We start from the raw sequence: 51,562 nt of genomic DNA, 5'->3' as shown, positions 1-51,562 counted from the left end.
ACATCTTGGCATCGGTTCCAGACTCTCGACTTACCGGAACAATGCATTGGTGCTTCGGATCACAAATTACCAGGCAATCGGCAAATGGCAAGGGAAACGCATTAATCCGATCAAGGAAACTAATCCCAATAACAAAGTCGAAATCATCGAGTGGGATTACCTTTATGGACTCCTTCCCGGTCCATCCCCCAATGCTAAGCTTGATTCCTCTTGCTTCCCCAACAATCGGAACCTCCTTGGTATTGACGGTTTTAATGAAGCCACTTGTCTTCTCTATACGAAGATCAAGTTTCTTGGCAGCTTGTTCGGACAAGAACAACTCTGAGGCACCCGTGTCCACTAGTGCACTCATCTTTTGGCCCGCCACGGTGATGTCTACGTACATCAGTCCCTTCTTCTTGCGGCCCTTCTTGATCTCCATGGAACTAATGATGGAACCAAGCTTCAAGGTCTCCTTCTCTTCCCCATCATTCTCCTTGATGGCAGCAACTTTCACGAGTTGAGGACAATCCCTCTTCATGTGATTTCCTCCACAATGGAAGCACGATAAATCTCCCTTCTTCTCCCAAGGATTGGAAAGCTTTTTGGGTCGATCATTTTGCTTCCCATTACCCCCGGCTGGCTTGTTGGAGCCTCCTTTGGCCTTCTCTCCCCCATCATTACCTTTGGGTTTTGGCTTTGGTTTGAGAGAGTCGGTCTTCTTTATTTCAAATGGGGCAATGGCCTCGGCTTCATCCAATGCCTTGGAGAGAGTTTTCACTCCCCTCCTCTGGATCTCCAAGTTGGCCCAGCGTTGTAGTCCATCCATGAATGCAAAGAACCCTTCTGACTCACCTAAGTCGGGAATTTGCATCTTGATCTCAGTGAAGTTCTTGACATACTCCAAGATTGTACGGTCATGCTTCAATTGCTTCAGTTTTGCTCGAGCCTCGAGCACAGCATTCTTTGGATAGAAATGCTCTTTGAGTTCGCCCACGAACTCTTCCCATGTCCCAATCGGATCCGTCCTCTCGGAACACCTGTGTCGCCACCATAACATAGCAGCATCAGCAAGATAATTTGAAGCAACATTTACCTTGGTGGCATCATCCCCGATGCCCATGCCTCGGAAGAATTGCTCCATGCCCCAGATGAAATTCTCCACATCTTGGGCAGTTCGACTCCCCTTGAACTCCTTCGGTTTTAGGGACGTCGATCCTGGGTCTTGGTGCTTGCGCCTCCCCAGTCACTCCATTCAACACTGCAGCCTTGTAGACAAGCAGCTCACTCTTGAGCTCCTTCATCTCCCGCATCAGTTCGGCCCTCATGGCCAAGTACATGCTCTCGAGACCTCGGGTACGCTCATCCACCGTCTCTGTCATGTCGTTGATGAGTGTTTGGGTTTCTTCGCGAAGCACATCCTCCACAGACTCCAGTTTCTCCAAGCGAGATTCAACCGAGTCTTGAGTCTCCTGAACTTCGTTATATCGATCTTCCAATCTCCCAACCCTTTGCTCAAATGATGCCACGACATCCTTCGAGCTTCCACGCTTCTTCGCCGCAACAGCACGAGTCTCCATCACTTCACTGGCTGCTGGGACCTCGTCATTGTTGTGTTGTGCCATTTCTCGCAAAACTAGCTCTGATACCACTTGTCACGCCCTTGGAACTTAAACACCTCGAACGTGCGGCCTTAGTCGCCTTCTTTGTGATTGCGGCTAAGTCAGCCTGAAAACAACCCAAGCAAAGATGCTTAGATTCCCAACGGAAGCAAAAACAAGAGAACTTAGCACAATAAGCAAGACAAGAGAACTTTGAGAGAATGCTCTGTGATTTCTCAAAAATGAAGAAGTGAGTACAAATGAGGAGGAGAGGCCTCTATTTATAGTGGAAGCTCCCCTCAATGAACGGCTAAGATCTAAGTACATCGACGGCCTAGATTAAAAACAATCTCCTAAATCCCACAAATCAAGGGATTATGATTACAAAATCTCTCTTAACTAAGGAAACTCTATCAAGCTAGCTATATGTTGCCTTAGATAAAAGATTACAAAGTTTATGGAAAGAATCATGAGGATTTTGCATTAAACCAAGGATTCTCCTGCCATAAACGTGTAAGGCTCTTCATCTCCATGGAATGGGCCAGTCTTCATGGGTTCAGAAAGGTCCAACACGCCACATAAGTGCTCTTGGCCTACTCCTCGTGTGTTAACCCTGGTTGTGGGCTCGCGGTCCGTGACAATATGCATGACATAAATTGTATGTATGCATGATTATATGTGTTAACATGCTTTTGAATGAATGATATGAAAAGTGAGATAAACAAATTATGGTTGATATAGGGTAATATAAGAATAGCTCATAAGGTTATATGCATAGGTAATATAAGTTATAAGATGAGAATATATAGGAATATCAAATAAGTTATGAGATAAGTTATGTGACATGATCTATATATATGAGTTTATGGGATATAAAAGTGTATAAGTGAACTACGTGACTATGTGATAATATGAAAAGAAGCTATGTGATACGTGATATGTGAAAGTGAATTACAAGTTTATGTGAATATTTGAAATGAAATAAATGATAACGCCCATGTTATGTGTCATGAGAGCTAGGGGTATAGTTGGCATGCCAAGAGTCGAGGGTTTACCTATGTTCTACGGAACATATGGACAGTTTTACCTATGTCTTTCGAGACATATGGACAGTATACCTATGTTCTAAGGAACATATGGACAGTTACCGAGGATCTTTATGACCTCTGGACAGTTACCGAGGATCTTTATGACCTCTGGATAGTTACCGGGGATTTTGTGACCTCTGGATAGGTCCTTCGGGATATTTATATGAGCTGTGGTGACAGCATAGTGGTGCACAACCTCAATAGACTCACATATCTACAGTTCTCACAGGTGCACATGGGCTAATAAGAGATAACATGGAATGTACTGTATATGATATATGCGTGTTAGTGATTATTGTATATGCTATAAGATATATGATATGAGCTTAATTGATTATATGAACAAGAGAATAGAAATATGAAAGGTGATAATATGATAATGATAGGAAAGAAGATAATTATATGTATGTGTGGATATGTATATATATATATATATCTATATGAAAGGTGCATAGTAGGAATCATTACATGTATATGTGGGTATGGTGCTTGTATGTGATATGTTAGTAGAAATTGTTCAAGCATGATTACGAGTTAGAGTTTTATTATATGTTTTATGCCTCACTAAGTCAACGACTTAGCGTGTGATTGTTTCACACGTAGGTTACAGAAGTGAGAAGAGTAAAGAGCTAAGAGGAGCAAGACAGGTCAGTTCTCCTTACCCAATTGTCAGATCAGAAAATATATGTACGGTATATAGAGTGTAGTTGGCATGTAGTCTAAAGATATAAATTGTATGAACTCTGATATATTTTGTAAACGTTTTGAATGAGTTAAATGTTATCCAAGTTTTTAAATTACTCACTATTTTATACGAATAAATGTTTGAAAAGTCAATGTGACACTTCGGACTCGTATCCGGGTCGGATACGGGTTGGGGGTGTTACAATGGGATTTTGAAACTTGAAAAGATTAGTGGAGCTCAAAATCCGGCATTCATGTTAACAAAGACGGTGACTACGCACAACTGAAGTTTTGTTCAGCTTCAGTTGGCATACTAGAGTAACAAGACCAGAAATGCTGTTGCATTGTAAAGACAAATTAAAATCAGTCTTCAATTGGAAGATTGTTGAAAGTTCAAAGTTTGGCACTGAATGGTGCATGGTTCAAAGTTTGACAAATTTTTGTTGAAAAATAGTAATGAGAAAATTGTAAATTTAATCCATGTACTTTAAGGTATTTACAAGATTAGTCCATAAGCTTCAACTATAAATACCCTAACCCATTTAGCTTCAAAATCATCCCAAATCATTTATTTCTCCCAATACTAAAGAGTTTAGAGAGTTTTCTTGTGAGTTGTGAGTGTTTTGTAAACACCTGTAAATTTTCTCTCTTTAGTAAAAGATCTGCAGCAGTCTAGAGACGTAGGCATAATTGGTCGAATTCCGTTATCAATTTCGAGTATTATTTTTTCGCTTTTATTTCGTATTCTCGTTAATCTGGTTATATGAAAATTACTCGTTTAATTTCCCAACAATAAACCCCTGGACCGACTGATTTGGCCAATGGTTTGCCAACTGTTGAAGCAGAAACTTCAAGCCCTGTGGCCGCCCCTGCATTTGTCCTGGAATCTCAACCTATGACAGAAGATATTACCATGCCTTCCTCATCCGGGTCATCTAAGAATCAAATGTTTAATATAGGTGTTTACAGTTTCTGAAAGACCTTTCACTTAAGGTTTTTGTGTTATTAACATTTCATAAGTCTTTACTTTGTGACTATTTCCCTAACATGGAATGTCCAGGTGAGAGTAAAGTTTATGAATCCAGCAGCGTCTCTATCTAGGTACTGCAATCTCTTTCTATCTTACAAGTATTTAAATTAATTCCTTTAAATTCCCTTCTAGTCTCTCTTTTTAAGGTTAAAACAAAATACCTTTCCACCTGATCTCAATGACCCAGGCAAATGGTTTTCTTGGTTTGATCCTATCTCACATGTTCTTATCGCATTTTTTTGGCAACTCTCTAATTTATTCTTTATCAATTCAATCTACAGAGGTCCACCTTATGGGATTCGTGGGTGGGTCATGTTACTTTTTAAGAACAATCCTTTCTCAAAAGTTGGTGTAGAGTTTGATTAACCCGTCCCCGACGGCGTTAACCTTGGAGATAATTGCGATCCAGGCATAAAGAGAAGGTGCATTTGTTTTTTGTCTTGTTTAAACTCTTTTGACTTGTTATCGTGCTCAATATTTTGAACATTAAGGTAAGGAAATTCGCCTTGTTTTTTTGTTTTTTGGGTGTGAAAATTAAAAAAAAAAGGTAAAATTAATGCTAGAAAGAACTGGAAATCAAAATTGCAAATAGACAATTTCAGTGGCTAATGACAACTTCTTATTGACTTATAACTTCCTTTTTTTATTTTTGGAAAGTTAACATAAGCAATCTGTATAACCTGTATAAGCCTACATTGACCTTTATTAGATCTATGATCCATATTTCAGATAGCATTATGCATTACTTATCAATTACGTGTTTTTAGTATGACTTGTATTCATTCAAATGTTAAAAGATTTAGAAGTATCTTATGCTGTGGCATTTTATCCTTGCAGTCACATCCTGGTGGTTTGACTTGCAACACACTTCAAACTACTCTCCTTGACTATGCATTGACGGTAATGGTTCAATCTTTACAGACAGTTATTTTTCTTTTATTTACTAATGACGAATGTGGGTGGTTTTCGAATGATGGGGTTGATATTTTCTTGTTGAAGAAATCTTAGATATAATTTACCTCATTTCAGGGCATGTTACTGGAAATTCGAAGTTAATATTCTTGGCAATTCTCTTGTGAGAATTAAATTTGGAGTCTGTTGATAATATGTTGTTCTTGGGATCAAATATGAATGTTCGGTTTCGGTTTTATTAAGCTCTTTCATCTGTATACTACTTTCATTTTTATCCTAGCAAATGTTCTTTTTCCCCAATGCACACGTGTATGCACCTCACACACTCCACCTCTTTTGGATTTTTCAGGATCGTTTTGGTAGATTGCTGCAACCCAAGGGGCATGACAAGGGGAAGGAAGTTTCAAATGCAACAACAAAATTGACTCTACTTTTTACCAAACAAAGTGACCATTTGTAAGCCACAGGTTTTTCTGGTGTATGCCAAATAATATGTTCTGTTTGTTGCACTGCTTGTGCATGTGTTTTAAATGGAACATACTGTCAAAGCTTATGTTGAAATTGAACATACTATCGAAGCTTATGTAATACTGCAGGATGCACCCCTGCTTACATCTTGGAAGCTCCAATTGGATCGTGATGCTTAAACTCTGAAAATGAAGACGAACTTCGATATCCTTCGAACTGTTAGTATATATGATTTATTTGGTTATTTAAATGCTAACATTTGGGGCTTTAATGTCCCCAGGAGATTTCTGAGTGAAATTAATACTGTCGGTTATTGTTTTGGTTCAGATTAGTATGGAATGCCAAGGGCTTGAAAGTTTGTGTATCAAGGATCTGACCCTTACAGATAAAGTAAGTTTTCTTTTGACATATCATCATCTAATGCAGAATAGTATGGAATTGTCAATAAATTTTATATTTTGGTATGCCTTGCAGTCGCCGAGAAGGTAGTTGGATGGGATCTAAGTCACCATCTGATGCAGAATTCGGAAGCTGATGCTAACTCGAGGCTTGTTTTATCTTGTGGAAGGTACCTGAAAAATTCTCATTTCTTTATAATGTTTTTATCTGCATAGTTAATTGTTTTTCTGGCATCATCCTGTATGGCATTGGAATGTTCCAGGGTATCAAGAATGAATCTAAAAGCTTGAAGAAGTCACTTAAGGTCATGATCGTACCTGCCTTCGAAATGAGATGCACATTATCGAGCCTCATTTGTGTCGTTCCATTCCTAAATTATGGTGTATTCATTGACGAGAATGTGCCTGACCACTAAATCTTCATTGTGGTTGTTTTGCTCATAACAGGATGTTGCAACTGAAAATGTATTCGAGAAGAAGCTTTTAGCTGATGTCGTTCCACCGGATGACATTGAAGTTACCTTTGACAATATTGGAGCTCTTGAAAACGTGAAGGATACATTAGAGGAGTTGGTCATGCTTCCTTTACAGAGGCTTGAACTCTTCTGCAAGGGGCAGCTAACCAAGGTTTATTGATCATATAGCAATACGTTTCTGCATTTCATTTTTTTATGTCATTTGTTGATTTTTATGTAAGAAAAAAAAAACAGCCTTGCAAGGGCATACTCTTATTTGGACCTCCCGGAACCGGAAAGACCATGCTGGCAAAGGCCGTGGCTACTGAAGCTGGTGCAAACTTCATCAATTTATCAATGTCAAGCCTCACATCGAAGGTCGATTCCGTTGTTCCTTTTCAACCGATTCACTTTTCCTATGGTGTCATATCTTATATGAAACTTTTATCTCTCTTTATCTGCAGTGGTTTGGTGAGGCTGAGAAATATGTTAAAGCTGTTTTTCCCTAGCTAGTAAAATCGCTCCGTGTCATATTTGTCGACGAGGTTGGTTATTCGTGAATCTATATTTTATCTAATAAAGATAAGTTTTTTAATATTTATGTCGCACCGGTCGGGTGCAGATTTTTATTTAAAACAACTCAAACTGCATGAACAAGTCATTTATCATCTTAATATTATTATTCTCCCCCTATGTAATTTGTTGTTTCACAAATCCCTTTACCATCGAGCAAGAGTTCCGATATACGCTCTATGTAACTTTTACATACAAAACAAGTAGAGCAGAGTTTTTAGGAAGATGTACGAAGGAATTCACACGAAGTAGCTGGGAGCGAACCACCCTTGCTGTAGAGCTTGTTCCGTTGCCGCAGATTGCTCATGTTTACGGACTCCGACGATAGGTTGGCATGTACCCTTTCATGAGCATTTTTAAAGTCCTTCATGTTTAAAGGGCGTATGTCGAAACTCTTGCTTGAAGGTGGTGCAGGTTTGCCTTCGGCTTGAGCAGCAGCTTGTTCCTGCCATCAATGTCGAAAGACGGTGAAGTATCATTTCGGTTTTTCTTGGATGATTTCTCGTATTCGACATTCAACTTCGAGTTACAAATGTGCTTATTTTAACTTACTGGTACCATCTACTAATAGTTCTGCAATTTTGGTAGATTGATGGTGGATCTGTCGGATGCTGCAAATAGAGCAAAGATAATGTTATTCCAGCAAAAGCGGACATGTTCTCTGATGTCGATTTGGATGTCGTTGCGAATGTTAGGAGTGTTCAAATCTGGGTACCGTCACAAAAATTCGGGCCGTGGCCCGGCCCGTAAAATATGGGTACTCGGGTACATGCATTTTCAGGTCACAGGAACAAGGTTAATATTTATTTTATTTTCTTAATTTATATTATTTTTTAAAAATAACATAAAAACAAAAAAAAGTAAACTTAAAATTCTATAATACATAACATAAACATAAAATTTATAAATCAACTTATATAATCTAAAAATAAAATATAAAAGTACAACTAAATTGAAAAAAAATTTGAGATTAAAATAAATAATTTAAGAAAAATTTAAATGTTAAGATGAAATCATTTGAAAAAATAAAGATTTAAAATGTTAAGGTGAAAAAAATTGAAATTAGAAATAAAAAATCTAATTTAAAGTAAAATAGTAATAAAATAAAAAAAGGGAATAGGGTCGGCAGGTCATCGGATACCCGATTAAGGATAATTTTTGTAATTCGGGCCTAACCCAGAAACCCATCAAAAATAATGGGCTGGATATCCAACCCGTAAAATCAGGTATATTTACCTCTAAAATACTTGATAATTTTATATCGGTCGACGGGTCGGGTAGTTGAAGCCGGGTACTTTTGAACAGCACAGACGGATAATTTTACTTGTTTTTTGTTGTAGAATCTGTATGTGACTGCTGCCCACGGTTCAATTCAAGAGATTCTGAAAAAGGTAATGAAGATTGAGTCGATTAAATTAGTAAGTCGGAATTGCAACCGTGTTGTTTAGTATCGAACCGACCGTCTTTAGACATTGATGGCAGGAAAAAGTCAGGTTTTAAATAACGGTTCGATATACATGCTATATCCGTAATAGTGCCCGCTATGATCGTAATAACGCTTTCTATGACCGCAATCGCGGTAAACGGAACATAATCGAAAAAACGACTACGATCGTGATTTGAATCCCTGAAACAAGCTACTGCTAAAGCCGAAGGCAAACCTGCACCGCCCTCAAGCAAGAGTTCTGACATACGCCCTTTAAACATGAAGGAATTTAAAAATGCTCATGAAAGAGGGAATGCCAGCTTTAAACATGAGCAATCTGCGGCAATGGAACAAGCTCTACTGCGAGGTTGGTTTGAGACGAAAGGAGGCTCCCACCTACTTCGTGTGCTACTCGTTTTGTATGTAAAAATTACATAGGGCGTATGTCGGAACTCTCCTTCGATGGTGAAGGAATTTGTGAAACAACAAATTATAGAAGGGGAGAATGATAATATAAAGATGATGAATGATTTGTTCATGCAGTTTGATTTTTTTCTTAAAAAAATCTGCACCCGATCGGTGCGACATAAATATTAAAAAAAAAATTATATAAAATAGAGATTTATTTGAAAAACAAAATGAAAGATAGAGGCATATTGATTTGTTGGATTCTATATTATTTTTTAAATATTAAACCTATAAAATAAAGGTTAAATTACTCTAATAGTCACTAATGTTTGGGTAAATTTTTGTTTTCGTCACTGATTTTTCAAAAGTTGTTACAAATTGGTCACTCGCCGTTAACAGGCGTGACAGAAAACACATGTGGCCTGTTAACAGCAGTTAATAGGCTTACCTGAATGGTATAATTATACAAATAGTCCATGTCATTTATATATTATTTCAATTTGATCCTAATTTTAATAAATTAAAATATATTTATTTTTAATTCTTATAAATAATGATATATTTTAAAAAAAAGGAAATTTAAAATTTAAAATTAGTTATAATAACAAAAAAATTAACGTTTTTAATGTTAGGGTAAACTAATAAAAAAATTTAATGTTTTTTTAATAAACTAACATTTTTTCTTCTCCAATTTTTTTATTTTTTTAAAATAAATACTAATATTAAAATCTTTTTTGAGAAAAAAAATTCACTTGGTGCATACTTTTTTTAAAATTAATTTTATTAAGTTTTTTTATTTTCTGAATAGTCTTATAATTTAATTTGTCATTAAATCTTTTAAATTAAGTTTTATCAAAACATAAATCTTTTAACAATAATTTTATATCCCTAAATCTTAAAAAAACCAAATGAAGTTAAAAAAATCCCTCACTTTAAACACTCTCTGCTCGCTCCCCAGCATTTGAATGATTGCAAATAGTTCCTAAATCACTATAAGTTCTCTTTCTCGTTCTCCATTTTTAGTTGATGTCCGGTAATTAGTCCTCGATTCTCTTTAGTTTGGCTGCTTTGAATTTTGAAATTTGACGAGATTTTCAATTTTTAGATTTAGGGTTGTTTCCCGTCCAAATCGAAAATCTTATTAAATTAATTTAATCCTAGTTTTAATTAATAAAATATTTTAATATTATTTTCATCAAAATATTATTTATTAATTTATTAATATTTATAATAATATAATATTATATTTTTAATATTATATAAAATAATCAATTATATTATAATAATATAAGATGTTATATTTTTATTTTAATAATATATAATAAAAATTTTTATATATTTAATAATGAATAATATTATTTATATATTTAAATAATATTTTAATAAAGATATTTAAAATATACTAATTAATATTTTTTAAATATAATATAACACTATTACTTTAATAAATAATTTATAATATTTTTATTTCACTAAAATATACAAAAATTAATATTTTTATTAATAAAATTATAAAAATACTATTTAATAATAAATAAATTATTTTTAATAATAAAAAAGTTTTATGATAAATAATATTATTTATTGTATTTAATATTTGTAATAAATAATTTTTAAAAAACTCTTCAACTAGTGGAAAAAAAGGTTTAAATAACATCTTCCAAACATCATAAAACGTTTTCCAGATGTTTTTCAAAAAATGTAATTCATTTTACGGAAAACGTATTCCGGAAAACGTTTTCCAGAAATGTAATTCATTTTCCAGAATTCAAATTCCAGTAATTCATTTTACAGTAATTCAAATTCCAGTAATTCATTTTTCGGAAAACCAATTACAGCCAAACAAACAGACCCTAAGTGATGATATATAAACAAAAAATTAATAATATTATTATTATTGATATGATGAAAAATTAATAAGCACATAGGTCGTGAAATTATTTAGGGAATAAATCGAACTGCATCCGAAGTGACTCGTAGTGATATCATCGGCACCAAGTAAATTTTTGAAGTCCCTCCCTCATCCATGATTCAAGAAAAAAAAAACTTAATTTCCAAAGAAATTTTTGTCCAAAATTTTAATTTAATATTACTTGAAACGATATAAAAATATAAAATTCCAATATAGGCACCAATTTGCACCACCTAATGAATTCATCGTGATTAAAGCAAATGTGGTCGTATCATCGGATATAACACGAGCTGAAAATTTGTTTTTCCTCGGGAAGCCAGACCTTCGGCCGATTTATTTTTATTATCTCGAATCTATCCTTCGGATGGATTCAATTTGTTTCTTCTTGTGGTTGAAATGAATTATATCACGAATCTATAACGAACTAGTTCGAATTGACGATTATCAGAAGAAGAAAATCTCCATTAGTTACCCAATCTACAAAGCTCTCGAATATTCACCGATGATATTATCACGAGTCACTTCGATGCAATTCGATCCATTCCCTAAACAACTTACTAAAAGATTTATAATTTATGTTGTGATAAAATATAATGTAAAATATTTAATGACAAATTAAATTATAAGATTGTTCAGAAAATAAAAGACTTAATAAAAATAATTTTTAAAAAAATTATGCACCAAACGAAAATTTTTATTCACAAACAATATTTTAATATTAGTATTTATTTAAAAAATAAAAAAAAGTTTGGGGAAGAAAAAATGTTAATTTTATTTTAAAAAAATTAATTTTTTTGTTTTTATTAGTTTATCCTAACATTAAAAAAACGTTAATTTTTTTGTTTTTATAACTAATTTTAAATTTTTGATTTCCATTTTTTAAAAATATATCATTATTTATAAGAAATAGAAATAAATATATTTTAATTTATTAAAACTAGGATCAAATTGAAATAATATATAAATAACATGGACTATTTGTGTAATTTAATATCCAGGTAAAACTGTTAACTGCTGTTAACAGGTCACGTGTGTTTTTCGTCATGCGGCGAGTAACTAATTTGTAACAAACGATAATGTTAGTGATGGATTTATAACTTTTGAAACATCAGTAGTGAAAACGAAAAATTACCCGAACATTAGTGAGTCTTGGAGTAGTTTATCTTAAAATTAAACACTTTCAAAACAAACCCTAAAAGAGTAGGGATATTTTAGAAATATTGTAAAAGAAGGAGGGCTAACCAGAAAATTTAGTTAAGAAGAAGCTGGAAAAGGCCGCTGCCTGAGCTTCAAGCATTGGTAGCTCCGAAGTCTCCCAACCAAACACTCAAATAGAAAACCTTAAAAACCTAACTTAAATCTCAAACCACTGTTTGAAAACGCAGAAATCCTTTGGGGCGATAACACTAGAAAAAAAGGTTAGAGAAATCGAAAATGGCGAGCAATTCAATCAACTTGGAAGATGTACCATCTGAATCGCTGATGACTGAGCTTCTTCGCCGCATGAAATGCGCCACCAAACCCGAGAAGCGTCTCATCCTCATTGGTACCGTCTCTTCTTTTCTTAGAACTCGTGTTGTTTTGGATTTGATTTTTCGTTTTTTCATCTGCAAAGTTTGGTTTTTCTGTTGGTATTTTTAGATCCGAGGATTGGTTGAAGTTGGTTCGCCTTAGGGTTTTTTTATTCTTTTAGAGGGATCCACGGAAACGTAGTTTCATTTTGTAGATCTCCAAATTCAATCGAAAATTTGAACTTTTTATTACTTTATCATGCAATTTATGTGAACAAAAATGTCTGTAAAGGCAAAGTGGTGGCATTGGCCTTTGGGAATAGGTGTGGCGAATTCCGACCTGTAATTTTGCACCGATCTGCTCCGAATGGCCGAACTAACAGTGGTTTTTTCCCTTGAAAAGTGGATCCACCCTCTGTATCTCTCTCGATGACCAAAATTGGGGGATTTGTAATGACTAATTACAATTCTATGGCCGGTTGAGTTAATTGGTCAACACCTCTTTTCTTATGCCCCATTGTCATATTTGGTAGATTTATAATGTTTGCTCAAAGATTTATATTTTTTGAGATTTAGAAAATGTAAACAAAATAATCATTATTACATTTAGGGGGAAAACATGTATCTCTCATTGAACAGACATTAGATGAATGAACAGTGGATTACTGGTTTTTTCCTTTGTTCCTACTATTACTTTGTCAAGACCGTAGATTTGTTCTTATGTGATTCATAATAGTATGGTTTTTGGAACAAAGACTAGTCCATTATTTCCTTACGATAAAATGAAATCAATTTTCTGGCCGGTTATTCATGACCTACTTATAAATAAGTAGGCCTTTAGTGGTGAAGTTCAGGCTGCACACTATTTAGTAATCACCGGTATTTGTCTATTATTGTTTAGCATTTTGTAGAATGATGGCTTGCTTCTAATCATTGTGGAATCTTATGAGTGGCAGGTCCACCCGGATCGGGAAAAGGTACTCAATCACCAATAATTAAGGATGAGTACTGCCTGTGTCACTTGGCCACTGGAGATATGCTGAGATCTGCTGTCGCTGCTAAAACCCCTCTTGGTATTAAGGCCAAGGAGGCTATGGATAAGGTCTAATTTGTTTCCACCATGTGTTGGAATTTTTTAATAGTTCTTAGTAGGTTGGTAATGAGTAATGACTAATGATGTGTTTTGTGAATGTTCCTTAGGGAGAGCTTGTTTCTGATGACCTAGTTGTTGGCATTATTGATGAAGCAATGAAGAAACCTTCTTGTCAAAAAGGTTTCATTCTTGATGGATTTCCAAGGACTGTAGGCCAAGCACAGAAGGTGTTGCCTTCTTTCAAATCTTTATCCACCTTGGGTTTTTAAAATTTCTGTGTACACCAGCTCTTATCATGTATTCTTGATCTTTGGCTTGCAGCTTGATGAAATGCTTGAAAAGCAAGGAGTTAAAATCGATAAGGTGCTTGATTTTGCAATTGATGATTTGATCTTGGAGGAGCGGATTACTGCTCGCTGGATCCACCCTGCTAGTGGTAGGACCTACCATACAAAATTTGCACCTCCTAAAGTTCCCGGCGTTGATGATGTAAGTCAAAAAAATTTACTTCAGCTTGTCCCTTAAATTCAGTCCATTGCCAAAGAGCCTTTTCACCTTTTTCACCAGTTGATGAAGTTGACTGGGGAAGTGGTAAATTAAGCAATTTTTCGTGAGACAGTTCATATGCACTAATTTTATGCAAATTTATTGGTGACTTGTTTGTGTCAGTCTCTTAAGCTTTACCTTTATATAACATCATTACCGATTTTTCCAGAGTAGTTGCAGTTATATTAAAGATCACGCTTTCTTGTTTTACTTCTCTTCAAGGTGACTGGGGAGCCTTTGACTCAGCGTAAAGATGATACTGCAGAAGTTCTCAAGTCAAGGCTAGAGGCATTTCACAGGCAAACCGAACCAGTATGCTCTCTCTGTTCCCAACCTTGTGCAAATTGTGAAAGACCAACAATATATTTTTTAGTTGGAATTGGATAGTTACTATAACATGTGCAAGGCATTTTACTTGAAAGGGAGATAAAAATGGGTTATAAGTAGTGGTGTAAACGAGCCAAGTCAAGGCCAAGCTCAAGTTTTGAGAAAATTCTAGGCTTAGCTTGATCTCGGTTAAGTTTATTTTTAAAGTGCAAGTTAGATACGAAGTAAAGATGCTTGAACTTGCTTAATTAGGCTCATTTACCTAAATGCTCGATTCCCCTGCTTGACTTTAAAGTCGAGCATGGGAATCAAGCATTTAGGTAAATGAGCCAAATTAAGCAAGTTCAAGTACTTCAATCTTTACCTCGTATTTGAGGGAACACGATTGTTATAAATGCATGAATGCTGTTCTTTTAGCTTTTATGAACTCCTATGATGATAATTAAATGCTTTATGAATTGTCATTAACATTCTAAATGGTGTTATTCAAAACTCAGGTGATAGATTATTATTCGAAGAAGGGGATAGTCGCGAAGCTCCACGCGGAGAAGCCCCCGAAAGAGGTTACGGAAGAGGTGAAGAAAGTACTTTCTTGAAGAAACCTCGTTGCGGATGAGATTGTATGGGTGATCTCATGAATGTTGCTTCTTTTAACTTACAAGCAGGGACAAAAGATTTTAGAGTTCTTTCGTGTTTTGAGTACATGTCATTGTTATTTTGGCCCAAATATCAGGCATTGTTTGTTCAAGCACAGTTGGTGATGATGATACTTGAAATAATGACACACTTTTACATTGACAACAGTTGATTTTTGGACAATTTTTCATCTGAAAGGTGTTTATGTTTCGTCCAGTGCAGATCAAACCGTAGTGTAGTTGTGTGTTGATTGAATTTGTGTGGGTTTGTGTTGCTTCGATTCTTTATTTTTGTTCGATACTCGTGTTTGATACATGAATTAGGAAGATGCTCTCTATTTTTTTAAAAATATATAAAAAAAAATCCGGTCTTCTATGCTGATCGAGTGCTAATAGTATTAACACCCTTTAAAAATTTTAAATTTTCATATAATTTAAATATTCTTTTATATTTCATTTCTTAATCTCGTGAAATATTATAACATATCTTTTAAAAGTTATATCCTAACGCAAAAATTTACGACCGTATCTGATGTCAAGAATAAGATAAATACTTGGAAGGTCTTGAAATGGTCATATGCATGCTTCAAATCTATTTCATATGATTTTCTATGAAATTGTGTTCTATTTTATATGATTTCCTATGAAATTGTATGGTTATGTAATTATTATTTTTAAAGAAATAATGATTAAATTTGACTTTATTTTATAAAAGATAAAATGGTGAAGTATATTAAAGGTCATTGAATTATCTAAAAATGATTTTTTAGTTAATAACTTTCAAATCTTATAAAATATTCATTAAATTTTTAAACATTGGTCTCATGCAATGTTAAAATAATAATACATTTTGATAACATTTAAAAAATTATTGACTAAAAAGATGCTTTTATATAATTTAATAACTTCTAATATAATTTACCCTATATAAAATTACACCCTAATATGATTCAAAGTCAACAAATGTTAAACTAACCATGTGTCATACTCCAATTAATTTACGGTTTAAGGGTTGAAGAAACCCTTACACTTGTAAGAAAATAATTTAATTTCAAATCGTTGAATTTTTAAAATAAAAATTTAAAAACATCATGTGGCAGCAACCATCAAAGTACGTCACGTGATGGTTTGAAATTATTAAAATTTAATTATTAAAATTAATTAAAAAGTTTAATTGATATAATTTTTATTCTGATATTTAACGAGAATTTAATTAGGTATAAAAAATTAAAGATTAAATTGCTTTTTTCTTTAAAAGTTTAGGGGTTTTCTTTGAGTTAATTACATCATATGCTCCCAAATTATTACTTTTATTTTAAATTAGTAACTTTTGATCATTCCAATTCTACCCCAAACTACGACCTTCCTTTTAAATTGGTTCTCAAACTTATGAATCTTCTAATTTTATCCCCAAATTCATCCAAATATGTAACTAGTTTCAACCATAGTTCAACTTAAATTTTATTTTTAAAAGACAAATAATATAAATTGCCCTAACGATTTTATTAGCAAGGGATGTGATTAGTATATTCGTATAGTTTGGGATGAATTGAAATGTTCAAAAAGTTTAGGGACCAATTTAGAATGAAGGTCATAAGTTTGGAGGTGGAATTGAAATGTTAAAAATTGTGAGGACTACTTTACAATGACAATCATAGTTTGAGTATGAAATTGGAATGTTTAAAAGTTTATGGACTAATTTAGAATGATGATCATAATTTGAGGGCACGTGATGAAATTAACTCGTTTTTTACACGCTTAAGCCTAAATGTTAGTTATATACTCTGTCTCACATGATCAAAGCTCTAAAGTAGAACAATCAAATTCCTCCTAGCTAGCTTTCTCTCCCACCAAACTTCTCCATCTTCCATTCTTTCCTCCGCCACCCTCCGTCGTCTGACTTTCCCGGCGATATTGTTTACAAAGGTACTCGCCTTTTGGTTCACTTTCTCTTCATCTACCTCCACACACACACACCCAATCACCGTCATCATCTTCTTCCTCGCCATCTGATATTTGATTCACTGGTGTTCTTAGCTGAATCGTGATTTGCTCATTGATCCAATTCTTTAAGTATGCATTTTTTTATTGGGTTTAAAGTTAGATTCATTTGTTCGTCCATATAAGTTGAAATGTATGGCCATCGTTTAAAAAAAAAAGTTCCTCTATGCTGACGTCGGCAGGATTAGGGATTTTACCTCCAAATTCAATTTCTGGGGAAATATATTTGTTGAATCATAAGTGTTTCTCTCCGTCTTTTAGTTTTACGTTTATATATATATATATACACACACACACACACACACATATGTCTAACAATCAAAGGTGCTTTCTTCCAGTTCTATGATCTGTGTCTATAGGGATGGACCGAGGAGGGCTAGCGGGCGGTAGCCGCCTGAAAATTTTAAATTCTTATAGAAGTTTAGGGCGAAATTAAAGCATCAATAGAAAATGTAAATAAAATAATTAAATTGTATGAAAATCTGATTTATTATTTACCTGCACTTGCCTGATGTTGTGGCGATTTAATTTAAGCATGAAGATTTCCTTGTAATATCATTGGTAACTAGCCAGTTCTTCATGATGTTACAATTTTCCAAGGATCGCTTTTTTATTTTGATAGCATTCCCACTAATGCACTAGTTAAGAAAATCGAGTATTGTTGCTGAAAGCCACTCTGATATTATGTCGAGAATCATTCAAGCTGATAGCGGAGCTATTAGTATATGGGTTTAGGACAGGTTACAATAACTGAATAGGTTTAATGGCTTACACCTTGATCTTGTGTAGCATCTTTTAACCAAGCAGAGTCTTAAATGATTTTCAGTCTAATTTTCAGTCTAATTTTCAGTGGCATGGGGTGGATGATGCAATTCGCCAGGCTGAAAAGGACGGCATAATTGTTTTTGTTTGCCAAGTATAGTTTGAAATTTTAACATAGCTTCTATAGCTATATGTATGGCAGTAGTTTCAAATGATCAACACAGTTTTCAATCTGTAGCCGGATTTACTTATTATTTGAAATTTGATGATTTATAATAATTCCTCTTCAACTTATAAGTGTTCAACCATTGCAGAGCTACTTTCAGCATCGTTTGTAACAAATGGCTTCTTCCTTCCGAGCATTCCTAAACAGTCCAGTTGGCCCAAAAACAACTCACTTTTGGGGGCCTGTTGCAAATTGGGGATTTGTTATCGCTGTATGTTTAGCCACCATCACATTAAATTTGCTTTTTAATATGTTCCGTTGTTCACCCTTTCGGACAAAGTTATGCCAGATCAGAGTAGCACACACAACTTTTGTTTTATAACTCGTATTTGAACATTGCATATGAATGTCAGGGATTGGTGGACATGAAGAAGCCCCCAGAAATGATTTCTGGCAACATGACATCAGGTAAAAAAATATGGTTCAAAGAAGCTACAGATTTTTCGTGGCATTTATGCCTGCCCAATATTCTAATTATTTTCTTCTATTCCGGTGTGTAGCAATGTGCGTCTATTCTGCATTGTTCATGAGGTTTGCATGGATGGTACAACCACGAAACTATCTGCTGCTGGCATGCCATGCTTCAAATGAGACAGTACAGCTCTACCAACTTTCCCGTTGGGCAAGAGGTCAAGGGTAAGTATGGTCTTTATGGTTCACATTGAACCTATGTTACTCATAGTATAGTAGGGGTGAGCGTCAGATACTGGTATGTGTCGGGTGTGCTCAACTTTTTTCAAGATTTTCCATATATCTGGAGAATCTTACCCTCATGCCTATGACAGAAATAGAATATGTGCCAGATACAGGTTTCGAATACAGATACGCTAGGGAAAATGAAAAGTAGGAGTAATATAGCATTGAGCTAATTTCTTTTCTATGTGATGGCTATTGAGTTTGCAATCATTTTCTTTTCTTTTTCGCGTATGCATTGCCCTTACACTGGCTAATGCTGATTTATGTTTATCAGTTACCATCTTAGGGTTGATTCAGATTGCTACTGTCAAAGTTGAACTTCCTTGTGAACTGACTATATTAGGGGAAAGAAAAACTTGGATATTATATCTGCTGTATCAGATGATACTTTTTGGATATCTGAATTACTTTCAGTCATCGGTCTTTTGATTTTTCCCGTGTGGTTGCTATTGTTATCAGTTGTTAAAATGCATGGATTCTTATGGTTAAAGACGCTTTTTTGCTTGATCTAACGTACTATTATCGTGATGTTGTGAAGGTATTTGTCGGAGAAGAAAGAGGAAGCTTCATCACAGTGAAGCAGCTTCGGTCTGAGCTGCTTTTTGTTTCTTTCAATTCAATGTTTCTGTGAGTTTTACCATGACCTGAAGAATGCATTCTGGACTTACCCTATAAGCATTCTTGTGAAAATAATTGTTTTAAGTGAATCTTGATTGTCCCTCTCATCTATATGTGTTCTGGATCTTGATTTTGCAACCACTGGGCATCAGATTGTGTTTTTAAATAAATTTCGAATCAATTTAACTGATCCCAATGATAAAAGAGTCCCGCTCAATACTTAACTCGACCTCAGAAGATTCTCGCTTGCCTCAAACCCAACCCGAAACTTGAACCTTTGAAAGTCAAAAACACTAAATTCACAGAATCAGAGGTAAAGTTTTGCAAAAAAACATTATTCTTTTCGGCATTGCGATTTTCGATTATGGAGAATAATTTTTGATGATTTCAACAATGAATATACTTTTATTAATGAAAGAAAAAACTTGTCTTATTTCACTTTAAATTGAGGGTAAATTACACCACTGACCGCTCAACTATTTTTCTTTTTATTTTTATCAACGATCTTTCAATTTTATCAATTAGACCACCTAACTATTCAATTGTTGTTAATCAAGTCACTAGTTGTTAAATTTTAACGGATGTGGTGCCGGGAAAAATAATAAATTTAATATAATTATACAATTGGTCACTATTATTACATATTCTATTAATTTGATCTTACTTTTAATAAATTAAAATAAATTTAATATCCAAATCAAATGGTGTCATATATCGCTTATACCAAGTGTCTCAATACATATTATTATATGATTTGATGATTAAATTTATTTCAATTTATTTAATTTAATAGATTTTTTCCATCAATTAGAGGGTGAACAATTTTAAAAGGAGAGAAAAACAAAGATGAACGATTTTAGATTAGATTTATAGACATTGGAATATTTTGTGATGAAAGGAATATCAAATTCAAAGTTAAAAAAGAACTGATAATAGAGCAAATGATGATTTCAGCTACAAGAGATGAGAGAAATTGTGGGAATGAAGAAAAACAAAGAAGACATCTTTCATAATAAAGTAGTTTAGGATTCAGATTGTAGATCGATTCCGACCCAAATATCCATCTCTCAAAACCCGTCTCATTCTATAAGTTGAAGTAAGGATTAAATACACCACTTAATTAAAGAGACAAGTCTAGTAACAAACGTTTGTCAAATTGGGCCAAAAACCTAAGGAAAAAAAAAAGGCAAAATTTCACTTCCAAAATTTTAACAAGTTAACCGGTTCAGTTTTCCCGGGTAATTACATTAAAACAATTTAACCACCACACCAGACCGGTTCAATTTGCTTCACCATTGGCATATTTTTCTATCAAACCTACCGTAGTGCAATACATACCTTTGCTCAAGTTTTAAACAATCTTTTTCCATGCTTCTTCCGCGTGCCATCCCTATCATAATGTGTACTTTTGAGGTCTGAAACCAGAGCTTTTCAGTGCAAGTTTATTCATCAGCAGCAGCAATGTCATGTTCTCGACTTTTGCTTCTTTTCTTGGATTTCAACTTCTTCATTCCCTCTTTTCCTTTAGATGCTTTCTTTTTCTTTTTTCCCTCTTTGTTTTCTTTAGACGACGACTTCTTTCTTTTTGTTGGTGGTTTTTCGGTTTCGTCTGCAATTTGGACTTCATCTATGCTCGGAGCATCAGGTGTGGCCTTATCAGCTGCATCGTGTTTAACTTCTGCATATAAGAGAAATACATTCAAAATTAGCAACCACAATGACACTCGGTAAGATTCACATTCGAATGGCTCCAACCTCCCGCACTCCGACTAATCTTCGCATCAAACCCCAAAGGATCAAACCTAGATGCACGGGGATTTACACCACCATGTAAAGGCATGAATTACATGATTGCAATGTTCTCGAGTTCGCAGCTTATGCTGATGATCCTACCCTCTATCCATAACTGAACTATGTTACTCGGATATGTTCAATTTTCATTTTGAAAGTTTTCTATGTATTAGCCTGACAAATGGTTCGGTTCAATTCGGGTTCCGTTTATTTTATGTTCAATTTTCTTTTTGAAAGTTTTCCACGTATTTGAAGTGTCTCTAGAGGACCATATCCCATACCCATGTTCTATTTTTTTTTTTGAACAAGTATGCCATACACAAGTACTTCAAGCAAAATGAAGAATCGGTCTTTCAAAAAGGAAAAAAAAACAAGAATCGGAGCAACATAGTCTACAAGGCAGAAAGGGCAACATTCTCGAGTTTGCAACTTATGCTGATGATACTACACTCTATCCATACAAGAAAGCTATGTTACTTGGATATGTTCAATTTTCTTTTTGAAGGTTTTCCATGTATTTGAAGTGTCTCTAGAGGATCATATCCCGTACCCATGTCCTAATATTTTTTGAATAAGGATGCCATACACAAGTACTTCAAGCAAAATGAAGAATCGGGGCAACATAGTCTACGAGGCAGAAAGGGCAACCCCTACTTTTGAACAATAAAGATTCCAGGAAAAGAACTGACCTTCTTCGGTAAAATTTGTATCAAAAACAACTTTTGTAAGATGCTGCTTTAGGAAAACCTGCACCCAGAAAATTGTAGGCAGATAAAGGTGATTTGCTTGCAGTGTATTTTTATGCAGCTTAATTAACCACATCTAAACTCTACTTTTCAAATAGAACATACCGACGATAGAAGTTGCCTTGTTCCGATATCCCAAATGCGCAGATAACTGTCCAAGCCTGAAAAATATTGAATTCTGTCAGTTTTGTTGTATGTATAAAAAGACTTACCCCAAAAAATACAACAGCAATGCATAAAGCTTACGCAAAATAATTCCAATCTAACAAGTTGAGAAGCTAACAATCGCAAACTCACTCATTTTTAAAAGGCGAGCATGAAACATTAATAGTATGAAAAGAGTATGGAAAGACTGAGGAATTAAAAACCAATTTGGAGGTCAATCTGGTTTGGACCATTTCCTAGTTCAACAACCAGATCAACAATAAATAACTATGAAAATTTCATAAAAATCACAGAAAAGGAAAAAGTAGGGATTAATCATATTAACAGAAAAGAATGGATGAAAAGGAACAATTTTTTTTTCTTTTGCACAAATTAATCAAATTGGGTATAAATGGGTTAAAAATCAGGTTAAAAGTCCTAAAACATAATGAACAATTCTGGTTTGATATTAATATTGTTGAATCATTGGACTTAACGGTTCCTGGTAGAACCAACCGGTTCAGGCTTTTAATCACTTCAGAATCATTTGAGACACATTAGAAATCCATTTTCCAACCTATTCTAGCTCTTCAAGCAACAAAATCATCTCCAAGTCCCAAAATATAGCTTCCCAATACAAATGTGAAGAATGCGTGCAAACACAGGTTACAAAAGTGCTTAGATTTATAAACATTGCAGCATATACTCACCACAAGATGCTATCACGGGAAGTTCAGGGTGCCGGGCAATGGATCGGATGCTTCCAGAACACTTCCCCAAAAAGCATCCTAATAATTTACCTATAAGGAAAAACTTTCACCATTAACCGAAATTCACGGAAAAATATACCTCAAATCATTTAAGAAAAGCTTAGTCAAGAAATGACGCAAAAAAGATGCAAGTGATTTCTACTTATTTCAGATACTCTACAGGAAACCAGCAAGTTCAACCTATTCTTTAGTTCCATAACCCTTCATGAATTTTGGCAGAAGCATCAAAGAAAAGGGATTGAAACATCAAGTACATACAGATAGTTGAACCACACGATTTCAACTAACAAATATGTAATGGTTGAACCACGCAATTTCAACTAACAAATATGTAAAAACTGAATTTCTAGCCAAGGCATTAGGATAAACTGTACATGGATATAATCCATCACACATTGAACTCAAAGAACACTTCAAGCCTGCCTTTGATGGAGACGATAATGAGTTGAGGAGATCTGCAAATTGCTCTGAGTTTGGTCTTAAGGGAAATTTTAGCATAGAATATGTAACATGCAACCATCAGAAACAAAAATTCCAACCTAGATCTCCAAACACTTCAATAACTTAACCAGAATAAGATCATAAATATAATATCAGAAGTCGACTAAAATTTCTTCAAGTAATGACTGAGCTACCAATAACTGGAAATGCAGAATGGAATAAAGAATTATAGAACAAGAACATAGAATCAATCCTGTACCTGTGCGTATATCCACCGAAGCAAGGTCACCAGATCCGTTCCCTATATAGATTGTATGACCATCTCTGTCTTCCGCAACTGCTTTTATAGGGGTCTCCCTGAAGTCAAATGATATAACTGGCCTCCGTTGGGCAGAAACATCATAGAGGCGCACCTGTAAAAGTTATCTTGAATCAGGGAAATACAATATTATAGAAGCTACTGATAAGGATGAAATGCATTGCTACAACTCAATCCCATATTCCTGACATAGTCACAATTCCGAATAAAATTGATAAAAAAAATGTGCCATTTCACGTTCTTGCAAATTCAATAAGGTCTAGACTCTAGACCATGAATCACAAAAACATGAAGCTAAAACTAAAACTGTCTAGAAACTGCATTTTCAAAAGTTTAACTGAAATCAACTACTAAATATCTTGAAACTGGCATGACTTCTTATTACAGAATAACAAAGTAATTCTAGAAAGTGGCAATAGACGATCAAGTATAAAGTTTCTTCAGAGAAGAGGGAAAAGGGAAAATATATTTCTGTACAACCAAAGGGATATTAACATGTTAGTATTATGTTTGAGGAGTGGCTGATAGCCACAAAAGGCTACCTGATGGTTATTGGTACCAGCCACAACTTTACGGTGATCTTTGCTGAGGAATGTTGCAGATGTAAACCAAGTAGGGGTAAAAATACCAAGGCTGTTCGGAGGAGGCTGTTCAATATGGGATGCATTAAGAGAAATGGAAACACAGAAGATACTAAAACATAAATATTTTAAAATGAGAGAGGTTGAAATGGCTCACAGGCTTTGCAGCCCAGATCTTTGTACATTTTTCAAGATCCCACATATTAACTTCAACACCCTTCCTGAATTAGGAAAATAATAAATATTCCAGTCAAGCATCAAAATGCACTATCAGCAAACGCAGAAAAATCAAGTATAAGGCTCATGTATACGGTCAAGCAATACAAACACACTCACCCTCCAAATAAGCGCATAGCTTTCACTTCCATCAACTTCCGAAAATGATATATTTCCCGAGGCACATACATTCCATGTTTTCGGGGCACCAGAATCCAATTTAGCATCAACCATATCAACTGTTTTTATGCTTGCATGTCCTTTTGTCGTACATGCAAGAAAAGTGCATGACCTGACAACAGTAAGTTTATAGAGATCAACAAGTTACGCAAGTAAAGGAATTGTGAGTTGTGACTACCAAGAACCATTATTTCAGTAACTATACTAAATTACATAAATAAGAAAGAATAGGAACCTTGTTCATTTTTCTATGTTACTAAGACTTGGATGTGGCTTTTAGTAATAAAATTCTGAGGTACTCTTTTCCTCCTTCCAACGTCCGGTGAGTTACTTATGTAGCTCGACGGTTATGAAGAGGTATTTTAATGAGACCTCACATTTCTATCTTCATGGTTGTTCGAAACATGAGTGCAAGAGGTAGAGAGAGAGAGAGTGAAAGGTCGTTCTTCCTCCGGTGAGGAATGGACTGTCTTTGTTGACAATCTAAGTAAGAGGGTTTCTAGAGGAGCATTAAGGGAACTATTCAATCATCATGGTCAAGTTGTGAGGGTCTTCACCCCAAGTTATATGAATAAACCGAATTATAAATCTTCAACGTTCGCCTTTGTCCAGTTTGCGAAGGAGGTTGGTAGAAGAATGGTAATACAAAATATTAATGGAACGTGGATAGATGGGAAGAGAGTTTCGGTGGGGGTAGCAAATATAATAAATATAGGAAAAGAGTAGTTGATGATGGCAAATTCCAGACGGAAGTTAACAAGCCATTAAGTGATGACAAAAGAAGGTCTGAGGAGGATGTCGAGAAGCCTAAGGGATGGCAGAACGTACAAGGAAGTTTTGAACGTACAAGAAACAGGGGTTAATAAGGGAGGTCCAATGCAAGCTACAAAGGGGTTAAGGAACGTATGCGAAATGCATATCCCTACAGAAGAATCCAACTAGACGAAAAGTTCTTTAACAGGGGTTATTAAATCCTCTTTCGAGCCAGACTTGATGCAGAAAGCTTTGGCAAATGAGGGATTTGAAGTAAAAATTGTGAGATGGGGATATGTATGGAATTCATGCATCATCATGTTCAAGTCGAATAAAGAGTTCTCAAAAGCGTGGACTAATCATTGAGAAGAGCTTTTCTTTTGGTTTGACTGGTTGGCTCCACTGTTGAATGATGAAGGTGTTCCATTGGCGTATTGTTTGGTAGAGTTATTCGAAATCCCATTACTTAGCTGGAGTGGGTCGTTTCTGGAGAAACTTGCTGGGAGGTGGGGGAAGTTTGTATGTATTACTGAGGAGACAAGAAAAAGGGAGGACCTCTCATCGGCGATATTACTGATTAGGTTGGCGAGCCCTTTTGATGTCCTAAAATAATTAATATAGGGTCATATGGCAAATCTTTTAAAGTTAAAATTAAGTTGGAATCGGTTGATAAAAAATATTATGAACTTTCAGGGGAAGAGATGGAAAGGGGTTCAGATGTGTGGTAAATTGATGATGTTTCGACGGAGGAAGATGAGGGCGGGCGTCCTGTACTGACAGCAACTAAACGTGTGTTGTCTTCTGAGGAGGTTTGGTCAAAGGTGGACACGTGGTTGGAGCAAGGTGATTCGGGGGGTTTGAGAGAAGTTGGTGGGGAACAGTCACTGAAACATAAGTCTTACACGGAACCTTCATTAATGGGGTGTCAGGTCCCCTTGAAAATGGGAAAAATCCAAAAGGGGATTTTGCGGGTCTTGGGTTGAGGAAAGAAGTGAACCCGAATCCTTCAGCCCATTCAGATGACAATTGGGAATCCAATTCTCCAATTAAGAAACTCTCACCTGTTGGGCCTGTTTTTAACTTTAAGTGGGGAGGTTGTGGTAAGCATAATAAGTTTCGTTTAATACCCAAAAAAATGTTGGAATAGGCTCCACTGGAGAGGATACACGTGAGGGAGATAATGTAATAGTAGTAGATTCTCCTGCTGTGAAGTAGTTAAAAAGGGTTGTTAAAGGTCAGGATCAAGTTAAGAAGATAAGAGGTTATAGCACGAGTCGGCAGTCCTTTTCAAAAGATTTGGGTGAAGGTCAGCACATGAGTAATAATGGTTCTGTCAATTCTCCGAATATATCTCTGATTCCTACCCATTCCAACATGTAGGCAGAGAGTTTTTCAGCAGGATGTCATGTTGTTTCAGGGATTGGGAAAGACCACAGAAGGAGGAGGACTTTGATTAGTGAAGCTTTGGACATGGTCAGTAGTTCTACTGTTTCTTCCTCCTCTTTCTCGGTGTTTTTGGAGGAAGCTTTGGCTACCTGGGAAGTCTTTCAGATGTTAGGAATTTCTTTCAAGGAAGGGAAAAAGGCTTTTATCGAAAAAATTGCAAGCCTGGAGAAAGGATCGGGAGTAGATAGGGTAGGATGATACTTAGGAGAACTTTTGTTTTATCCGACTTTTGGTTTTTGGAGTTTGGTAATAAATTTTATTAATGACTAAATTAAGTATTATCTCGTGGATTATAAGTGGCTTCGGGAGAAGAGAGAAGTCTAGAGCAGTGGCAAGGCTTGTTAAAAATATCAAACCGTCCATCCTATTTATACAAGAAACTAAGCTAGATCAGTGCCAATTGATGTTTAGAAGGAAGATAGGGGGAATTTAATAAAGGGAGTGATTTTTTCTCCAGCTGAGGGGTCTGCGGGTGAGTTGCTTTGTATGTGGAATGAAAATTTGTTTGAAGTCACAGGCCAACACATTCACAGTAGATTCATTGCATTCTTTGGGAAGTTTAAGGAGTTCAAAGCAGAGTGTGTTTTTATCAATGTTTATGGCCCTTCAATAGAAGCTGAAAAGGAAGAGCTTTTCAGGGAGTTGTTGAATTATGTAGCTAGTTTGAATTTGTCAGTTTGCATTGGGGATGATTTTAATGCATATCTTGACCTAGGAGAAAAGATAGGGAAATCACAAAATTAGCATGCCACAACCTTCTTCGTTCCTTTGTACAACAAGCCACTTGGTGCAATAACAAAGATTCTCCAATGTGGGTTAGAATCGACCGCTTTTTAATTTGTGGCAATTTCCTGAACAGTTTTCCAAATATTTCTCAAGGCCTTCTCCCGAAATCCCTTTCCGATCATAATCTGGTAGTGTTGGAGGATAATAGTTTAAATTGGGTCCCCAAACCGTTTAGATTTTTTAACTATCTTTTAGAGGAAGAAGGTTTTGATGAGGTGGTTAAATCATCCTTGGCAGCCTCAAAGAAGAAGAATAACCGTGGAGGAATTTTCAGCACGTTACAGGCACTAAAAAGATTATCAGAAACTGGTCTGGCAACTTTGATCTTGGGTTGGCAGATTCTATTTCAGAGTTGGAAGGTAAAATAAATGTTTTAGAGATTAAGTCACAAGGAGGAAACCTATCTTTGGGGGAGGGGGACCAGTTGATGCAGTTTAAAAAGAATTTTTGGAGGTTGTATAGGATTGATGAAAGCATTTGGTTTCAGAAGTCGAGAGCGAGATGGATCAAAGATGGAGACAAAACACGAGGTTTTTTCACCTCGGTGCTCTGGATAGGAATAAATTCAATGATATTTCTACCTTGAAAGTCGAAGGGAACGTAGTCTCGAATCCAGAAAAGATTAAGTCCCTTGTTTCCAATTTTTTCAAGGCAGCTTATAATACCAAATCAACGTTGGAAGTCGAGGCCATCAATTTTGTATTTGCAAAATTGTTAGCTTCTCAAAGTGCTTTCCTTGAGGAGCATTTTTCAGAACAAGAAGTGTGGGAAGCCATTTCACCTCTGACAGTGCAAAAGCCCTTGGTCCGGATGGTTTTACTATGGGATTTTACAAGAAATACTGGCCTAGTCTAAAGGAGCAGATTATGAAGTTCTTTTTGGATTTCTATAGTGGAAGGAAGTGGGATCACGAGGTTAATCATGCTTTTATTACCCTTATTCCAAAGAAAATTAATCCTGAGAGTTTAGAAGACTATAGACCAATTAGTCTTGTTGGTAGTCTTTATAAAATTCTCTCAAAAGTTCTTTCTAAGAGACTCATTTCTTGTGTCAAAGATATTGTTAGTCCATCTCAATTCGCTTTTATCCCGGGGAGACAGTTGTTGGATTGTACCTTCCTAGCTAATGAAGGCATTGATTTTTGGAGGAAACAAAAACTTAAAGGGGTTGTTTTTAAAGTGGACTTTCTTAGAGCATATGATTTAGTTGAATGGCCAATTCTTCTTGGATTAATGAAAGAGATGGACTTCGATGAGAGATGGTGTTCGTGGATTTCGTATTGTCTTTCTTCTGCATCAATTTATGTTTTAGTAAATGGCTCCCCTACAGAAGAGTTCCCAATGGCTAAAGGGTTAAGACAGGGTTGCAGTCTTTCACCTCTTCTGTTCAATGTTGTTGGTGAATTGATCCATTTGATGTTGTCTAAAGTTGTTGACTTGGGTCTCTTTCACGGGTTTACTATTGGAAAATCTGATAATCCTTTTAGACTGTCTCATCTCCAGTTTGTTGATGATCTTATTATTTTCTGCCAAGCTTCTCTTACTCAAATTAAAAATGTAAGAGTTTTGAGGATTTTCAGCTTATTGACGGGGCTCCATCTAAATTTAGCTAAAAGCAAACTCTATAGTATAAATGTAGAATATGACATCCTTCAAGAATGGGTTTCGGCCATTGGTTGTTCAATTGGTTCTTTTCCTTTGGTCTCCTACCACTTAGGGCAAAAAGAATTTTGATGCCTTACGGGAACCAGTCATCCAGAATTTCAACAAGAAATTGGTCGGTTGGAAAGCTTCCTGTTTATCTATGGCGGGCAGAGTGGTGCTTTTGAAGTCGGTTCTGTCTTCCTTACCCATCTTTTTCTTATATATTTTCAAAATGCCTTGTAAAATTAGCCAAAAGATTAATTCTTTGATGGCAAATTTTCTATGGTGGAGCTAAGAAGAAACGAATTCACTGGGTGGATTGGAATACAATATGTAAACCGCTGAGTAATGGAGGTCTGGGATTTTTGGATATGAATCTTACCAATCGTTCTCTGCTGGGTAAATAGGTTTGGAAGTTTGCTAATGAAAAAGATTACTTGTGAAAAAAAATGTTGTGCAACAAACACAATGTCAGCTGAAATACCATGGCAATCATCAACAAGGTTTTCTCCCTCAGGACTCTTGGATCTGGAGAGGAATTGTCAAGAGTTTCTTGAAGGATGACTCCGCTGGAGTGTGCCTTAGATCCAATGCAAAGTTTCAAGTGGGTAATGATAAATCTCTCTTTTTGGAACGACTTTTGGATAGAGGATTCTCTTTTGAAAAACCAATTTCCTAGGATTTATGCTCTTTCATCCAATAAAGGGGGTTATGTGGCTGATTTTGGTAGTTATGGTTTGAATGGCTAGGAGTGGAATATACAAACTAGGAGAAATTTATGTGAATGGGAAGTGGTCCAGTAGGTGGATTTAATGGATAAGCTAAATAACATCAGACTGACTGATTCAGTTGACGACATTTTATTGTGGAATGTGATGGGGGATGGACTGTTCTCGGTTAAATCTTGCAAGATGAACCTATCTTTGCTATCTAGGGATAATATTTTGTGGAAGAAATGGGTAAGGGTGGGTTTAGTTCCTCCAAGAGTTGAGACATTCCTTTGGCATGTTTCTCATCATAAATTAGCAGTGAGAGTGGAGTTGAAGAATAGGGGGTTCCCTGGGAGAAGACAGTTTTTGTTCATTTTGCAGTCAGTATAATGAAACAATCCAACATCTCTTCATCCGTGCTCTGTTTCGTGGAAACTACGGAACAAATTAATTAGCTTATGGGATCTTTCCTTAGCTCTACCTCGTGATCCTCCTTCCCTTCTTAGCTCGTGGTCTAATTTGAGCATTAATTCGTCTATATGGAAGTTTATTCTGGGTGTTGCTTTTTGGTCAATTTGGAAAGCTAGGAATGCTATTGTTTTCGATAGAGGGAAATTTGACAGATCCACACTCTTCTTCATTGTTAGATTCAGGTTAACAAAATGGTTTCTAGCCAAGTATCCTCTCGTTCCTATCCAGGTGGATTCGTTGATTGGAGATCCTTCCCTTGCAGACAAGAGTTTTGTTTTAAAGATTAAGTGTAGGCCTTTGCTTTGTTGGAGTCCCCCTCCAATTGAATTTTTTAAGATGAATGTGGATGGAGCGTTAGTTGTGATGGGTTGGTAGGAGGTATTCTAAGAGATTGGCATCGCTCTATTCTCCTGTCTTTTTCCGAAAGTGTTGGTCCTGGCCCTCCCCTTTGGCAAAATTGAAAGCAATCAAAAAAAGGCATCGAGATCTTTATCTCTTCAGAGTGGGTTTCGGAGGGTAGACTGATTGTTGAAAGCGATTGCAAGTCAGCAGTGGAATGGATTAAATCTCCTTCTTCGGCTCCTATTTTCTTTAGTAATCTAGTCAAGGACATTTTCTCTATTGTATCATCTAAGGAGCTTAGTGTTAGGTTGATCCCTAAGAGTTGTAATTGTGAGGTTGATAAGTTAGCGAAGGAGGGGATTGGGTGATTGTAAGGATTTTTTTTTAGTTGTTTTGTGTGCTTCTAGAGAACTGATGTATTCGGTGTTTTTTTAAGTCTTATGTAACCTGTTTATTTTCAATATACTGAGGTACTCTTTTCCTCCTTCCGCTAGTCGGTTCTTTCCTTAGGGAATAAGACTACTATGAGGGAGGTTTTTAATGAGGCCTCCTACTTCTATAAAAAGAAAACTAAGACTTGGATGTGAGAGTCAAATACAAGTATGTGTTCAACATGGAGTCATGGATATAGTCAATTTTTCTAAGTTTGTTCATATATTTTAAGGGTCTGTCAAGGGTTATATCTCCATATCATGTCAGAAATTAGCAAACAAAGATACTTGAAGAAAAACGAAAAATCGGAGTAGCATAGTTCATTTTCATTTAGCATTAAAAAGGAAGTAATTGAGGATTATACCTCGATGTTAACTTCAATCTCTGTTTTGTGAACAAATGCAGCCCAACAATAGCATTATCTTCTGGCCTAAAACCAGCATTACTAACATCGGAAACCGAAAAGGAAGTTCACCGTTGAGGGGATTAAGTATCTCAATCTGCAGTATATATATTGAACAAAGGAAAAATTCAACACGAATCCTACTAAAGCCAGATCTTCATAAAACAGGAAAATGCAAAAAAAAAAAAATAGCAACTTACCACACCATTTTTACGTGCAACAGCTAACAACTGAAAAAAAAGAAATTTTCAAAAAATAAGAGACAGAACTTTTCAGTACCGATTGAAAAAACAAACAAACAAAACAAAACTCACTGGGTCGATTTTGCGGTCATCAAGGGAAGCGGCAACCAAACATTTGGAAGCATCAGGATCTCCCCATCTCTCCACCACTTTGGGAACTCCTCCTCCCTTACCTCGAGATTCGATTACTATTCAATTAAAACCAAAATTAGTGAAGATTTCAATTGTAGGAGTAAAATTATATAAAGATGGTATGAATCGAAAACCTTTGATGAGACCAAGGGCATCGAAAGTTAGGGCTCGAAGTGGAGGGCATCCGGGGCAGTAGACGGTGGTGGTGCGTGGCATCCTTTACTCCTTAAACGTTAAAACCCTTGCGACTGAAAACCCTTCAAACCCTTGCTGTTCATAACAATATTATTATAACCAAATTTAAGTTAAACTTCATTACTTAGTCATTCAACTATTAATTCTTTTTACTTTGGTCACCAAATTATTTTTCTGTATATTTAATCTACAATAACTTTTTTGGTAAACAACATTGGTGGTCCTTTATGGTTTTGGTCCCTTCAAATTTAGTTATTAATTTTGAAAACATTTTATTTTGGTCAGTTTTGTTTTCCCAAGAGATGTTTGTGTGAGTTCAAAATGATCCAGAAATTGAATTGTTAATTAATACTTGGTCCTAACTCAGAATTTGATGAGATTTGTTTTGTCACTCTATAATACATTAAATTTCATAATGGGCACGCTATTTGCATTTTTTTGTACGTATGTAACTTTTAAATTGCTTACAATTTGGTCCCTAAAGTTGCATGTTCAATTAGACCCCTGTTTGGTATTCGATTGAGCTGAAATTTTTCATGTCACTAATTAAGGGATAATAATAACTATAGGTGACCTTAATTTGATGTTTCTCTTGTTTATGTGTAAAATGACCATTTTACCCCTATAATGATAATGATTTTGTTCGATGTTGCATGGTTGTTGGCTGCTATGAATGTGTTTAAATGTTTTCTTTTTGCATGTTTAAGCATGATGGATGTTTATTTAAATTTTTTTATGCTTAGATCGCATGTTTAAGGTTTTTGTTTTGTCCGACTTGTTCTAGAATCTAATGTACACTCAGATATTTGGGTCATTCTTCGTGAAGGGTATGAGGTATTACATTTGGGGCTATTAACTCTGGTTATTTTACTGACGTGGTAAAAGTAATTAAATTTTTTTCAATTTTCAATTTTCAATTTTAGATATAAAATATTAGTTTGATCTTAAGTTTTACATAAAATATTAATTTAATCTCTATGTATAACATATCATTTTGATCCTTTAATCCAATCAAAGTTAATATCGTTGGCCACCCCTTATTACGTTGTCGGTCACCATTAATTGCCATCGCTGGTCACTGACTAAACGCATAAATGACAATGTAAAAATGTTTCACAATCTCAACTTAATTTCGGAGTACTGGCTACAAAGAGCTCGGGTCAAATAGGTTCCTTTGAAAATTAAAGGAGACAGAGTTTCTTCTTTAACTATAGTACTAATAATCTTGTACATTGTTCTGTTACTAGTTCCAACTACATAAAGGCCTTTTTTAAAAATAATATCTAAGCATGATATATTAGTGATCTTCTCTAAACGTGCACACAGAACCGGCTTTTAGGGGACAATTCCGAGTTACTGATCAAGGTCCCTAATTTTTATATTTATAATTATGACTCTTGATTTATTTCAATTTTATAACTACTTTTTATTTTTTTTTTACCTTTTTTTCATCTCTCTTACTAATTCATTCAGGTTCGAATTAAATTTAATCATATACTCTTTTTCCAACCAGAATTATCTCAACAATAGTTTACTTAACTTTTCAAATCCACATTCATTCCAGTGCACCATGAAATTTTCTTTGCTCACACTAAACATTTCAACATCTTCTATCTTATAAAATAATCACCAATGTACCTATTTCTTTAAATTCTCCCGAAACAACATTCACATCAATGAATCTTTCATCATTCCCATTATATAATTTGTTTACCATATTTTAGCTCAACCACATAGCAACCAAATTACTTCATCTAAATTATCCACTTTAGAATAGTGGAGATCCTCTAACATTAGTCAGTTGCATATTTAATTTCTGAACGAAATCCTTAACTTTTTAATCTAGGGTACATCCCTTATCAACTCAATCATTTTTTTTCGCTGAAATTTTCCTCAATTGTATCTTACTCAACTTTTCAAACTTAGACTCTTACTCAATTACAGTATTATTCCTCTGTTTCAAAATCAAACAATTGTAACATTCTTTGTCTTATAAAGTTCACCGACATACTCATTCTCAACTTTTATATTACTCTTTATCTTCTTTTGAACATTCAAATCCTTATCTCATTCACTACATCACATTACATAATTAAAATATACATTGTATTCGAATCCACTTCATATTTGGTTATCATAACCTAACAATATTTTATAATTCCAATACATTTCCATCACATAATTTTGTTAGCCATTGCTAACTCTTTCCATCTATAATATAAATCCCTTATCATATCAACACTCTTGCTTATTCACAATACTATTTACAATTCTAATATTCCTTTCATATCATTTATACTTTTCCTTCTTTATCCTTTTAACTATTCTATTAATCATTAGTTTTCGTCAAACATACAAATCCTTTAACCTTAATACATTCACTATCACACTACTTTATTATTCAACTTATTTCGGTCAATTAAAACATATACCTTCATCAAACTATCCATATATGTATTCTTTCCAGTCCAAATAATTCATTTACTATTTTCTTCACTTATCAAACCTTTATTCTCACTCATCCATAATACAATTCCTTTGGTTCGAATTCAACCATTCCATTTACCTTTGTCTTATAACTGATCACTGATATACATATTCTTAAACCCTTCCTTGGTCTTTTAATATTCTCCAATTAACATCAATCTCTTCCGCTTTATCTTGCCCATGCTGTTAAGAAACTATTCTATTTCAGAACAATAAAGTTTCTTTAATACTACAATTTCCCATCCGTCTGAACTGATTGACTTTATTCTCTAGCGGAGAATACAACTAATTCATATCTGGTTTAAAGTTGAAAACCATAATCTCTATCTTTCTTTTATGATGCTTAACTTTATGAAGCACTAATTCTCTTAATCATCTGAGATTTTTATTCTCCAGTCCTTTTACTATGAGCTCTCTCAAAAACTTTAACGCAATTAACCGTTTCTTGAAATGAGAACAAATTCAAAATCAGTAACACTATTTTAATTTAAGGCACAAGCCTTAAACAACCAATCACATTTATCCTTCCTATCGTTCTTAATCAAAATCAACTCAGCAATACATCTTCTTAACTTATTAAACTTATACTCATATACATGCATGTGTAATTCCCTTTCTTCATGTTCGTATATTCTAGCTTCATTTGTCTTATGAACAGGTCATCCATGTACTTATTCTTGAATTCTTCTACAAATAATAACCACATCATTGAGTCTTTTAACATTCTTATGGTGACATTTGTCCACCATACTCTAGCTTGCCCACGTAGTAACGAAACTACTCAATTTAACTTCTCCAATTTGGAGAAATAAAAACCTTCTAACAATATATCCCTATCATTAATCAAATGTCTATAACAATAGAACATTTATCAAATTCACCCTTAAACTCAGGTGTTCTCAACTCTACTCGATACATTCATTCTATGAATTATAGAAGTATAAAATTGAAAACACATCATAATATCATTCAACATCACGAAACATTCTCTAATATTGTACAGGCACTCCCTGAGGTTTTCGCTCTTCTACCTGCCTGGCCAGGACAGGTGAATGCTATTACCTTCAGTCTATTGCCTTATGCTTCACTTTGGAAACTCTTATGATCATACATATAATATAACATATCATTTTAATTCTATTAGAAAGACATTACACTCCTTACACTATCAGATCAGAATTTTTTTTTCTCTTTATGTTGGCATGTATACTTTTTAAAACACTTTTGACTTCGTTTTTAGCCTCGAATTGGCTAAACCGTAGCTCTGATACCATTAAATATAACACTCCAACCCGTATCCGACTCGAATATGAGTCTGACATGTCATATTGACTTTTAAAAACGATATTCTTACAAAATATCAAAACATTTGGACTTATTTTAGGAAAATACCATAATATTCTATTAAATTATGTTTCGTATAAAATTTCGAGTCAAAAACATATTTATGAACAGTAAAATACGGTTTGGACAGTACCATATGAACAGTAATGAACAATACCCGAATGTTAAAATTTTCCAGAATGTTGGAGGGGAACCGATTCCCCTGCTACAAGGAACCGATACCCTGCTACAGTATTGTTATAGTACTGCTACAGTACTTCCGTAAAACATGTATAAAACTCATGAAATTTAAAACGTTCATCATTATACAATTACCATTTACATATGTATGTTTAAAACATTTCAAAACTCGATCAGAGTGTATCCAATACAAATCGTTTATTTATTACATGCCAACTAAATTCTTTCTGACAAAATACATGTAATTCAATTTGCATTTCTGATCTGATTTTTAGTAAGGAGAATTGACATGTCTTGCTTCTCTTTACTTCTCTTTTCGCTTTCCAAACCTACGTGTGAAACAATAACACGCTAAGTCGATGACTTAGTGAGGCATATAAAACATAATTATATGTTAACTGTAACTTCTACAATGCATGAATATTTGATACTACCTTATCATACCAAAATATATATTCTTCTCTGCAACATATACATACATGCACATATCATATAACATTACTTTACTCATATCAATGCATAAATAATTAATACTATCATATCATATAGAAATATATATATCATCATTTACCTTCTTAGCATTATCCTTTATACCTTAGTCATATGCTCTTGTATCTAACATTCTTAACTAAACAATATACACATCATCATATAATTCTTGTAACATTTCATATCATCAAAAACATATACATCATATGTATTATATTTGTTATTGTCTCTTTATTAGCCCATATACATTTTTGAGAACCTAAGGTATGTGAGTACTATGAGGTTGTGCACTATGCTGTCACCACAGCTCGTATAAATTTGCATCGAAGTGCCACATATAATTTTGTCCCGAAGGACCGCGTAGAAATTTGCACCGTAGTTCCATATAAGATTTTCCATAAGGACCACATATAAATTCCTTAATAACCATATACATATACTAAGGATCAAATAAGTGTCTTAAAAGACCTCATACATGCTCCAAAGAATACATATACGTCCCGAAGGACCACGTAGAATTATCCCGAAAGACCGCGTAGACCCTCTTCTCTTGGCATGCCAATTATACCTATAGCTCTCGTATCATATAACATGGGCATTATCATTTATAACAATTCATATCATTGTTCTTATGATCACATATTTCTTTTCTTCTGTCACATACCACATGTACATATAATCACGTAGTTTACTTTCATGTAATTCATGTCACTTTTCATATGATTTTATGTTCATATGTCACATAGCTCGTAGAATAACATGTCAGACATAACTTATGTATAATGATGCATATAACATATAATCATGTAGGTTATGTCACATAAGAATACCATATAAACTTATTCATATAAGCTCATGTATCTTATGGTTCTTTCACATAGTTCACTATCACATTTTTATATCATATAATAGATTCTCATATTATCACTTATTTCCTTCATACCTATTTAACATCACATTAACATGTACTCACACATATTATTTAACATATACACTCATAAGAATCACATCAATCATATAACATTTTAGGAGTTACTTCTTACCATAATATAACTCCGTCGCTGGCTCATCGCAAGCCAATGTTTGATTAATAACATAAGTACAATTAAAGTGCACTCACTTTAGCCTTGCTTCGATTCGATCCTAATTCTTTGATTATTCCGACATTTGTTTAGGCTCAATATCTACATAAATATAACATTTCAAAACAACTATCAGAAGCCTAAACCTTAAACTTGATGTTAATAACTTAAGTCACTTTAATGAACCAGAATTCCATTTTTCATTTAGGGGGAATCGATACCCCCCCAGGGGGGAATCTATCCCTCATGCACGTACTGGAATTTTCGTTCAAGAGGGGGTATCGATACCCCTTCATAGGGTACTGATACCCTATGCCCAAAAATTGTATTTTATGCCCAAAAATATCAATTCTTCTATTTTAAACCCCTATCATGTCATTAAACCCAACCACCATTACTTAAACCAACTTATATACATGAAAACCATCTTTAACCTCAAAATTCTATCCCTCATATGTAATTCAAGAATCATACTCAAATTTCAATATGTTCCACCTAATGATCAAAACCCAACCTTTAATTCACTAAATAATCAAAAAAAATAGAAAACTCACCTTTGCTCAGCACGTTGGAGAACAAGAAAGCAAAAAGAATAAGAGTTTTCCAGATACTCTCCCCCAACGTGTTTATCATTGAACTATTCAACTATTTTACTTTGACCCACAAATTCTGAAATATTTCAATTTGATCACTAACATGGTATTGAGGATGTTACATAAAATTTGAAAGGAAATTACAATTAAAAAAGAGATTAAGGACCAAATTAAATCATTCGAAACAGAGGGGACCAAAATTGTAATTCCCCCTTTCTGGCTTAAAAACACGCGGGTTACACTTTTCTTGGGTCGGGTTGGTGGGCCGAAAACGGGTTATATATAAGTTAAGAAAACCACAAACACTTACCACATTTTCATTTTCCCAAAACTAAATCAAACGCCCACCCTCTTGTTCTTCAAAACTCTCTCAAATGTTAACAAGCATTGGTTTCCAGATTCCGGCGATGGCGCCGCCTTGAACGGCGGTGATTTTTTTTAACATTTTGAAAGCCTCTTTCTCTTGCTTAAAAATAACCTCTCCGATTTTTTTAAAAACACGGCCTCAGGGAGTTCTTTCGAAAGGAAAAGACAAGTTTTCTCCCCCGGATTCTCGACCAAAACCTCCCTTTTGGGTTCTATTCTAACCAAAATGATGAAGAAAACATGCATGTAAGCCAAGAACGAGTCAGAAAAGGTAAAAAAATGTTACCTTTGCCTTTATTTCTCTTTTAAAAGCCTTACAAACGATTGGGATTGCCTGTGTATTTCTGCCTATTTCGAATAATTTTGTGTGTATTTGCTTCTGTAAAATCGTGATATCCTGTGTGTGTGTGTGTCATATGTAATTTCCGTGTACAATCATCGTGTGTGGTGCTTGATTTTATAGGTGAAAATAATGTTATTTTTAGACCACTTTGAATCCTAATAGAACTCTAACTCTTGCTTGTTGTGGTGTCCGAGGAATCCGACGTGGAACTCGACGGTGGTTGACTGAGTTGGGCGAGGAGCGGCGTTGGAAGAGAAACCCTAATATATTCTTAGGGGTTCGAACCGAGTCGGGCTCCAGGACCTGGTTCTGGCTTTGGGTTACTGTTGTTGGGTTACCCACTATACGTGTAATGGGTTTCTACTGGGCTGGATGTAATGAATCTGTAAAAACAACAAACAAACAAACAAAAAAAGAAGGAATAAATATGTAATCACAATAATAGTGTAACACATTTATAATATTGTATTATAGTATATAGTATAACTTATGTAACACATTTATATGGTATAAATTAATACTATATAATATAATAAACTAATTAAATGAATAACCCGAGTCGGACGAAAATGAGTGTTTTCAATAATAATAAAGGCATAATGACAAAAATACCTACCAACATTTGTAAAAATGATCATTTTGTATCTTTTTTTTTGAAGTATTTTATTTCCTAATGTTTCAGTTTTTAGTTAAAATATACCATATTGGATGAAAATTATTAATTGACTAACAGTCAACTCATATTGTTGACGTGGTGCATAAAGACTGAAAAGTCAAGGTAAGTAACATGAGTTTATCTATAGTCAACTAATGATTTCAATCTAACATGATATGTTTTGACTAAAAATTAAAACGTTAGAAGATAAAATATTTCAAAAATATATATAAAATAATAATTTTTGTAAATATTGAGAGATAATTATACCAAAAATATAATAGAAAATTGGTTTATTTAATAAAGAAAAAAATACAAGCTACTACATTAAAGTCACCGTCAATGACGATTCTATGAAGAAGAAACCAATAAAATTATTTCTGGAGGTAGCTTCTAAAATGATTTTATTTTATTTTTCTATAAAAGATTTAATGTAAGTAATAAAATAAAATTTTAGTAGTAACGGTTAACATGCATAAAAATTTTACCAATGGCGACACGAACTCGTTGAATAAAATATATAGCATGAAGTTGCTCTTCTCTGTTCTTTTTTTTTTTTTTTTAGAGTTTATATCTTTCTCTATAAATTATATTAATTTTTTTCTTAGTCAATGATGGTACCAGTAAATGGCGGAACTCAACAATATTTGTTGAGAGGGTCATTTTATAAAATTTATATATTAGTTAAAACATTTTACTACCTTCAACTGAAATGAAATTAAAAGATGAATATTTAATAATGTATTTGAAATCTTCAACTCATAAAAGATGAACAACCAAATAAAAGAAACAAAAAAGGTTTATATTGAAATCATAAATAATAATGGAGAATATAGTTTCATTCATTTGAAAATTAAATAAAAATACATTAAAAAAATAAATTTTAACTCTTTTTAATAAATGATAACTAAATTTTAAAATAGTATACATAATTTTTTATAATTATATTTAATAACTTTATATATACACTTTTTAAGATCCAACTTAATAATTTAATATATATTAATATATATATATAAATAAGTTGATATAATGAAATGAAACACTATATCTTTTAATAAGGTAAGAGGTTCAAATCTTGACATTTGCGAATAGATCAAATTGGGTTGGGAGAGTCGCTTTCACCTCTGCAGTACTTGATTTGAATTAATTGATTAATAAGTTAGATACCAATTACTACTCTAAATATATATATACACGCGTGCACACACATTAAAAAATAAAACAAAAACTAAATTTTATGTATAAATTTTTTATTTTATTTTTTGAAAATTTAGGTACTAAAGCATATCAAAACAGATATTTTAAGTACTAAATATGTAGTTTACCCGAAAAAAAATTGAGGGGCATGACCCTCTATCCCTTTAATAGTTCCTCCTCTTGTATCAGTTTTGATGTTGGTTGTCGACCGTCAATTCTCTTCTCTCTTTGTTTCTTATTTAGTTTTTTAATAAAAATAATTATGCATTTGTGACACGTTTTTCTCTGTCTTTATAACACGTTTTTCTCTACCTTTGTGTCACGTTTTTCGTCTTCTTTTTTGGTTGTTTAACTGTTCTTTTTATTTTATGTTTTCTGAGAATTGAATTTGACAACGCCACGATTGATCAAGATGACGCTTATTTATATTCATGTTGATATTTCCTGCTATGGATCCTCAAATTGAATTTGATTACACGATTTTGTGTTCGTGGATAATGTAACACCCCAATTTAGGGGCTAAATTTAAGAAATTATAAAGTGGTGGATTTAATTGGTATTTTTGGAAGGAATCGGGGATTAAATTGTAAGATTTCAAAGTTAGCAACCGTTTTAAGAAGTAGGAAGTTCAGTGACTAAACTCTTGGTTTAGCCAATTTCCTTTATGAGAGAATTTATAATCCCCTCCCCGTGCTGCAGAATGTATAATTTTTCAGTTTTTCTCTTCCGTTGACTCAACTTCCAACTCCGATCTACTCGCCGTCCGACCTCCAAACGACGAGCCGAAACCACCATCGTGTTCGTTGTCAATCGAGGAACAAAACCCCTCAAATCTTTCGTCGTGAATCATCGCCGTTCGTCGTGAATTGCAGTCGGAAGTATCGTCGGTAATAACTCGGTTTTAGTTGGTTTTTCATCGATTCACGACAATCGGGTCATCCGTTTACGACACCTCCCGCACCATCGTGTTCGTTGCATCGTTCCGAGTTTGCCGGTGTCATCCTTGGTCTCCGTCGACGGCGGCGCGTTGGGAGGTGAACCGGTCAAACTTCCCGATTTGTTGAAATCGAGCTCTCCGCCGTTCAAAATTGTGAACCGAGCTTTGTAAGTATCTCGAAATCGCTAAAAATAATTTTTAGAAATTTTTCCGATATTTTATCACTGTTCACGCGCCCCCACGCGCCGCCACTGCGCGTGGGGAAGGGAATAGTGACCGGTTTGACCGGTTTTGGAACTGTTTTGACCGGTTTGACCGGTCACAACCCGACCCGACCCGTTGACCCGACCCGTTGACCGTTGACACGTTGACCGTTGACCGGAGTTGACCACTGTTGACCAAAACTTTGACCGGCTTTGATCAGGCATTAAACGACCTTTGCCTTCGACCGAGTATACCTATCCTGACATTTTTCGACGTTCCAAATCCGATTCCGCTGTCCGTTTTTCGAAATTCGAACCCGAAGGCCTCGAAATTGTCAGTCAAACCCGTTGACTTTGATTTTGACCGAAAATTCCAAATTTCGAAAAGTCATTTTTATGCTTTCGACGTCCTGAATCCGAATCCGAAGTCCGTTTTCGCCAAATTCGAACCCGGTAAGCCGTCTTTCACTGATTTATCACCCGATTCGATCCGTTTATCGTAATTAAGCTCCTTTTCTGATATAATTTCTGTTTATGGATCCGAGGAAATATTGGAAGTTGAATTGAAGATCAAAGGTGTCGAATGGAATTTTATGGTCGATCAGTATTGCACGGAAATCGAGGTAATACTTTACTACCTCTTTATGCTTTATGGAACATGTTGATATTGGTAAATGCATGAATAAGATAATGTTGGTCACTTTTGTGGAGTTGAATAATTTATTCACTCGATATGAATGTGGTAGAAATTCTGTAACTGAATACGGATCGAATGACTAATATAGAGATTGAAAGATTGTTAGAATTAAATTACAAGTTTGTGGATAGTGATAAAGAAATCAGACATGGATTTGTAAATTATATTTATATCATCAAAGGTTAAATGTTAAAGGTACTTGGATGGGAAATTATGAGAATACTTCGATATGGTAAAATACGAAATTACCCTTATATTGGAAAATGATAAGAATTGTCCCTGGAAGTGGATTAATAAATCTGAAAAGACATATTGATATGATAAATATATTGATGTGCAAGAAATGATAGTTATACTTAGAAATTATGGATAACCGGTTTTTAACCCCAAGAGGATTTATACAAGATACTAGAAGTGTGTTAAGGAATTATTTCAAGATCAGAGAGTGTTCAAGAAAGCAATTAATCATAGGATCTCTAAATTATATTATTTTCGTTAAGAGCTAATATCGAACTTATCTGGTTAAGAAATTACGGAAATGCCCTTATGAGGTAGAATAGTCTGAGATGACTCTGAATGAGAAAATACGTAGAGGATTCGTACTTAACTCGATTAAGTATGGATTTAATTGTTAAGATCCCGACTTAGTGTAGGAAAATTCTTGATATTCCGTTTGTAAAGTCTGAGAAGACACTTGACCTGAAAATGTTCAAATAAGAGTAAATACTTGAAGAGTAATTTATCGGGGGTATTTGCTATCAGAATTGTTCGAACGGACTGGAATATATAATAAATTGGAATTAAATAATAAGATCGGATTGAGGAAAAAGATTGAAATACTGTGGATCTGTAAAATGACCAAAATACCCCTGTAATAGAAATGACCCAAGAATATCACCAAGCTCAGGAATGATTGGATATCCTCGAGCTCTGAAATGAATGGAATAAAACTGAACATCAAAATTACCAAAATACCCTTATGGCCTAAATTAAGTAAATGTCTTGGATTAATTAAGGAATCCAAGTAAGCATAGGTATTGGACTACCTTTAAAGGTAATGGAAAATAATTTAAGTGAGTAGATCAACCCTAAAGCTATGTCAATACCTGAATGGCATAGATATTACTGGAACATATATTCGTCTTCTCAAGTTTGGCTCGATGACGAATCTTGGAAGTATTCAGTTCAGCTCAGATCTAGATCGTATTCAGTACTAAGAATTGGACGTTTGTTCAACAATCAACCACGAAGACCAAATTGAATGGAATGGAAGTACAACATGTATCTGAAATTCAGGAACGTTTGAATTACTCTGGAAAATCCTGAAGTAACTGGAATAGAGATGACTGCTAAATGAAATAGGTAACTTTAATGACTGAGGATTTAGTAAGTGACTTGGATAAGTCTGGAAACTCTGATGAGTTTACGTAGTGTACAATTACAATGGGTTATGCACAATTAATCAAGTACGTCAGCATTTCATGATATTGTGGAAGTGTGGAAATGAAATAAAGACATGGAAGATCTATTCAACGATGATTCCGAAAATGGTCTATGGACAAGAATTATGGTATTAAAGAGTAAATACCCTGGAAGAACAATGAATGACCAATCGACAGGCATTAGTTCTGGAAACTATTCATCTAAGAGTTGTCCGATAATTCGATCAATCGACATATATATAAATGTCCTGAACCTCCATTTCTTCCTTATCAGCTCAAGTCACATTATGAATAACTGATGATTCTGTCAGTTTTGAACTCTTTCAATAGTGATTCTGAATTCCGATATTCTATCGGTATACTAAAGATCTGTGTTCCCCTACTTGTTAAGATTATCCAATATCTTTGAATACTATCTGTAAATTCTGGGTGTTTCCCTACTCACATGAATATTTTACCTGATTTTCGATTTGATTTCTGATCTGATACTTGACATGGATTCTGATCTGATATCTAACATGGATTCTGATCTGATACTTGACTTGGATTCTGATCTGTTACTTGACCTGATTTCTGATATGATACTTGACCTGATTTATGTTTTGATTTTTGATATATCCATTTACGGACGAACATATTTTACTTGGGGGTAATGTTGGAGGAAGTATACCTGGAGGCTCCTCGGCTGTGTGCTCAGGGCCTTATTTACCGGTTCCTCGGCTGTGTGCTCAGGGCCTACTGGACTTGATGGTGGGTGTATGGTTCTGGGGAACCTACAACTTGGACTTGTTGGATGGGGTATATATATGTTTTTAAAAAAAAGATCTGAAAAGTTAGATTTTGGGAACACTAGAAAACCTGTTCTGATCTCCTGAACCTAGACATCCGAAATATTTCTATCTGAAATGAATATTATCTGTCACTACCTGCGATATCAATGAACCTCAGCTCAGCCAAAGAAATCTGTAAATATCGGAATCAATAAGGAAAAATATGTTTATCTGTATCTGCATGTTCATCAGCATCTTCTGGTAGTTCTGTATTACTGAGATTTCCAAAGCTCACTCTATTACTCACCTTTTCAGGTTAAAAGAATTGTATCAGTGCATCTATTGACTTCAGTAAGGGAGTTCGTTCGGCGTTGTTGCAGAGTATGGTACATGTGATTAGGGGGCATGTAATTGTATTTTGATTTATATACGAGTTTGGAAATCTGTTTTATTTTTAAATAGTGAAAACTAATTTTTATAAGTTTACATGTTCTGATAAAAAGTTTTTAATTTTCCGCTATTTTTACAGTGGGTCGCTCCGGTGGCCCTAATGTGACTTCCCGGATCGGATCGGGCTACCCCCATCGGTCTGGGGGTTACAGATAATTTCTCATAACGTTAGACTCTAATTTGCGATTCTCAGTAGTCTTTCAATAGCTTAATTTTCTTTTGTAGTTTGTTTGCTGATACAGTCAGACTTACCTGTATCTATTTTTTGTTCGAATCTTTTTATTAGGGTTTTAACTTTTTTCATGTATGGTCTTTATATGATATAAAGTGTCTAGTTTTAATGTTATAGAAAAATGTCTAAATTACGTATTTAATTTATTATGATAATTGCAAACCCTAATTATAATTTTAGATATTTTTACCTTTTAATAAGACTATTAAAAATAGCATGAAATTGATTATTCATATTAATTAATATTGTAAAATTCGAATAGATAATCAAAGTAATTAATTAGATTATAGATGACCGGTTCAATTGTTTTAGAAATGGTTAGAAGTTGCTTTCGTGGTAAAAGACACGGAGGAGTTAATTAAATGAGATTGTAAAAATAAATATATTTTTGATAATTTACTTCAAATATTTTTAAAATATACGCGGACGGCTGCTGAGGTATCACGTTAATATTTTGTAATTAAAAATTTCAATGGCAACTAATTTTAGAGATTATTATTATATTTTTAAAAGTTTTAGATTCGAGCATTATGTAGATATGAATATAAGCGGGGACAAATCAAAAATTTATTAAAACATGGGTTAAAGTATTTTTTTATTTCTCATAAATACAATTTCTTTTAATGAAGGGGAGTCAAATAATTTTTCCTTTATTTATTTTTGATTATATATATGTTTGAATTTTAATTAATACTTAAACTATTGGCCACAAGACTCCTCTTGGCCTCCATGAAGGTCCACCCATGGGTATAAGCATTCAAATGGTTTAAAAAGTATGTGAACAAATATTACTTTATTTTCACCCTAGATTTATTACAAAAATGACTTAATTCATAATTTTATAAATTTGCTCAAAAAAATTATAAATAAATTTTAAGTTATAAAATAAAATCCAAATAACTCAAAACGTAAGTGATTAATTTCAAATTTGAGTCAAACTCTTCAACTTTGCATGATATATATATATATATATATATATGAATATATTAAAAAAAATATGAATATATATATATATTTCGTATGTAGTTATAAAATATGTTTAAATAATAATCAATTGGTACCATAATATTATGAATATATATAAAAATTTGAATAACTCAATTCAATGTGAATAAAAAAATTTCAAATAAATTTTAAATTATAAAATAAAACTCAACAACTCAATTAATTTAAAATTTTATAATTATAAGCAAATAAATATTCATATTTAATCATTATTATCTCCGCACTAACGGATGACATGTTTTGCAATGCTTTCATAATTGTAGCGCATTTTGGGACGTTGGATGCTGCTTTTGATCTACCAAGACATTGTGACATTGGCCTTAGTTTGTGTTGCCATGATTGGCAGTAGGAGTGAGTGAGTATTCGAGAGTCAAAAAATGATGAATATACTTTGATTTAGATTTTATTTGTAATTGTTTAATTAAATTAAGTTATTTGAGTTTTTATATAAATTTAATTGTATTTATTTATAATATATGATATATATTAATTTAAATTTATTAATTTTCTCTAATCATATATAAACATAGATTTATATCTTATATTTTTTATATTATAATATTATTTAATAAGTTAAATATAATTTAAAATTTTAATATAATATTATTTTAATAAAAGGGATATTTTGAGGAAAAACTATTTAAAAGAACAGCATATCCAATCATTTTGTCATCCTTCTGGATTATATTGTCTATATCACTCATATGCAAACCGCATAAGTTAAGGCTAAGCTGCAATTGACTTCCAATGGCGGAATCAGCCAATTGCAGCCGTTCCATTGATCCGGCCACCGGCTTTTGCCGCCAAACGAGAACCTTCAATAGTCTCAGACCAGAAGTACCTCTTCCACAGCCTTCTCAGCCTCTCTCCCTCCCTCAGTTCACCATTTCCCTCCTCCGCTCCTCCGCTCCCAGCACCGCCTCCGAAGGCGACACCACTTTCGCCGTCAACGCTACTAACGGCCACAGCATCTCTTACTCCGAATTCATTGCTCAGTTCCTTTCCCTCGCTCACTCCCTAGAGAAAAACTATTCCCTTTTCCGAAACGACGTCGCTTTTATCCTCTCCCCGCCATCTCTTCATGTACCTCTGCTCTATTTCGCTCTTATGTCGTTAGGAGTCGTTATTTCTCGTTTCTCCCGCCAACCCCCTCAGTTCCGAGTCGGAGATCGCTCACCAGGTTCAACTCACTAAACCTGTTATTGCCTTCGCCACCTCGAAGACCTCTTCCAAGTTTCCATCTCTCAAACTCGGAACAATCATTATCGACTCGCCCGAGTTCATCTCTTTCTTATCTGAACAAGATGTTGATCATGACGTCATTAACCGAGTCCAGGTGAGCCAGCATGACACGACAGCGATCCTTTATTCTTCGGGGACTACAGGGCGAGTCAAAGGCGTGATGCTGAGTAACCGGAATCTATTTGCGTTGATTGCCGGATTTAACCACAGCCAGCACCGCCAAAAGGATACGAAACCACCATCGCGTACGGTGTCGTTTTTCACGGTGCCTCTGTTTCATGTGTTCGGGTTCTTTATGTTGGTGGGGGTGTTTTCAATGGGAGAAACAGCGATTTTCACCGAGAGATTTGATTTTGAAGAAATGTTGAGAGCCATAGAGAAGTACAAGGTTACTTACATGGCAGTTTCGCCGCCGCTTGTGGTGGCGCTAACTAAATCAAATTTGACTAAAAAGTACGATCTCAGCTCACTTATGAAGCTCGGATGCGGTGGCGCTCCGCTTGGCAAGGAGGTTACTAAGCAGTTCAAGGAGAAATTTCCCACCGTCGAACTTAATCAAGTAAGAAACTGTAGCATCTAGATAAGATCATATGTCAACATTCATAAGTTCTCTAAGTTTTCACTTAATCAAGTAAGAAACTGTAGCATCTAGATAAGATCATATGTCAACATTCATAAGTTCTCTAAGTTTTCAACCATAATTTTGAATAACGATGAATCAAATAAAATATTCAGTGCTAAATTTTACTAAGTTCATGATGTGATTGAATAATGGAGGTAAGATGCTCCTGCAATTAGGCGATCCTTTATGCACTTATTTTCCAATCATAATCTTGAATTACATAGATCATACGAAAATTTTAGTTGAAATATCCATGCTTGTAACTGCTGAATTTTACAGTAATTCTGTGTTGTGATTGAACAATTACAGGTAAAATTGTCCCGTAATTAGCTTATGCTTATGTGCAGCAATGATCTCTATCTATATGATTAAATTTAATTTTCATTCAATAAATTAGGGATGTAATGAAGGTGATTGTTAATACCGTCAGTAAGTTTAATTCAGTTAGTTCATATGTATTCTATGAGTTTAGGATCTTTGTTTCATTTTGGCAACCTCTTTCTTTATCCTTACTGACTTATTATTTTGATTCGTTTTGTTTTTTTTTTTTTTTGGGGGGGGGGGAAGTGATATGGGCTGACTGAGACAGGAGCCGTCGCCAGGGCGGAAGGGCCAGAGGAGGCAGCTCGGTATGGGACAGTCGGCCGTCTTGCCGAAAATACAGAAGCTAAGATAGTTGATCCGGTGACTGGAGAGGCCTTGCCCTCCTGGGCAGAGAGGGGAACTCTGGTTGCGAGGGCCAACAGTAATGAAAGGTATCCACTTTTCTTGCTTTCTATTTTGTGTATGTCTCATAGCTAGCAAGTAGCAATGGAAAGTTGGGTTTCTTTCCATAAAGTTTGGTTGTTTTATGTTCTTTTAAGGCTTATACATGTGCTTTCAATATGTTTGGTAAATGGGTCAGATTAAGTGCGGATTTAGAAATATATGTAAGAATGTACACATATATTAGTAATATAAATTTTTATATGAAGTAAATACAAATAAAAATTTAAGATAAACACCATTAATAAAATAGATAATTAATATAAAAAATACGAAATTGGACAACACTTGCATATGCCACTCAAGGTGGAATTATTAAATGTCCCTTAAAATATTTAGGATAAATTAGACATTTAGTACCTAAATTATCAGTTTTAGTTTATTTTAATACATGAACTTTCAATTATTTCAAAATTATATTAGGATTTGAATCTATGACCTTGTTAAGGGATCTAATGTCTCATCTCATTAGAGCAACTTATTTTTGGTATATATTTATATATATTAAATTCTTAAGTTGGTCTCTTAAAAAGTGTATACAATAAGTTATTAAATTTAGTTATAAAAAAATGTGTATACTACTTTAAAATTTGGAAACTGCTACTCTAAAATTTAGTTATCATTTATTATAAAGAGTTAACATTCATTTTTTATTTTATTTTTAAATGAATGAAAATATATTCTCCTTTATTAATTTTGATTTTAAGATATAATTTTTTTCTTTTATATTTGGTTGTTCATCTTCTTTGAGTTGAAGACTTCAATTAAATTATTAAGTATTCAATTTTTAATTTCATTTCAGCTGAAGAAGATAGTAAACTAAAAATTTAGTTATCATTTATTAAAAAGAGTTAACATTCATTTTTTATTTATTGTTTTTATTTTTAAATGAATGAAAATATATTCTCCTTTATTATTTCTGATTTCAAGATATAATTTTTTTTTCATTTTTAATTAGTTGTTCATCTTCTTTGAGTTGAGGAATTCAATTAAAATTAAGTATTCAATTTTAATTTAATTTCAGTTGAAGAAGATAGTAAAATATTATAATTAATATATATATTTTTTAAATGTCCACTTGTAATTCGATTTTTGGTTCATAAGTTAAAATCGTAATTCGAATTCGTTTGATTAAATGTGATATGTTTCTAAGTTGTGTTTTCTTTCAGTAAATGAGAGTGTGAATAAGAGTATTGTGTATATTCATTTTTCATTGGAAGCTCTGAGCTGCTATATGATGAATACACAATCCATTAGTAAATATGGCAGGATTTAGACTTCCATTGTTAAAAGGCTCCAAATGAATAAAACATTTATTTTCGAATGGTATACAATCGAGTGGAAATTCTGCTTTTGATCTGTTCAATGTTAAATGAATACCCATATGTGATACTTCCATTTGAGTGTGAATCGCATCTGTTTTCAATCTTTTTGATCTGTTTGTAGGTAGGGATTGTTATGAGTCAGATTTTTGTCCACCTAAATTCGACTCGAATATTATATTTATTCATCCACCCAACTCAACCTAACCTGATTTTATAGTAAGATTTGGACTCGCACCCCCGATCCGACCTGATATATATAATATAATTCATTTTAATAGGTAAAATAAAGATCTAATTGAAAAAATATAGAGAATTTTTTTTAATCCTAAACTTAAATGTGACTGCATCATTCATTCAGAAAACCCAACACAATTAAATCCAATTTTTATAACAGATCCTATTATATTAGATCGACATCAAATGGATCCGAATCAAATGGATATGCTGCAGAATGCATTCCTTCCAGGCAAGGTGTAGGAATTGGGATGGTGGAAATCAATGCTACGCCCCTAAGCTTTCCACCAACCCATATGTTAGTCAGATTTTCATGTGAATATGCATCTAACATGAGTATATTCTTTAGTATCTTTGAAGGACTATATCCTCGTATCGTATCTGAAAATATGTTAGACACGAATATGAAATCGAATACTTGAAAAAAATCCGGAGTAGGAGAAACATATCTCGAAACTCCATTATCAATTCAGAAACTCGAAGCCCACTCTTTCATAAGTGAAATTTATGGTTTGAATGCAGGGTATGTAGGCGATGAAAAGGCAGCCGCTGAAACGGTGGATTCGGAAGGGTGGTTAAAAACAGGCGACATTTGTTATTTCGATTCGGAGGGTTTCTGTACATTGTAGATAGATTAAAAGAAGAGAAAATAATATCAGACCAAAAATGCCTTATAATATACGATTTTAACCAATTTTTTTTGGATTTGCCAAAATGACCAATTAAATCGCAATGCGATCGATAATTCGCAACGCGATCTCCGGTATCGCAAATCAGTTTCCAGATTCGCAAAGCGAACTTCGACTA

At 34.2% G+C, this 51,562-nt stretch overlaps 3 protein-coding genes, 2 long non-coding RNA genes and 1 pseudogene across 7 annotated transcripts; 5 read left to right on the top strand and 1 right to left on the bottom strand.

The window, feature by feature from the left end:
* The first annotated feature begins 4,676 nt into the window (after positions 1 to 4,676).
* LOC120191821 lies at positions 4,677 to 6,327 on the top strand. Its single transcript, XR_005522732.1, has 6 exons — positions 4,677 to 4,804; positions 5,220 to 5,282; positions 5,644 to 5,750; positions 5,891 to 5,980; positions 6,090 to 6,152; positions 6,237 to 6,327. It is a non-coding gene; the product is annotated as an uncharacterized LOC120191821 (long non-coding RNA).
* A 98-nt stretch (positions 6,328 to 6,425) lies between these two features.
* On the top strand, positions 6,426 to 7,099 carry LOC120191820. The gene is made up of 4 exons (XR_005522731.1): positions 6,426 to 6,465; positions 6,608 to 6,787; positions 6,871 to 6,993; positions 7,080 to 7,099. It is a non-coding gene; the product is annotated as an uncharacterized LOC120191820 (long non-coding RNA).
* A 5,130-nt stretch (positions 7,100 to 12,229) lies between these two features.
* On the top strand, positions 12,230 to 15,205 carry LOC120191800 (adenylate kinase 4). Its single transcript, XM_039194711.1, has 6 exons — positions 12,230 to 12,480; positions 13,402 to 13,547; positions 13,646 to 13,765; positions 13,860 to 14,027; positions 14,307 to 14,396; positions 14,909 to 15,205. The coding sequence occupies exons 1-6, from the start codon at positions 12,369 to 12,371 to the stop codon at positions 15,005 to 15,007; spliced, it is 735 nt and encodes a 244-aa protein (XP_039050642.1). The 5' UTR covers positions 12,230 to 12,368; the 3' UTR covers positions 15,008 to 15,205.
* A 1,652-nt stretch (positions 15,206 to 16,857) lies between these two features.
* On the top strand, positions 16,858 to 19,486 carry LOC120191795 (mitochondrial pyruvate carrier 1-like). 3 transcript variants are annotated; one of them, XM_039194708.1, is made up of 6 exons: positions 16,858 to 16,972; positions 17,898 to 17,963; positions 18,124 to 18,246; positions 18,389 to 18,443; positions 18,536 to 18,671; positions 19,270 to 19,486. In XM_039194708.1, the coding sequence occupies exons 3-6, from the start codon at positions 18,151 to 18,153 to the stop codon at positions 19,307 to 19,309; spliced, it is 327 nt and encodes a 108-aa protein (XP_039050639.1). In that variant the 5' UTR covers positions 16,858 to 16,972; positions 17,898 to 17,963; positions 18,124 to 18,150; the 3' UTR covers positions 19,310 to 19,486. The 3 variants fall into 3 exon arrangements, with proteins under 3 accessions (XP_039050639.1, XP_039050638.1, XP_039050640.1); XM_039194707.1 differs by lacking the exon at positions 17,898 to 17,963; XM_039194709.1 differs by lacking the exons at positions 16,858 to 16,972; positions 17,898 to 17,963 and adding an exon at positions 17,026 to 17,119.
* A 1,089-nt stretch (positions 19,487 to 20,575) lies between these two features.
* Positions 20,576 to 32,173, bottom strand: LOC120191826 (WD repeat-containing protein 74-like). The gene is given in 14 exon segments (XM_039194727.1): positions 20,576 to 21,027; positions 21,830 to 21,887; positions 21,992 to 22,047; positions 22,741 to 22,830; positions 23,501 to 23,654; positions 24,103 to 24,207; positions 24,299 to 24,362; positions 24,478 to 24,488; positions 24,490 to 24,649; positions 31,485 to 31,587; positions 31,590 to 31,620; positions 31,724 to 31,753; positions 31,838 to 31,953; positions 32,032 to 32,173. Coding segments are annotated over 14 exon segments (1,296 nt in total). The 5' UTR covers positions 32,114 to 32,173; the 3' UTR covers positions 20,576 to 20,791.
* Positions 32,174 to 47,278: 15,105 nt separating this feature from the next.
* Positions 47,279 to 51,562, top strand: part of LOC120191778 — a 6,638-nt pseudogene continuing 2,354 nt past the window's right edge.

This window comes from Hibiscus syriacus, unplaced genomic scaffold (assembly GCF_006381635.1).
Source record: "Hibiscus syriacus cultivar Baekdansim isolate YM2019G1 unplaced genomic scaffold, ASM638163v2 tig00116971_pilon, whole genome shotgun sequence".
Classification (NCBI taxonomy): Eukaryota; Viridiplantae; Streptophyta; class Magnoliopsida; order Malvales; family Malvaceae; genus Hibiscus; species Hibiscus syriacus.
This window is presented reverse-complemented; position numbering and strand designations above follow the sequence as displayed.

What these genes read in the sequence shown, in the direction of transcription:
- LOC120191795 (XM_039194707.1), top strand. Translation starts at nt 18,151, where the DNA reads ATGGCTTCTTCCTTCCGAGCATTCCTAAACAGTCCAGTTGGCCCAAAA. An exon ending in ATTGGGGATTTGTTATCGCT is followed by an intron (nt 18,247 to 18,388) that starts GTATGTTTAGCC and finishes TATGAATGTCAG; the next exon opens with GGATTGGTGGACATGAAGAA. An exon ending in CGTTGGGCAAGAGGTCAAGG is followed by an intron (nt 18,672 to 19,269) that starts GTAAGTATGGTC and finishes GATGTTGTGAAG; the next exon opens with GTATTTGTCGGAGAAGAAAG.
- LOC120191800 (XM_039194711.1), top strand. Translation starts at nt 12,369, where the DNA reads ATGGCGAGCAATTCAATCAACTTGGAAGATGTACCATCTGAATCGCTG. An exon ending in GAAGCGTCTCATCCTCATTG is followed by an intron (nt 12,481 to 13,401) that starts GTACCGTCTCTT and finishes TATGAGTGGCAG; the next exon opens with GTCCACCCGGATCGGGAAAA. An exon ending in TTCACAGGCAAACCGAACCA is followed by an intron (nt 14,397 to 14,908) that starts GTATGCTCTCTC and finishes TTCAAAACTCAG; the next exon opens with GTGATAGATTATTATTCGAA.